Below are 72089 nucleotides of genomic sequence, written 5' to 3'. Positions count from 1 at the left end.
CTGTAGTATGTTATACTAGATATACTGTCTCCCTGTAGTATGTTTCCCCCCTATGTAGTATGTTAAACGAGATATACTGTCTCTCTGTAGTATGTTATACTAGATATACAGTCTCTCTGTAGTATGTTATACCAGATATACTGTCTCTCTGTAGTATGTTATACCAGATATACTGTCTGTATGTAGTATATTTCTCCCCTATGTAGTATGTTATACTAGATATACTGTCTCTCTGTAGTATGTTATACTAGATATACTGTCTCTATGTAGTATGTTTCTCCACTATGTAGTATGTTTCTCCCCTATGTAGTATGTTATACTAGATGTACTGTCTCTCTGTAGTATGTTATACCAGATATACTATCTGTATGTAGTATGTTTCTCCCCTATGTAGTATGTTATACTAGATATACTGTCTCTCTGTAGTATGTTATACTAGATATACTGTCTCTATGTAGTATGTTTCTCCACTATGTAGTATGTTTCTCCCCTATGTAGTATGTTATACTAGATGTACTGTCTCTCTGTAGTATGTTATACCAGATATACTATCTGTATGTAGTATGTTTCTCCCCTATGTAGTATGTTATACTAAATATACTGTCTCTATGTAGTATGTTTCTCCCCTATGTAGTATGTTTCTCCTTTATGTAGTATGTTTCTCCTCTATGTAGTATATTTCTCCCCTATGTAGTATGTTTCTCCCCTATGTAGTATGTTTCTCCCCTATGTACTTTGTTTCTCCCCTATGTAGTACGTAAAACTAGATATACTGTCTCTATGTAGTATGTTTCTCCCCTATGTAGCACGTAAAACTAGATATACAGTCTCTCTGTAGTATGTTATACTAAATATACTGTCTCTATGTAGTATGTTTCTCCTCTATGTAGTATGTTTCTCCCCTATGTAGTATGTTTCTCCCCTATGTAGTATGTTTCTCCTCTATGTAGTATGTTTCTCCCCTATGTAGTATATTTCTCCCCTATGTAGTATGTTTCTTCCCTATGTAGTATGTTTCTCCTCTATGTACTATGTTTCTCCCCTATGTAGTATGTTTCTCCCCGATGTACTTTGTTTCTCCCCTATGTAGTACGTAAACCTAGATATACTGTCTCTATGTAGTATGTTTCTCCCCTATGTAGTATGTTTCTACGCTATGTAGTATGTTTCTCCTCTATCTATTATGTCTTTCCCCTATGTAGTATATTTCTCCCCTATGTAGTATATTTCTCCCCTATGTAGTATGTTTCTCCTCTATGTACTATGTTTCTCCCCTATGTAGTATGTTTCTCCTCTATGTAGTATGTTATACTAGATATACTGTCTCCCTGTAGTATGTTTCCCCCCTATGTAGTATGTTAAACGAGATATACTGTCTCTCTGTAGTATGTTATACTAGAGATACAGTCTCTATGTAGTATATTTCTCCCCTATGTAGTATGTTATACTATCTCAATAGTTTCTCTGTAGTATGTTATACTAGATATGCTGTCTCTCTGTACTATGTTATACTACATATACTGTCTCACTGTAGTATGTTATACTAGATATACTGTCTCTCTGTACTATGTTATACTACATATACTGTCTCACTGTAGTATTTTATACTAGATATACTGTCAAAGCATTTACTGTACATACATTACAATGCACACAAAAGCCTGACCCCCCCCCCCCCCCCCCCCACACACACACACATGAGCACACACACACAGAGGGTGTAATAGATAGGGGGTGTGTGAGGGCGTCTGTCAGGGGCGTCTGTTCTAATCAGAGCGCTGGGGAGAGAGATAAAGGAGAAAATAATGAGGGTGGCATCAGGCCTTTCATACAACAACAAAAGACCACAGGATCAGATAGACAAACACAATGTGGAGAGGAGAGGAGGGAGGGAGGGAGGGAGGGAGGGAGGGAGGGAGGGGAGGGAGGGAGGGAGGGAGCGACAGACCTGCTATCATATTCAACCTGATCAGTCACTATGTAGGGGGAGGGGGGCAGAAAAATGTACAGAAATATATACCGACATCTCTTCACACCCCTCCCCTAATCCGGCCCCCATTAATTTGTAATACTCTAATAAGCAGGTCCCAAAGGAGGCCTGGGACACACAGGTGAGATCATGTACTGTATAGGTAATGTAGGCCTAGCCTGTTTCTCTCTCTGTTTCTCTCTCATTATATATTTCTATTCCATCTTCCTTCCCTTCCCTCATTGTCCCACCACTCTCTCTTCTTCTCTCTTTCTCTTCCTCTCTGTCTCTCTAGCTCCCTCTCTCTTTCACTCCTTCACCCCTCCCTCCCTCCCTATCCTCTCTTTCCCTTTCTTACCCCTCTCCTTGCTGATTAGTACTGCTTCATTTGCTACCAGTGTGTTCATTTCCAGTCGTCCTTTGATTATTAATGCCTAATTTAGACTGATGACTTGAATCAATTAGGTAGTGCCTAAACTGAAGCGCAAACAAGCACTGTGTTGAGTCACTCAACAAAATCATAGAACCTCTTTTGCGACTAATTATACCATACAGATAAACATATCTGGTTGGGTAGTTAAATCAATGCCTGGGGTTCTATTAAAACACTTCCAAAGGTAACATCACGCTAGGAGTGTTTAGATGAGAGAAGGAGACAGAAACAGAACACTCAAGTCCCATGCTTGGTCTACGGTAAATAACAAGTGACTTGGTCTATGGGGAAACAAAATATGACCTAGTACCAGGCCTTGGGGGACACCAGTAGTGAGACCACCTTCATTTCTAGACGCGTTTGTGGTCATACGCACATTCTTAAAAAACGTAGGTGCTTAGATCCAAGCTGACGAAGATACTTGTAGATGGAAAGGTTATCAGGTGGTTATTGGGAGCATATTCAGTGTGTGGGAGTAACGGAAGTCGTAGTGAAGAGAGGACCAAGGCGCAGCGGGTTGCATGTCCATCATATTATTTATTGTGAACACGAGAAAAACAAGAAAACGACAGACCGACAGTTTCACAGGCTAAATAATAACAGCAGTGCGAAATACAACTACCCACAATTAACAACCCCAAACACATACCTATATATAGGACTCTCAATCAGAGGAAAATAGAAACACCTGCCTCCAATTGAGAGTCCACACCCAAACCTAAACATAGAAAAACTAAACAGAACATAGAAAATACAACCTAGAGCATACCCAACACCCAGAACTAACAAATCACACACCCTAAACACAACCAACCACCCCGAACCAACCAAAACAAATACCCTCTGCCACATCCTGACCAAACTACAATACAAATAATACCTAAACTGGTCAGGACGTGACAGTGGGCCTTTCTGTCCTTTTCAACTATCTTCATTTCTACCAAAAAAACAACCTCCCATCAAACATTAACAGAGAAAAAATAGACAGTAATTATAAACCTTAAGCCAGGAGTGGTGAGATGAGTAGGCAGAAACAGTAAACGGTTAAATCCCATTCACAGTCTTAATGAGGTTGTCCAAGCTCAATAATTGATTTCTAATTCCAGACTGCAGCTGTTGACTGAACAGGGTGGGTATTCATTAGGCATCAAACTGACTGAAACATGGACGGACTTACTCAACTTGGGTTTTGTTTTCTATTACAAAATGTTTTGATACAGTGTGCCCTATTTTACAAACCTTAACTGGTGATCTTTTTGGTTGCTTTAAAGTAACTGTCCAGTGTTTTCATAAATATATGAAATATTACCTATAATTAATTACAGTATGAGTTAAATACTTTTTAACATACTTAAATTGTAATTAAGTATGTTAAGCAGCTTTTCTGTTTTGGAATGGTGTGGGCGTACCTCAACAACAGAATGGTGGTTTTTTTCAACAACATTATTTGGGTATGAGTTAACAGAATAACAGACCATTATAGCTATTACTGTGTACATAAAGATAGCTGAAGATACACTTCTTGTCTTTAAGAATATGAAGTAAGTGTTTCGGTATATATTGATGTTCGCTAGATCATATTAGATGTAACAGCTCTATTTGTTCCCTGTATATCATTGGATCCAGCTAGAGCCCCAGAGGGTGGTGCAGTAGCACAGAGCACCCTGTGTGAACCCCAGCCGCACAGCTTCCTTGTAAGATGACCTCACGGAAAATTGGCCTCATTCCTCACAGGCCTGCTATCATATTCAACCTGATCAGTCACTACTGTATGTAGGGGGAGGGAGGGGGGCAGAAAAATGTGCATAAATATATACCGACCTCTCTTCACATCCCTCCCCTAAACCGGCCCCCATTCATTTGGAATACTCTAATAAGCAGGTCCCAAAGGAGGCCCGACACACACAGGTGAGTCAAGGGGAGACGGGGGTGTGGGGGGGAGACAAACAGGAGCGGGGATGCATGTTTGCCCATACACGTGTCCAAGTGGATGGATGGATGGATGGATAGATACTGGCCTGAGGCCAAACCACACGACCAACAACATTGGACACTTTATGGAACACAATGCCTTCACTATCTCATCCTGGAATATCCGAGGCCTGAGGTCATCTGCCTTTGGCCTAAAGAGCAGGAACTGAGACTTCACCAGATAAATCGGTAATATAGACATTGTCATCCTGCAAGAAACCTGGTATAGAGGAGACGGACCCACTGGTTGCCCTCTAGGTTACAGAGAGCTGGTAGTCCCATCCACCAAACTACCAGGTGTGAAACAAGGAAGGGACTCAGGGGGTATGCTAATTTGGTATAGAACAGACCGAACTAACGCCATTAAATTAATCAAAACAGGAACATTTCACATTTGGCTAGAAATTCAAAAGGAAATTATCTTAACAGAGAAAAATGTCCTCCTGTGTGCTACCTATATCCCCCCACTAGATTCCCCATACTTTAATGAAGACAGCTTCTCCATCCTGGAGGGGGAATTCAATCATTTCCAGGCCCCGGGACATGTACTAGTCTGTGGCGACCTAAATGCCAGAACTGGACAAGAACCTGACACCCTCAGCACACAGGGGGACAAACACCTGCCTGCAGCTGACAGCATTCCCTCCCCCATATGCCCCCCTAGGCACAACTACGACAACATAACCAACAAAAACAAGTCACAACTCCTGCAGCTCTGTCGCACGCTGGGTTTGTACATAGTTAATGGTAGGCTTCGAGGGGACTCCTATGGTAGGTACACCTATAGCTCATCTCTTGGCAGTAGTACTGTAGACTACTTTATCACTGACCTCAACCCAGAGTCTCTCAGAGCGTTCACAGTCAGTCCACTGACACCCCTATCAGATCACAGCAAAATCACACTCTACTTGAACAGAGCAATACTCAATAATGAGGCATCAAAACCAAAAGAACTGAGTAACATTAAGAAATGCTATAGATGGAAGGAAGGCAGTTTGGAAACCTACCAAAAAACAATAAGGCAACAACAAATTAAATCCCTTTCAGACAACTTCCTGGACAAAACGTTCCACTGTAATAGTGAAGTTGTAAACTTGACAGTAGAAAATCTTAACAGTATATTTGACCTCTCAGCTTCCCTATCAATGTCACGTCCTGACCAGTATAAGGGTTATTTGTTATTGTAGTTTGGTCAGGACGTGGCAGAGGGTATTTTGTTTATGTGGTTCGGGGTGGTGATTTATGTAGTAGGGTGTTTGATTTATTATTTCCGGGTTTTGGTCTATGTTCTATGCATCAGGCTTCCAGTGCATCAGCCCAGTCCGACTCGTCCTGTTCCCGCTCCCCGCACTAGCCCTGAGGTGCGTGTTCCCAGCCTGATACCTCCAGTACCAGCACCACGCATCAGGCTTCCAGTGCGTCAACCCAGTCCGACTCGGCCTGTTCCCGCTCCCCGCACTAGCCCTGAGGTGCGTGTTCCCAGCCTGATACCTCCAGTACCAGCACCACGCATCAGGCTTCCAGTGCGTCAACCCAGTCCGACTCGGCCTGTTCCCGCTCCCCGCACTAGCCCTGAGGTGCGTGTTCCCAGGCTGATACCTCCAGTACCAGCACCAAACATCAGGCTTCCAGTGCATCGACCCAGTCCGACTCGGCCTGTTCCCGCTCCCCGCACTAGCCCTGAGGTGCGTGTTCCCAGGCTGATACCTCCAGTACCAGCACCACGCATCAGGCTTCCAGTGCGTCAGCCCAGCCTCGAGAGTTCGGCAACAGTGTGCAGTCCAGAGTATCCGGCAACAGTTTGCAGTCCAGAGTATCCGGCAACAGTGTGCAGTCCAGAGTATCCGGCAACAGTGTGCAGTCCAGAGTATCCGGCAACAGTGTGCAGTCCAGAGTATCCGGCAACAGTGTGCAGTCCAGAGTATCCGGTAACAGTGTGCAGTCCAGAGTATCCGGTAACAGTGTCTAGCCCGGAACCGAGGGAGTCTGCCTGCGACCCGGAACCGAGGGAGTCTGCCTGCGACCCGGAACCGAGGGAGCCTGCCTGCGACCCAGAACCGGGTGAGTCTGCCTATGACCCGGAACCAAGGGAGTCTATCAGCAACCCGGAACTGAGTAAGTCTGTTGACGATCCGGAACTAAATATGATTAACTGTGTATCAAATGAGTCTGCCTACAGTGTGGAACGGAAGAGGTCTGCCTACGATTCGGAATGATGGGAGTCTGCCTACGGCCCGAAACTGAGCAAGTCTGTCTGCATTCTGGAGGACAGTAGGCCGGAGCCAGAACCACCTCCTGTATAGGTGGGTTGGGGAGGGGGGGTGTAGCACTAGTGCCGTCGGTGACGGCAGCCACCCTCCCTTCCCTCCCTTTAGTTTAGGGGGATTTTTTGTTGTTGTTATTGTTGTTTTTTATCTATTTTTATTTATGAGGTGCATCCGGGGTCTGCACCTTTAGGGGGGGGTATTGTCACGTCCTGACCAGTATAAGGGTTATTTGTTATTGTAGTTTGGTCAGGACGTGGCAGAGAGTATTTTGTTTATGTGGTTCGGGGTGGTGATTTATGTAGTAGGGTGTTTGATTTATTATTTCCGGCTTTTGGTCTATGTTCTATGTTTTGTATTTCTATGTTCTTTCTGGTTTGTTGTATGTCTATGTTTAGGTTGATGGGGGGTTGGACTCTCAATTGGAGGCAGGTGCTTTCTCGTTGCCTCTGATTGAGAGTCCTATGTATGGGTAATTGTTTGGTTTGGTGTTGTGGGAGATTGTTTCTTGTTTTGCCTGTGTGAGCATGACAAGAATATTTTGTTGTTCGTGAGTTCTTCGTTTTGTTATTTTGGTGTTTTCTTTATTTAAAATAAATAATAAGATGAGCATCCACATTCCTGCTGCTGTCACGTCCTGACCAGTATAAGGGTTATTTGTTATTGTAGTTTGGTCAGGACGTGGCAGAGGGTATTTTGTTTATGTGGTTCGGGGTGGTGACTTATTTAGTAGGGTGTTGGTTTAGTTAGTTCCGGGTTTTTGGGGTTATGTTCTAGGTTTGTATTTCTATGTGGTCTCTAGTCTTTTGTATTTCTATGTCTAGTTTATTGGGGTTGGACTCTCAATTGGAGGCAGGTGTTTTCTAGTTGCCTCTGATTGAGAGTCCTATATATGGGTATGTGTTTGGTTAAGTGTTTGTGGGAGATTGTTTCTTGTTTTGCCTGTGTGAGCATGACAGGACTGTTTTGTTGTTCGTGCGTTCTTCGTTTTGTTGTTCTCTTTATTTAAAATAAATATCAATATGAGCATCCACATTCCTGCTGCGTTTTGGTCCTCTATTCCCGACGACAACCGTTACAATCAAATCTAAAAATCTCAAATAGAAAACCGAAGAAAATGAACAACAATGACAAATGGTTTGATGAAGAATGCAAAATTCCAAGAAAGAAATTGAGAAACCTGTCCAACCAAAAACATAGAGATCCGGAAAACCTGAGTCTACACCTTCACAATGGTGAATCACTAAAACAATACAGAAATACACTATGGAAAAAGAAGGAACAGCACGCCAGAAATCAGCTCAATGTAATTGAAGAATCCATAGACTCTAACCACTTCTGGGAAAATTGGAAAACACTAAACAAACAACACGAAGAATTATCTATCCAAAATGGAGATGTATGGGTAAACCACTTCTCCAATCTTTTTGGCTCTATAACAAAGAACAAACAGCAAAAACATATACACGATCAAATTCAAATCTTAGAATCAACTATTAAAGACTACCAGAACCCACTGGATTCTCCAATTACCTTGAATGTGCTACAGGACAAAATAAAAACCCTCCAACCCAAAAAGGCATGTGGTGTTGATGGTATCCTCAATGAAATGATCAAATATACAGACAACAAATTCCAATTGGCTATACTAAAACTCTTTAACATCATCCTTAGCTCTGGCATCTTCCCCAATATTTGTAACCAAGGACTGATCACACCAATCCACAAAAGTGGAGACAAATTTTACCACAATAATTACCGTGGGATATGCGTCAACAGCAACCTTGGGAAAATCCTCTGCATTATCATTAACAGCAGACTCGTACATTTCCTCAGTGAAAACAATGTACTGAGCAAATGTGAAATTGGCTTTTTACCAAATTACCGTACAACATACCACGTATTCACCCTGCACACCCTCATTGACAAACAAACAAACCAAAACAAAGGCAAAGTCTTCTTATGCTTTGTTGATTTCAAAAAAGCCTTCAACTCAATTTTGCATGAGGGTCTGCTATACAAATTGATGGAAAGTGGTGTTGGGGGAAAAACATACGACATTATAAAATCCATGTACACAAACAACAAGAGCGTGGTTAAAATTGGCAAAAAACACACACATTTCTTCCCACAGAGCCGTGGGGTGGGACAGGGATGCAGCTTAAGCACCACCCTCTTCAACATATGTATCAACGAATTTGCGTGGGCACTAGAACAGTCTGCAGCACCCGGCCTCACCCACTAGAATCTGAAGTCAAATGTCTACTGTTTGCTGATGATCTGGTGCTTCTGTCACCAACCAAGGAAGGCCTACAGCAGCACCTAGATATTCTGCACAGATTCTGCCAGACCTGGCCCCTGACAGTAAATCTCAGTAAGATCAAAATAATGGTGTTTCAAAAAAGGTCTAGTCACCAGGACCACAAATACAAATTCCATCTAGACACCGTTGCCTTAGAGCACACAAAAAACTATACATACCTTGGCCTAAACATCAGCGCCACAGGTAACTTCCACAAAGCTGTGAACAATCTGAGAGACAAGGCAAGAAGGGCATCAAAAGGAACATAAAATTCAACATACCAATTAGGATCTGGCAAAAAATACTTGAATCAGTTATAGAACCCATTGCCCTTTATGGTTGTGAGGTCTGGGGTCCGCTCACCAACCAAGAACTCACAAACAAACACCAAACACCAAATTGAGACTCTGCATGCAGAATTCTGCAAAAATATCCTATGTGTACAACGTCGAACACCAAATAATGCATGCAGAGCAGAATTAGGCCAATACACGCTAATTATCAAAATCCAGAAAAGAGACGTTAAATTCTACAACCACCTAAAAGGAAGCGATTCCCAAACCTTCCATAACAAAGCCATTACCTACAGAGAGATGAACCTGGAAAAGAGTCTCCTAACCAAGCTGGTCCTGGGTGTCACGTCCTGACCAGTAAAAGGGGTTGCTTGTTATTGTAGTTTGGTCAGGGCGTGGCAGGGGGTGTTTGTTTAGCGTGTTTTGGGGTTTTTGGTTGATGTTCTATGTTTTCTATTTCTATGTGGGTTTTCTAGTTTTTCTATGTCTATGTTAGTTTTGTCAATGACCTCCAATCAGAGGCAGTTGTTTGTTGTTTTCTCTGATTGGAGGCCATATTTAAGTGTATTTGTTTTCACTTGTGTTTGTGGGTGGTTGTTTCCTCGTATAGTCTGAGCACCTTACGGGACTGTTTTTCGTTGTTTGTTTTGTATGAGTATTTTTTTCCCCTTCTAAATAAAAAGAAGATGAGCACCTTAACCGCTGCATATTGGTCCGATGATTTCTCCTCCTCAGACGACAAAGTTTATGACAGAACCACCCACCATAAGAGGACCAAGCAGCGGTGGAAGGAGCAACAGAGGAGCTATTTAGAGTCGTGGACATGGGAAGAAATAATGGATGGTAAAGGACCATGGCACCAGGTTGGGGAGTACCGGCGCCCAAAGGAGGAGCTGGAGGCAGCAAAGGCTGAGCGACGGAGGTACGAGGCACTATATCCTCCATTTCAGGAGGTGAGGAGGCAGCCCCCCAAAAACGGGGAGTTGGAGTAAGTCAGGCAATAGGCCTGAACCAACTTCTCGTGCTTATTATGGGGAGCGTTTGGCGGTGAGAGCACTGTGCTATGCGGAAGTGCGCACGGTCTCGCCCATCCGCACGCACAATCCGGTACGGGTGATACCAGCCCCCCGTAAGTGTCGTGCTAGAGTGGGCATCCAGCCAGGGAGAAGTGCGCCGGCACAGCAAATCTGGCAACCAGTGCGTCTCCTAGGCCCAGGCTACCCTGTGCCTGCTCTACGCACGGCAACCATCATGCCTCAGCACAGCCCAGTTCACCCTGTGCCAGCACTCCGCCCGTGCAGGGCTACAGTTACAATCCAGCCAGGACGGGTTGTGCAGGCTGTGCGCTCCAGACCTCCAGTGCGTATTCATGGCCCAGTGTATTCAGTTCCTGCTCCTCGCACTAGCCCTGTGGTGCGTGTTACGGTTCTGGCGCCTCCAAAGCCAGCCCCATGCACCAGGCCTTTAATGCGCCTGCCCAGTCCAGTACGTCCTGTTCCTGCTCCTCGCACTAGCTCTGTGGTGCGTGTCAGTAGTCTGGTGCCTCCAAAGCCAGCTCCACGCATCAGGCCTTCAGTGCGCAGTCCCCGCCCAGAGCTTCCGGCGACAGTTCCCCGTCCAGAGCTTCCGACGACAGTTCCCCGCCCAGAGCTTCCGGCGACAGTTCCCCGTCCAGAGCTTCCGATGACAGTGCCCCGTCCAGAGCTTCCGGCGACAGTGCCCCGTCTAGAGCTTCCGGCGACAGTTCCCCGTCCAGTGCTTCCGGTGACGTCCTACAGTCCGGAGCCGGCAGAGACGGCCCACAGTCCAGAGCCTGCAGAGACGGCCCACAGTCCGGAGCCTGCAGAGACGGCCCACAGTCCGGAGCCTGCAGAGACGGCCCACAGTCCGGAGCCTGCAGAGACTGCCCACAGTCCGGAGCCTGCAGAGACTGCCCACAGTCCGGAGCCTGCAGAGACGGCCAACAGTCCGGAGCCTGCAGAGACGGCCCACAGTCCGGAGCCTGCAAAGACGGCCCACAGTCCGGAGCCTCCAGAGACGCTCCTCAGCCCTGAGTCTCCAGAGACGCGCCTCAGCCCTGAGTCTCCAGCGACGCGCCTCAGCCCGAGGTCTCCAGCGACGCGCCTCAGCCCGAGGTCTCCAGCGACGCGCCTCAGCCCGAGGTCTCCAGCGACGCGCCTCAGCCCGAGGTCTCCAGCGACGCGCCTCAGCCCGAGGTCTCCAGCGCCGCGCCTCAGCCCGAGGTCTCCAGTGCCGCGCCTCAGCCCGAGGTCTCCAGCGCCACGCCTCAGCCCGAGGTCTCCAGCGACGCGCCTTAGCCCAGAGCCTTCAGCAGTGGTCTACAGCCATGAGCCTTCAAGGGGGGTGGGCAGGTTAGGATGGGGACTAAAGCCGGAGCCTGAGCCACCTCCGTAGTTGGAGGATTGGGGAGGGGGGGTGTAGCACGGGAGTTTGGTCAGGGCGTGGCAGGGGGTGTTTGTTTAGTGTGTTTCGGGGTTTTTGGTTGATGTTCTATGTTTTCTATTTCTATGTGGGTTTTCTAGTTTTTCTATGTCTATGTTAGTTTTGTCAATGACCTCCAATCAGAGGCAGCTGTTTGTTGTTTTCTCTGATTGGAGGCCATATTTAAGTGTGTTTGTTTTCACTTGTGTTTGTGGGTGGTTGTTTCCTTGTATAGTCTGAGCACCTTACGGGACTGTTTTTCGTCGTTTGTTTTGTATGAGTATTTTTTTCCCCTTCTAAATAAAAAGAAGATGAGCACCTTAACCGCTGCATATTGGTCCGATGATTTCTCCTCCTCAGACGACAAAGTTTATGACACTGGGGGCTCTGTTCACAAACACAAACACACCCCACAGAGCCCCAGGACAGCAACACAATTAGACCCAACCAAATTATGAGAGAACAAAAAGATAATTACTTGACACATTGGAAAGAATTAACAAAAACCTGAGCAAACTAGAATGCTATTTGGCCCTAAACAGAGAATACACAGTGTCAGAATACCTGACCACTGTGACTGACCCAAACTTAAGGAAAGCTTAGACTATGTACAGACTCAGTGAGCGTAGCCTTGCTATTGAGAAAGGCCACCGTAGGCAGACCTGGCTCTCAAAAGAAGACAGTCGGTGTGCACACTGCCCACAAAATGAGGTGGAAACTGAGCTGCACTTCCTAACCTCCTGCCCAATGTATGACCATATTAGAGAGACATATTTCCCTCAGATTACACAGATCCACAAAGAATTCGAAAACAAACCCGATTTTGATAAACTCCCATATCTCCTGGGTGAAATACCACAGTGTGCATCACAGCAGCAAGATGTGTGACCTGTTGCCACAAGAAAGGTCAACCAGTGAAGAACAAACACCAATGTAAATACAACCCATATTTATGCTTATTTATTTTCCTTTTGTACTTTAACCATTTGTACATCGTTACAACACTGTATATATACATAATATTACATTTGTAATGTCTTTATTCTTTTGAAATTTCTGTGAGTGTAATGTTTACTGTTAATTTTTATTGTTTATTTCACTTTTGTATATTATCTACCTCACTTGCTTTGGCAATGTTTAGATAGATAGATAGATAGATAGATAGATAGATAGATAGATAGATAGATAGATAGATAGATAGATAGATAGATAGATAGATAGATAGATAGATAGATAGATAGATAGATAGATAGATAGATAGATAGATAGATAGATAGATAGATAGATAGATAGATAGATAGATAGATAGATAGATAGATAGATAGATAGATAGATAGATAGATAGATAGATAGATAGATAGATAGATAGATAGATAGATAGATAGATAGATAGATGTGGAAGACAGGATTAACTCCTGCAACGTGACAGAGAAAGAGAAGGATCATTATATGATTGATTTCAGAGTCATTATCCTGGTTTAGTTCCCAGAGACGGTATTCCGAGGAACACCCTAAAATGAGGCACTCTACACCGAAGACACAGCAGACACTGTCCGTGAGAAAACTTTCCTGATATTCCTCATCTCTCCATCGGAAACAATACCTGAGTCTGACAGTCATCGTTATCATCATCATCAGGAGGCCTAAACCAATACACACACACACACACACACTACCACTCTCTCTACGTGTATTGTATAATAGGTAGGGACAGTGCATGGTCGGGTCAGTCACCCTGTGCTCCTGTCTAATAGAGGCTAAGGCTCCAGGCTTGTCCTGCCATGTATAATTAACTAGATCATCTCCCTGCTCCGCAACATGATTTATTAACCCCTTCCTCTCCAGCCAGATGTGACATTCAGCTAGCTAGGTTTGCATGGGCCTGAGAGGGACAACCATGTCATCCTAAAAGTGGAGCAAGAGTTTACAGGTGTTTGGAATATGGACTATACTGGATTTTACAACAGAGTCTATACATAGACTACACCATGCTACATAGACTATACTGGTTCAATAAATGTTAATACAATTGATCAACTTGATAAAGTAAATCAAGTGATGATTACATTACAAGGATGGGTTTGTAGCCTGGGCTGACCAGAATTTAAATAGAATCACACCATCCCAATTCAATCATAGCTAGATCACAACCCCCACCACCTACTCTCTGAAGTCGGAAACGGCTTGATCTGTCGTGGTGAACCCTCAAGTGCACTCCGCTGTTTCAACTACATTCACTCTGCCTTCCCTGCTCTCTCCTGTCCGTTCACCTCTCCTCTCCTCCGCTTCCTCTCCGACTCCCCTTTCCTCTCTACTCCTCTTGCCCCTCTCCTCCCTCTCCTCTTTTCCCTGCCGATGCCTTTGAACTGCTGCTTTTCAAAAACGCTGCTATTTGAATTAATTAATCATTTTTGCCAGGTGCCATGGGTGGAGGAAATGAGAGGGGAAGGAGGAGGTTGAAGGGGGGAGGCTGAGTAAGAGTGGAGGCTACCAACCCCTGGTCTAAAGAGGGTGGAGGGTTGTTGTTGGTGGTGGGTGGGGTATGGGGGCTAATAAATACAGAGTGGTGTTCTGAGTAAACCTACCGCTCCCCCATCCCTTCCTCCTCCCCCCTCCTCCCCCCTCCCTATGATGAAAGGCCTGGCTCGTCCCTGTACCTTTAATTAAGAGCTGAAAGGAGAAACGAGAGCGGGGGTGAGAAACGAAATGAATGGACGCTTATGAATATGGAGAAAATTGAATGAACGCCGCGTCCCTTTGAATAAATCAGCTGTATAGCTCCAGGCCTAGCAGGAGAGAAGGTTGATCGAGAGCCATGGAGATAGGGAGCGAGGGGTGTGTGTGTGTGTGTGTGTGTGTGTGTGTGTGTGTGTGTGTGTGTGTGTGTGTGTGTGTGTGTGTGTGTGTGTGTGTGTGTGTGTGTGTGTGTGTGTGTGTGTGTGTGTGTGTGTGTGTGTGTGTGTGTGTGTGTGTGTCAGCTATATGTTCATGAGCTTGATGGTTAGTCTAGAGCAGAGGTAGGATATGCCTGCTACCTCTGACGTGGCAACCTCTGAGAACACATTTGAAAAATAACTCTGACTCCATGCATGCACGTCTAACTTTCTCTGTAACCCAACTTGCACTTCCTCCAGCTGTCTTATAGCACTTTGGTTATTGCCTAGTCTTCCACTTAATACACTGACAATAATTATGGTACGGAGCAACAGTGTATATAGTGTATAATATCATGTATAACAGTGAGTGATAGGGAACACAAACAAACCAAGTGAATGCAGCAGACGTTAAGGGGTGGAGGAGAGAGAGAAGAGAGAGGAAAGAGATGAGAGAGGAGAGTGACGAGAGAGAGGAGAGAGAGGAGAGTCACGAGAGAGAGGAGAGAGAGGAGAGTGACGAGAGAGAGGGGGGAGAGGAGAGTGAAGAGAGTGAGGAGAGAGAGGAGAATGAGGAGAGAGAGGAGAGAGAGGAATGATAGGAGAGAGAGGAGAGAGAGGAGAGAGAGGAAAGATGATAGACGGAGAGAGATGAGAGTGAGGAGAGAGATGAGAGTGAGGAGAGAGACGAGAGAGCAGAAAGAGAGGAGAGAGAGGAGAGTGAGGATAGACAGGATAGAGAGGAGAGAGAGGAGAGAGAGGAAAGAGAGGAGAGAGAGGAGAGTGAGGAGAGAGAGGAGAGTGAGGAGAAAGAGGAGAGAGAGGAGCGAGAGGAGAGAGAGGAGAGAGAAGAGAGAGGATAGAGAGGATAGAGAGGATAGAGAGGATAGAGATGATAGAGAGGAGAGTGAGGAGAAAGAGGAGAGAGGAGAGAGAGGAGAGGAGAGAGGAGAGAGGGGAGAGAGGAGAGTGAGGAGAGTGAGGATAGAGAGGATAGAGAGGAGAGAGGAGAGAGAGAGGAGAGGGGGAGAGAGGAGAGAGGATAGAGAGGATAGAGAGGAGAGAGAGGAGAGAGAGGAGAGTGAGGAGAGTGAGGAGAGAGAGGAGAGTGAGGAGAGAGAGAAGAGAGAGGAGATTCATTTAAATTAAATGTACAGATGGGCCCCTGACAGTGCAACACTCCTCAACACACCTCAACACAGCATTGCACTGCCCACAATTTACAACCTGTATCAATGATTTCCTTTCAAGTACATTCACCCCAAACCTCCCTGGCATAAATTTGTCTGTGAACAAATGAAATGAGATCTATCATAATGCAGCCACCAAAGCAAATGTATGCAAAATAAATAACTGTTCTAATTCGAAACCTCAAAAAGAGAAATGGTTTAATGCCGAAAGTAATTTGATAAAGAAAACATTTAGATCTTTATCAAATACAAAACATCACCAACGACAAGACAGAGACGTTGGGCAACAATATTGTGACACATTGAAAGAATACAAACAAAACCTAAGATGTAAGAAACAGAAGCATTTTGAGAAGACTCTGAAAGAGATTGAAGTCTCCATTGATGGAAACTATGGAATGGTCTAAATGGCAAACAGAGGAATGACCTAGCCATTCAAAATGGCAACATTTGGAAAGATCACTTTGAAAGTCTCAATGGAATATTACCATCAGAAGACCGTACTTTAAACCCCCAAAAATATGCAAGAAAAATTCAGCTGCCTAGAACACACAACTAAAAACATCCAGAACCCAATTGACTACCAAATTACACAGGCTGAACTTTCAGAGAAAATACAAAGCCTTAAACCTGGAAAGGCATGTAGCCCTGACAGCATCAGGAATTAAATGCTTAAACACAGTACTACTGAGCTGCAGGATGCCTCAGAGAGTGGCCACTTCCCTGATATTTGTAACCAGGTTCATATATGGGGTTCATAAACCCCATATATAAAAAATGCGACAAATTAGACCCTAGTAATATAGTGTCACCAGTAACATGGGGAAACTGTTCTCCTGTATTCTGAATGACTGAATAAAGACCTTCCTCACACAACATAACGCTCTCAGCAAAAAACAAATTGTCTTTCTATCCACAGAACAACAGACGACATACACACATTACACACACTAATAAACCAGCATGTTCATCAGAAAAGCAGAGGAAAAGCATTTGCATGTTTTGTTGATTTTAAGAATGCTTTTGATTCCATATGGTATGATGGAATATATTACAAATACCCCCAAAGCTTGGCCAGGTCGCAATTGTAAATGAGAACTTGTTCTCAACTTGCCTACCTGGTTAAATAAAGGTGAAATAAAATAAAAATAAATAAATAAAAAAGCGAGGTTGGGGATAAAGTATATGACATCATAAAATCTATTTGCTTGAACAATACATGTAGTATTAAACTGAACAATAAAACAACAGTGTTTTGCACAAGTGCGAGGGGTGAGACAAGGGTGCAGTTTAAGTCCAATCCTGTTCAAAGTCTACATCAACAAACTAGCAGTGTTGTTGGACCGATCTGCAGTCCCTGGACTCACCCTCTAAGATGAGGAGGTCAGATTCCTGCTCTATGCAGATTACCTTGTCCTACTATCACCAACAGAATAAGGTTTAACCAGATGACCTTGTCCTACTGTCACCAACAGAGTAAGGTCTAACCAGATGACCTTGTCCTACTGTCACCAACAGAGTAAGGTCTAACCAGATGACCTTGTCCTACTATCACCAACAGAATAAGGTCTAACCAGATGACCTTGTCCTGCTGTCACCAACAGAGTAAGGTCTAACCAGATGACCTTGTCCTACTGTCACCAACAGAGTAAGGTCTAACCAGATGGCCTTGTCCTACTGTCACCAACAGAGTAAGGTCTAACCAGATGACCTTGTCCTACTGTCACCAACAGAGTAAGGTGTACAGGAACAACTTAACATTATTTGGGAATACAGCATCAACTGGGCAATCAACATCGACTTTCAGAAAACTAAAATGCCCGCAAAGAATTTTACTCGATAAAAACACAATTCTAAGAAATAAATATTCCTATCCAAATCTGCTGCAAAATATTCCCTAGTGTAATTTTACCAATTTTACCAATTGCACTATATGGGGCCCAACCTGTAATAAGCACTGGGAGAAAAACTCAACAGAAAATATACATACAGAGTTCTGCAGAATGATCTTAAATATCCAAAAGAAATGACCAAATAATGCATGTAGAGCGGAACTCAGACGATTCCCTTTAATTGTAAATATAATGAAAAGGACACTAAAATGTTGGCACAATTTGAAATTAAGCACCAAAGAAAGAAAAGATGGCACCGCAGAACATGGCTGACGTTTTACAATTGCGCTATTTTGTTAGTTTTTTTGTGTTTTGTGGAACTTCTTTTTTTTAACTTATTGTGTACATAATGTTGTTGCTACCGTCTCTTATGAACGAATAGAACTTCTGGACATCAGAACAGCGATTACTCACCGTGGACTGGAAGAAACTTTTTCCTTTAATGAGTCTGACGAGAAGCATATCCTGCTTTCACTGGAACAGGCCCAGATCCCTTCCTTTTGCATGAAGAAAAGACGCAGGAAAAGGGGTCACAGATCGGGCAGCCTTCTGAGAATTGGTAGACGAGCGAGTAAACTCCCACTGCCATCCGTTCTTCTTGCTGACGTGCAATCATTGGAAAATAAAATTGACCAACGATTAAGATTATGCTACCAACGAGACATTAAAAACTGTAACATCTTATGTTTCACCGAGACGTGGCTGAACAATGATACGGACAATACAGAGCGGGATTTTCCACCGGCAGAACAGAGACGCTACCTCTAGTAAGACGAAGGGTGGAGGTGTGTGTCTATTTGTCAATAACAGCTTGTGCGCGATATCTATTATTAAAGAAGTCCAAGGTATTGCTCAATACAGGATTAAGATTGAATTCTACTACACCGGCTCTGACGCTCGTCGGATGTGGCAGGGCTTGAAAACTATTACAGACTACAAAGGGAAACCCAGACGCGAGCCGCCCAGTGACGCAAGCCTACCAGACGAGCTAAATGCCTTTTATGCTCGCTTCGAGGCAAGCAACACTGAGCTGTTCTGGATGACTGTGTGATAACCCTCTCAGTAGCCGATGTGAACAAAACCTTTAAACAGGTCAACATTCACAAAGCCGCTGTGCCAGACGGATTACCAGGATGTGTACTCAAAGCATGCGCGGAACAACTGTCAAGTGTCTTCACTGACACTTTCAATCTCTCCCTGACCGAGTCTGTAATACCTACATGTTTCAAGCAGACCACCATAGTCCCTGTGCCCAAGAAAACAAAGGTAACCTGCCTAAATGTTTACCGCCCTGTGGCACTCACATCGGTGGCCATGAAGTGCTTTGAAAGGCTGATCGTGGCTCACATCAACAGCATCCTCCCGAACACCATAGACCCACTCCAACTCGCATACCACCCCAATAGATCCACAGATGACGCAATCTCGATCGCACTCCACACTGCCCTTTCTCACCTGGACAAAAGGAACACCTATGTGAGAATGCTGTTCATTGACTACAGCTCAGCGTTCAACACCATAGTGCCCACGAAGCTCATCACTAAGCTAAGGACCCTGGGACTAAACACCTCCCTCTGCAACTGGATCCTGGACATCCTGACGGGCCGCCCCCAGGTGGTAAGAGTAGGCAACAACACGTCTGCCACGCTGATCCTTAACACAGGGGCCCCTCAGGGGCGTGTACTTAGTCCCCTCCTGTAATCCCTGTTCACCCATGACTGCGTGGCCAAACACGACTCCAACACCATCATTAAGTTTGCTGACGACACAACAGTGGTAAGCCTAATCACCGACAATGATGAAACAGCCTATGAAACGGCCCGAAACGGACGGTTTTCTCTGCTACTGCATGGCAAGCGGTACCGGAGTGCCAAAAGGCTCCTCAACAGCTATAAGACTGCTGAACAATTAATAAAATCACCACTGGACAATTTACATTGACCCCCCTCCCTTTTGTACACTGCTGCTACTCACTGTTTGTTTGTTACCTATGCATAGTCACTTCGCCCCCACCTACAAGTACAGATTACCTCAACTAACCTGTACCCCCACTGACCTCGGTACCAGTACCCCCTGTATATAGCCTCGTTATTGTTATTCTTATTATGTTACTTTTTATTATTACTTTTTATTTGTGTCTACTTGGTAAATATTTTCTTAACTCTTCTTGAACTGCACTGTTTTAAGGGCTTGTAAGTAAGCATTTCACGGTAAAGTCTACACTTGTTGTATTCGGCGCATGTGACAAATAAAGTTTTATTTTATTTTATTTGAAAACATCCTTACAATTCAAAGCACTGAAAACCCAAGAACTGAACCCTGAAAAGAGTCCCCTATGTCAGCTGTTAAGAACACTAAACAACTCTATTATCCAAACAAACAGGGAAATCCATGAGATTGTTACAGAAATGTAAAATTCCTATTTGACAAATTTGGAAAATGAAAAAAAAAACACAGAATAAACTAAATTGCTATTTGCCCCTGAAAAGAGAATACAAATTGGCAGGATATCTCAAAACAGAAACAGATCCTGACCAAATAATGGCTCAGCGACCACCAATTGGCTATAGAATAAGGGAGACACAAAAAGACAGAGATGAACTTTTTCCTCTACTGTCAGAATAATTAGAAATATTTTTCCAGAAAATATCTCAATCAATTCCCAACTCCTGTACATTTACTAACAACATAACGCTGGGAATTTTTCTGAGTGAGGGAGAAACTGCAAATATTACTGCCAGATATGTATATGATTGCCATAGCCTGAGGGACATCCCATAACCATTAATTCCCTGAAGTATTTACATTGTATATAACTTACAAGTAATACATAGTGTAGCCATCATCCATGTACATTTTGTTGTTTATTTATTACAGTTTTCTCAATTGTTTACACACAAATACTGGTACTTGAGACACAATGACCACAACATGTAACTCATGCACCAAGCCCCTGAACCAATTCTGCTAAACTACAAGCACAATTCCTGCTTTACACTCAAATTGCAGTTCTAAAACACACTTTTCTCATAACACTACACACAATTATTTGCATTTGGCACAATTTTCATGCAGAAAATCTCTTGTTTTCACAATGAACACACTGCCATTCAAATATGCACACTGACTCATCACATGGGCAAACACCCGTCACACAGTTTTACAATTAGCAATCAGAGCTTTAGCATAAAAGGGCAACAGGTGAGCTCTTCTGTTTTGGAGCAATGGATGCCAACATTGGAAACAGAGGCAGAGCCAGAGGAGTGAGAGTAAGAGGAGGAGGACGGGGAGGACAAGGACGAGGACGAGGAAGGCCAAGGACCGTAATCTCTGATGAGATCCGAGCCACTTTGGTTGATCATGTGGTCAACCATGGTCTAACAATGAGGGAGGCTGGGCAAAGAGTACAGCCAAATTTGAGCAGGTACACTGTAGCATCCATCATCCGGACATTCCGAAATGAGAATAGGTAAGAAATCTACTCTCACTAGAAAATTGCAGTACTGCATATCAATACAGTACTCAATGAGTACAGTAGTACAGTATTGCCTGTGGACTGTTCTGTAGGACTGTAAAAATAAAGTATGTTTCAAGTATTTGGGAAATGTATTCCTACTTTGTATTTACAGTATTTTCCTATTTGTTTGGCAGAACTGAAAGATTACCAACACAAGGTGGTCGGGAACGTGTTCTGTCTCCTGAACAGGAAACTGAAATCATGAACATGGTCCTAGAAAATAACGCCATAACATTACGGCAAATACAAAGAAAAATAATAGAAAACAATGAGATATTTCAAAATATTGATAGGGTAAGCTTATCAACACTGGAGGTCTACAGGGTGCCATTTGAACGCAATTCAGAAAGAGTCAAAGAATTGCGATATAACTATGTGCAAGTGAGTCCTATACAATCCCACAATTGATGCATACTCTCAACACTGTATAAATTATACATATTTCAGTATTGTAATCATAATGATTGTGATTCACAATAGTGACCACTCCATGTCTATTTCTGATATTGTCATGTGTGTTTCAGAGAGTCCTTGAGCTAGAGGTGGCTGCAGTGGAGCACCAGTTCATCTTCATTGATGAGGTTGGATTCAACCTCACAAAAAGACGAAAGAGGGGAAGGAATATCATCGGCCAGTGTGCCATTGTTCAAGTCCCTGGCCAGCGCGGGGGGAACATCACAATGTGTGCAGCGATTACCCACCACGGCGTCATCCATCACCATGCTACCCTTGGCCCCTACAACACCGCCCATCTGATCACATTCCTGGACACCCTACACAACACATTCATTCCACCAGATCAGGTAGACGGCCCAGAGCAGCTCAGGTACGTTGTCATTTGGGACAACGTAAGTTTCCACAGGGCTGCTCTGGTTCGTAACTGGTTCACTGCCCACCCACGCTTTTTTGTTGTTTATCTCCCTCCATATTCTCCATTCCTACATCCTATTGAGGAATTTTTTTCTGCCTGGAGATGGAAAGTGTATGACCGAAATCCACAAACGCGTATACCTCTTCTCCAAGCTATGGAAGACGAATGTGGAGATATAGCAGCTGATGCTTTTCATGGCTGGAATCGCCATGCTAGGCGATATTTCCCCCGCTGCTTGGCCAGGGAAAACATTGCTTGTGATGTGGATGAGGTGCTGTGGCCAGACCGCAACAGAAGAGAGGATGCAGCATAGTTACAAAAAAAAAAATGTATATATTTTTTTTTACTGTAACTGTATACATTAAATTATTCTGTTTTGTATGTAGACCACTGTATGTGCAACTTTGTGTTGGTTGGGAATGGGATGTACACTGGGTACATTGTTTTTGTGGGAAAAATAAAATATATTTGTTACCGTGTATTTGTGTGTTCTGAGTATAAAAACAATATTCTCAAATATTCTGTCTGTAGTAATGGCAACACTGAACCAAAAAAAGGCCTAAGTCATTATGATGAATGGAGAAGAAGTGTTTTCCATTCATCATAGTGTTTTACATTGAGCACATCAGTGTTCAACTGGTTCTTATAAATGCCTATTCATATGATGGTTTGGGTGTGTCATTTGAAAACAAAGTACCATTTTGATAAGAAATAACATCGTTTTGAATGTAAAGTTTCATTTTGCTGGAGAATTGAGGGGTTTTGCCCATTGTGTGTGTGTTTTTTGATTTGTGTGTAGAGTTCTGAGAATATGAGGCATGCTTTCAGAAAATGTGTGTAAACAATCGAGAAAAACTGTAACCATTTAAAAAAAATATATAAACAAGACTTTTATTTAAATGTATCAACCGAAGATTACACAATAAAACATGATTATATGTACTATTATTATTACTATTCAAATTAACTGTATTTCATTATCCTCATTGCATTTGACTGTATTTACTGAAATCCTGTACCACTTGTATTTCAAGCCAATAAAGCAATTTGAATTTGAATTTGAGAGGAGTGAGGAGAGAGAAGAGAGAGGAGAGTGAGAAGAAAGAGGAGAGAGAGGAGAGAGAAAACAGTGAGAAGAAAGAGGAGAGAGGAGAGTAAGGATAGAGGAGAGTGAGGAGAGAGCACAGTGAGGAGAGAGAGGAGAGAGGAGAGTGAGGAGAGAGGAAAGAGGAGAGAGAGGAGAGGGAGGAGAAAGGAAAGAGGAGAGAGGAAAGAGAAGAGAGAGGAGAGAGGAGAGTGAGGATAGAAAGGAGAGTGAAAACAGTGAGAAGAAAGAGGAGAGAGAGGAGAGAGAGGGGAGAAGAGAGTGAGAATAGAGAGGAGAGTGAGGATAGAGAGGAGAGTGAAAACAGTGAGAAGAAAGAGGAGAGAGAGGAGAGAGGAGAGTGAGGATAGAGAGGAGAGTGAGGAGAGAGAGGAGAGTGAGGAGAAAGGAAAGAGGAGAGAGGAGAGAGAGGAGAGAGGAAAGTGAGGATAGAGAGTAGAGTGAGGAGAATGAGGAGAGAGGAGAGAAAGGAGAGAGAGGGGAGGGCGAGGAGAGCAGATTAATTGTTGGAAGGAAGGCCTCCCTATTATCTCGAGATCTGCCCAGCTCTGGTCTCTGTCTATTGTGAGTCAGAGGCACAGGAAAAAATCTCATCAGCACATGTCTCTCTCTCTCTGTGTGTGTGTGTGTGTGTGTGTGTGTGTGTGTGTGTGTGTGTGTGTGTGTGTGTGTGTGTGTGTGTGTGTGTGTGTGTGTGTGTGTGTGTGTGTGTGTGTGTGTGTGTGTGTGTGTGTGTGTGTGTGTGTGTGTGTGGTGTGTGTGTGTGTGTGGGGCGCGCGTGCAGAGAAACGCCGAGTGGCTGCCTCTCATGAGTTAAACACTAATTGAAGGCATCAGGAGCAGCAGTAGCAGTTTGGACGTGGGCTCTGAGAGGGCTGCAGTCTGAATAGCGCGCGTCCTTGGGCTGAGAATGCCACAAAGGAGAGAGCTAACAGCTGTGTGTATAGGTGTGTGTATGGTGTGTGAGTGTGGGGGGAGAGAGTGAGAGAGCGAAAAAGAGACTGAGATACAAACACAGAACCACAGACAGGGGCTAGGCTGGTAGGCAGGGGTCGAGTATCTCCTAGCTAATTAGTTTTAGAGCAGACATACAAAGAAGCCATTTTACAGCAGAGCCTTCCATCCATCTATCTATCCATCTATCTCTGACCCTCTCTCAGGGTCCACCACCCTGGTCTGGTGTCAATGCGTAACTGCTCTTCTGACTCATCTCCTTACTCCTCTTCTATCTCCTCCTACACTACTCCTTCCCCTCATCATCCACACTTCCTTCCTCTCTTGATCCTTTTCCTTCTCCTTCTTCTCCACTCTTTCTCATATTCCTATTCCTCCTGCTCCTCCTCATGTTCCTCATCTTCGACTTCCTTCTCTTCCTCCTCTAATTGCAATATTTTATCTCTCCACCGGCGGCCATCTGATACATGTCACACGTGTCCTACATGCTCAGGGATGTTTCATGGCCAGAGAAACAGCTAGACATGTAGTTATTCTCTGGCTGAATACCTCCATGGTGAATTAAGGAATCCAAGCCAATGGTAAATAACAGGGCTGGCAAGGATACAAGAGTTTTTCTCTGTGTGGCAGTTAACTGAGACCAGAACTCTATTGCATTAATCCAGGAACACCAATGAAGGGCACCAGTTGAAAACGCAGTTGGCTTAGTATTTGATCTCATGTATCATACAAAGGTACTCACACACACACACACACACACACACACACACACACACACACACACACACACACACACACACACACACACACACACACACACACACACACACACACACACACACACACACACACACACACACACACACACACACAGTGGTGTAGTGGAGTGTATATTCCCCACGAATAAGAAGTGAGTATACACTGTATCAATAAATAAGGTTGATGGAACAGATCAGAATGTTTAGCTTAAAAGGTTGATGAACTATTTGTTCACCTTTCAGGCGCAGCAATGTGCACACGGCGGTAGACCTACGCACGAATGTTCCAACATGCAATTTGTGGGAAAAAGCAAACACCATTCTAAAACGCGCACCGCACATCCGAGCGGTTTCATGGACAGAGATAGAAATATATGTTAGAAATGTAGAAAGAGGGGAGATCTAAAGATGCAACAACTATAATGAGTTGCTGATATGACTAGGATATTGCTTTTGGCTGCTAGACAATGAAAGAAAGTTATGATAGAAAACCAATGGAACAGGAGAATGCATAATGAGGAAGTCTTTACAAAATAATTGCCTCCAAGTTTCTATGGTGAGATTTTGGCTATAGGCTACTATGAAGCAAGGCGAGACATGCCTCATATGAAGTAAAACATCCAGGTTTCAAACAATTAAGGAACAGGAAAAATATAGCGATGCTTATGATAGGCCTAACCATCTCTGGTAGATCGAAAGGCTTTCCCAAAGAACCTTCTCAATTAAGTATTAAATGTCTACCTGGCAGAATGATAATATCATAATTTATACCAATCCCGTGGCCATTTGTCTTGCAAACTCCATCTCATGCTACAGAAACACTGACAACCAAACAACAGTGCTAGGTGCCTGCAGACTTAAATTAAAGGGTAACTACACAAAAAATCTAGGTTTCTTTGATTTTCCCCAGATGTCAAAAGTGGTCTCCTGATGTGGTTTAAACATTGTTATGGATTGTTATGAACACCCAATTTGTTGTTTTTCTATAAAAAAAATCAGAAATCTGCTAATTTCTGCTAATTTCTGACTCAGTTGACAGCCTAATTTATCTGTTTCAATAGTAGGCCTACTATTAGCCTACTTGCACAGTACAGCTTGGGTTGGCCTGACTGTGAAAGACCAATATGGGATTTATAATTTTAGGTCATTCAGTGTATGTCACTGTTTCTCATTAAATTTTTCACACAGGGCACCTTTCCTTTGCTGGGTGGGCCGCCTGGGAAGTTTTTGGCAAAATTAGAGTGTACCCACTTCCCCAGGCAACACTACACCACTGCCTATAGACACACACACCACACTGTGGAAATAAATACTGGATGGATACGGGCTTTGAGTGGAACTTGAGTGATCTTAATGTAAGATGGGAACAAAATGCCAATATCCATCCATCCCTCCTTCCCTATCTGTATCCTCCACCTCTTCCATTCTCTCTCCTTCCCTCACTCTCCATCTCCCTCTCAATCTGCCTTTCCCTCTCTCTACCTCTCTCCCTCCATTTCTGCCTCCTCCCTTTCCTCCAACAAGCTATAGATTTACATTTTCTTTTGGGTATTGGCATGACATGTTCAGTGTATGAATGGAGACGCTTGTCACAAGGACACACACACACACATGAGAACACACACCTCTCACTGCTGTGCTAATGAGGGTGTTATTTGCTAGGCAGGACAATTCTTCAGTGGGGAACATCTGCAGCTGACAAAGGCAACAAGGCCACGGCAGCAGACTTAATGGCTAAACATGAACAAACAGAAGGCTTCTCTCTCACATTCATTAGTACTGAATAGAATGAATCCCAGCTTCTTTTTGTCGTCGTATTCTGCATGATATTGTCTTTAGATCAGGTTTTTAATCACCTCCTCAGCACTCAAACAAACCCATTCACCTACACACACACACACACACACACACACACACACACACACACACACACACACACACACAACACACAGAGTAAATGAGATCAGCTAAAGAAGCAATTTTGGTTGCCGTGTCGGGGGTTAACCCTAACAGGACCAGACAGACAGATGTCTCACTCTGCTGGCTTCAGAAGGTAAGTTAAAGCAAACAAGGCATGTAATGTGATTTAGATATAATGCTTCCAGGTTAGGGGTCAGGGATAGACTGCTGGGCAGTGGGAGAGCAGCTGACAGGCGTGTAACTAACCATGACGGATAGGAATTCAATGGACTGCCTACCGAGACACACTGACAGATATTGTGTGTGTTTGTGTGTGTGTGTGCATGTCTGTGCCTGCAAGCCTTGTCAAATCAAAGTTTATTTGTCACATACAAAAAGTTAGCAGATGTTAAAGCAGGTGCAGGGAAATGCTTGTAGCAAATATTGTAAGAAATAACACAAAACAAGCTAAATGTGCCTGTGTGTGTGTGTGTCTGTTCCTCCATTCATTCTAGGATCACCTCTACCTACTACCCAGGCCAAATCACAACTCAACAATGGATTGACTGATGAGAAAGAGATGAGGTGTAATTCTATGGGATTATGATGATGACAGACTATGGGAGTTTGTATTTTACATTTTGTGGTAGCACATAGACATTTGTGGTTGCAAGTACGATTCGCAAATGTGTAATTTAATTTCGGGAGCTTGTATCATGATGTGTGAAAGATTTAACAACAGTCGCAAACCTGTAACTTGACATTTGAATACATTCAATTAGTATAATTTATTTTCAGAATTTTTACAAGTATGAATATTCTGCTGTGAATCAAAAATACACTTGCAGATTTTGAATCCGCATGCACTCGGAGTTCTATCACTGTTGTCACGTTAGCAAGAGATTCGTAAACTTTTGTGGGTTTGTAGACAGAGATTTGCAAGTACAAATGTGATTTGCGCTCTGGGGGCAGGACCTTTAACTCCTGACCAATCAGTTCTCTCTGCAAAAACCACAGCCGCCTAACCATTGACTGGATTGTTCCATCAATCACATCTCAGGAAGTAGTTATCCACATTAGCAAGAGAGGACGAGGTAAATTAAACCAAAACGATCTACTTGAAAGTAACATCTCTTTTATCTGCATTCATAGATTTTTGTTGTAAAAAGGCATGACAGTAGTTTGCTTATCATGTGAAATATAGTGGTACATTTCAGACGAACTCCAGAACAACTATTAAACTGACAGCTGCTATTTCGTTAGCTAGCTGACCTCTGACATTCATCCTAGCTTTACTATCAACTGGCTAGCTTTATCTGGCAGCTTTAGATGGAAGGGGAAAACAAATATATTTGCTAGTTAACCTACTGATTGATAAACTTGATTATGAATGCCATTAGCTAGCTACATAACTAGCTAAATTGAAACTGCTGGGGGAAAGCTAGCTAGCCTACTCCCACCATCATCACTGCAGTGTAGCTAATGTTAGCTAGGTTTCTATATATTTGCTTGCCATATTTTAAAGACTTGTTACTGACTTTTCAACACTTGTCAAACTACTTCATTCTACTGCCTGTTTATTGATTAATTGGTGACTGAAAAAGTTGGCAAGAAAAATGCCCCTCATAATTTCACTGCAAATAGACTGTTAGGCTGGTTGGGTATCATTTGGCTAATGTGCACATTTATATTCATATTCAGACCCCTTGACTTTTTCCACATTTTATTACGTTACAGCCTTTTTCTAAAATGTATATGAAAAAAAACTCAGCAATCTACACACAATACCCCGTAATGACAAAGCAAAAACAGGTTCAGAAATGTTTGCTAATTTCTCAAATAAAAATAAAAAAACAGAAATACATTACTTACATAAGTATTCAGACCCTTTGTTATGAGACAAAGTCAAAGGGTCTGAATACTTTCCGAATGCACTGTACATGAGTGTTTAATTAGCCTAGTTAACCAAGTTACTGACTGACTAGGCTTATTGTTATTCATGTTTTTGTTGTTATTGCATTTCAAGTGGAGAGGGAGTAAGAGCAGCATGCTGCCAGACCATCACAGGACCATAGAGGCATTACAGTCAATGCTTATCAACTGGATATTCTATTTGAATTGCCCATTTATAACAAAATGGTCAGATTGTTCAGTAAATGCTAACACGGCTTTGGTGGTGAAACTTACATTCTATATTTATTGTCATCTCCCTATCAGGCCACTGCATGCTGTGACAAGCTGTGGCTTGGATGGTGACACACGTGTGCTTCAAGCTGCCTGCCTGAATACTGGGGCCTTCAGTGGTACCTTCCCTTTGATTACAGCAAGAGTCTCCTTCGCTCTGTCTCCTAGCCATTTAACATGTAGTGTATGTAACCACTCAAATTCATAGAAACTGCTACGAACACAAGAACTGACTTATATTCACTTGTCCCCGGCTGCCTTTAGACAGGCAGCCTAATTCTAATCTTTTTTCCACTAATTGGTCTTTTGACAAATCAAATCAGATCTTTTCACACCAGCTCTTTTTCAGAGCTGACCTGATTGGTCAAAAGACCAATTAGTGAAAAAAAAGAGCAGACTTGAGCTGTCTGTCTAAACTCAGCCTATTTGTCCTATTCTTCAGTCTTGTCTGGGATATATATTTTAGTTGGCACACCTATGTGATGTCCTTTATACATGAATAGAAATGTATTCATTGATTTTAGCCCTTAAGAATCATAAGTATTGTCTTGATGGATAAAGTCTGCATGTTGCCAGATGTTTAAGTTACCATAGTAGTTAATACAAATGAGAACAGGCTAAGAAACAGTTATTGTAGATTCTGCTAAACTTTATTGAATTTGGTGGTCATCCCCCAAATTTGACCATTTAAAGCCTTGATAGTTGCATCTTTCCTCAGGGAACCGTCGATAGCTGGCAACAGGATGGCAGGTTTTTTGATGTTCTGCTCTAGAGTTCCATGGACCAGCAGACTCAGCTGGGAAACAGAGGGATGGACACGTTAGTTTTTATACAAGTCTGGGAGACTTTTACAGGGAGAAGGTCGCATGAGTTTTGGAGTGAGTACAGTAAATCCAACCAGTGGCCCTGGATAATATGCTATATGTCATCACACAGACAGACAGCCATCGTGAAGGGTTACATAGTGAATAAAGTATATTACCACCAGTGGAGGTTACTTGTCTGTGCTCTGGAGAGTAGTTGGTCTGAAGGCTCTGGAGATCCTTTGAATATTCTGTCTCTAGCACCTGGAAAGAGATGGATAGGGTTATTCGGTTGTCCCCATAGGAGAACCCTTTTTGGTTCCAAGTGGAACCCACAACCCAAAAGGTTTCTACATGGAACCAAAAGGGTTCTTCAAATGGTCATCCTATGGGGGACAGCTGAAGTTCTAGATAACACCTTTCTTTCTAAGAGTGTACTGAACGCTCTTGAAAGAGAGAGTAAGAGAGTTAACATTTATATTGTTGACTATAAGGGTGCCTTCCAATCAGACAAATGAATGCCTTACTCTGTGGTTCAAGTTGTATCTTCATGTCTGTAACTTCGCTGTCTCTCCCTCTAACCCCTAAGTCTTCACACATGACCTCCCATTGGCCAAGGGCCTCTGGCAAAACCCTCTAATCAGTCTCTCTGACAGGGAGTTACTCCACGAGTAGACATGTTTATGGTGCATAGGGCTTCTCCACTCTGCATATGAGCGGAGTATTAGCTGTGTGTATATATATATATATATATATATATATAAATATTTTTTTAATGTTTTATATACACTGCTCAAAAAAATAAAGGGAACACTTAAACAACACAATGTAACTCCAAGTCAATCACACTTCTGTGAAATCAACCTGTCCACTTAGGAAGCAACACTGATTGACAATAAATCTCACATGCTGTTGTGCAAATCGAATAGACAACAGGTGGAAATTATAGGCAATTAGCAGGACACCCCCAATAAAGGAGTGGTTCGGCAGGTGGTGACCACAGACCACTTCTCAGTTCCTATGCTTCCTGGCTGATGTTTTGGTCACTTTTGAATGCTGGCGGTGCTTTCACTCTAGTGGTAGCACGAGACGGAGTCTACAACCCACACAAGTGGCTCAGGTAGTGCAGCTCATCCAGGATGGCACATCAATGCGAGCTGTGGCAAGAAGGTTTATTGTGTCTGTCAGCATAGTGTCCAGAGCATGGAGGCGCTACCAGGAGACAGGCCAGTACATCAGGAGACGTGGAGGAGGCCGTAGGAGGGCAACAACCCAGCAGCAGGACCGCTACCTCCGCATTTGTGCAAGGAGGAGCAGGAGGAGCACTGCCAGAGCCCTGCAAAATGACCTCCAGCAGGCCACAAATGTGCATGTGTCTGCTCAAACGGTCAGAAACAGACTCCATGAGGGTGGTATGAGGGCCCGACGTCCACAGGTGGGGGTTGTGCTTACAGCCCAACACCGTGCAGGACGTTTGGCATTTGCCAGAGAACACCAAGATTGGCAAATTCGCCACTGGCGCCCTGTGCTCTTCACAGATGAAAGCAGGTTCACACTGAGCACATGTGACAGATGTGACAGTCTGGAGACGCCGTGGAGAACATCCTCCAGCATGACCGGTTTGGCGGTGGGTCAGTCATGGTGTGGGGTGGCATTTTTTGGGGGGGCCGCACAGCCCTCCATGTGCTCGCCAGAGGTAGCCTGACTGCCATTAGGTACCGAGATGAGATCCTCAGACCCCTTGTGAGACCATATGCTGGTGCGGTTGGCCCTGGGTTCCTCCTAATGCAAGACAATGCTAGACCTCATGTGGCTGGAGTGTGTCAGCAGTTCCTGCAAGCGGAAGGCATTGATGCTATGGACTGGCCCGCCCGTTCCCCAGACCTGAATCCAATTGAGCACATCTGGGACATCATGTCTCGCTCCATCCACCAACGCCACGTTGCACCACAGACTGTCCAGGAGTTGGCGGATGCTTTAGTCCAGGTCTGGGAGGAGATCACTCAGGAGACCATCCGCCACCTCATCAGGAGCATGCCCAGGCGTTGTAGGGAGGTCATACAGGCACGTGGAGGCCACACACACTACTGAGCCTCATTTTGACTTGTTTTAAGGACATTACATCAAAGTTGGATCAGCCTGTAGTGTGGTTTTCCACTTTAATTTTGAGTGTGACTCCAAATCCAGACCTCCATGGGTTGATAAATTGGATTTCCATTGATTATTTTTGTGTGATTTTGTTGTCAGCACATTCAACTATGTAAAGAAAAAAGTATTTAATAAGTTTATTTCATTCATTCAGATCTAGGATGTGTTATTTTAGTGTTCCCTTTATTTTTTTGAGCAGTGTATATGCATAACTTCCTGACACTGACATGGAGTGCTCCATGTTCCTGCTGGTAGCAGGCCTCAAGGTGGATGCAGGGAGTATGGTTGTATCCATCTCCACCAGGCTCATCATATGACAAAATCTACATAGATTAACAAAAGAAAATGGTAACTGCATTGAGTCAATTGAAGTCATGACAGCCATAGGTTCTTTACACAGGAGTGAACAGGTTTTTGTTCCAGCACTTCACTAACATCTCATTCAACTAATTGTGGTCTCAATTGAACAAATAAATTGCACACAGTTCAGTCCCCTGGGACAGAAATCACCCACGTCTATTATTGAATGAGCATGATAGAGAACTCTGCATGATAGAGAATAACATGTGTGGATCTATTTCTATCTGACCTTGTGAATAAACTCCAATAACAAGATGATTTTCCTGGTGGCTGGGAGGTCCCCAGCTTCTTGACATCTGTCTGGGTGTTGGGAATGTGCTTCAACCTGAGGAAAAGAGCAAAGAGGGGGAAGAAATTAACCTCACTGCTCAAATGTCAGTGCTGGTTCAAGTTGCGCAGAACCACAACTACCTTTAATGTGCCATCATTTTGTAAACAGCTTTACATATTCATAAGCTTGATCAAGTTTTCACCATTTTACTTTTAACTAGTTGATCTATTTGCAGTGAAATTGAGATGGGCATTTTTCTTGCTGCCTTATAAAGCTAGCCAGTTGATAGTAAAGCTAGGATGAATGTCAGAGGTCAGCTAGCTAACAAAATAGCAGCTGTCAATTTAATGGCTGGTCTGGAGTTTGTCTAAAATGTACCATTATATTTCACATGATAAGCAAACTACCGTCATGCTTTTTCACAAGAAAATCGATGGACACATAAGAGATCATTTGTTTTATTTACCTCATCCTCTCTTGCTCATGTGGGTAGCTACTTCCTGAGATTTGATTGATGGAACAATCATTATAATCCCATATATTGCACTGTTCTCTAGTTTGATTTGATTTGAAGCAGGAATCTTCAGGTCGTGGGCAACCCTATGCCACCCTAATTCTTGTGTAGTGTTTTCACTTTGAACTCAAGTACTACACGACCTACGGATTCCTACTGTAAAAGCTTAGGGATCAATCACATAGTGGGTTTGTAACGTAGACACTGGGAGTCGAGAAGCAGGTGCAGGTGGTAAGTTTAATATTTAAAAAAATAACATGGAACAATACAGCGTAGAAGTACCATCTAGACATGAACAACAGAAACAGTACTGCCTGGGGAAGGAACCTAAGGGAGTGCCAGATAAAGGGGAGATAATGGAGTCCAGGTGTGCTTAATGATGAAGCGCAGGTGCACCATCTTCACTCCTTGAATGGCTGATTTGGTAGCCAAGGAAGGAAACAGCCTCCTGAGGAAACTGGCACTTCTCAGCGTTGGCAAACAGTTGGTTAGCCAGGAGGCGTTCCAGGACTACTCGAACGTGAGCGATTTAATCCTCCATCCTCCATGGCGCAGAGCCGGCAAGCTGGTCAATGGCACAGTCCCAGGGGCAATGAGGAGGGAGACGGGTAGCACGGGTTTTGGAAAATGCCTCCCGCATGTCCTGGTATACCTCCGGGATGTTGGGCTGAAGAGCAACCACAGGACTCTCAACCAACGTGGAACCACAAGGGACGGGGAAGCAGGTCCTCCGGCATTAAGGAAGCCCATTCTGTGATTTTCATTCTCGACCATGAGATGGTGGGGTTGTGGTGTTGAAGCCAAGGGAGGCCAAGGTGATGAAGGGGATGGACTCCATGGTGACGGTGAGTAGTTTGGTGATGTGTTTGATGGTCCCGGAACCTAATGGCTGATTATCGACAGCTTGAACCGGGAAAGGAGAGGAGAGCGGGTATGAGGTGATGTTGAGAGAGGAGGCAAGGGTCTGGTCAATAAAGTTCCCCGCGGCACCGGAATCCAGTAACTCTGTAAAACAGTACATGAGGGACAGTCAACTAGTGTGATCAACACCAAAAAGGGTTTGGCAGGAAGTGATGAAGAAGGGATACTCACACCTGCCCCAGGAGGTGGAAGATCATGTGACCGTCCATCTGCTCTCGTGGATCCTGAGTTGGGACATACCGGACACTGCTGGAGCTGGTGCCCTCCTTGACCACAATAGAGACAGAGCCCCAGCTGTATCTATCTGCGTCGCTCCGCCGTGGGGAGGCATGTGACCCCTACCTCCATGGGTTCAGGCTCTGATCCAAAGTGTTCACTGAGGGGGGGAGAGAAGCGATGAGAGTGCCGACGCACTAGTAAACCGGCGACATCGAACGCCGGAGGGGAGGAGCGGGAGTAGACGTGACAGGGTCCTTGGCTTGGCAGAGATAACTGACAGATTTCAAGTGATGTTGGCCATTAGGTTGGTCTTATGAAAAGATAGCACCTGTTGATTTACTGTGATGTAGTTTATGTTTTACACCGTGGTACCAGGCAGGCAGACAGACAGCACACATATGCACGCACCCTTACAAAAAAAACACATGAAACAATGTAGTGTCATGACGTAGCCCTCTTTGGGTTTTCTATGCACCATCCCCCTACCTCTGTCTCCCCCACCCAGGCTGCTGTGGTCAGAAGAGGTCGTAAATTCCTATGAGAAGATCCTGCCTCATGGCCCCAGTATAGAGAGAGAGAGTGAGTTTTCATAGACCAAACAAAGGAATTATTCTACCTCACAGAACTTGTCAACCTAACAATATTCAGGTTCTGGAGAAGGTAGAAAAGATTGGTGAAGAATCCAGCTACGAACTGGTCCATTTGGTACAATTTTGTGAAACTCATGAGAGACAATACGGCCATATTACCATTGCGCTGTTTATATAATAGCCTCAGTTATGAGACTTACATTTAAATGGTTGTATAAAATTAAGGAATAAGGATGGAACTGTTTGTGAAATTGTGTCATGTGATTTTGGACTGTTTAATGAAGGAAACTCCAATTCCCTTTGGAGTCTTAACCTGTTGGGTCTAGGGGGCAGCATTTGCACGTCTGGATAAAAAAAATGTACCCGATTTAATCTGGTTACTAATCCTACCCAGTAACTAGAATATGCATATACTTATTATATATGGATAGAAAACACTCTAAAGTTTCCAAAACTGTTTGAATGGTGTCTGTGAGTATAACAGAACTCATTTGGCAGGCAAAACCCTGAGACATTTTCTGACAGGAAGTGGATACCTGATGTGTTGTATTGACTTTAAAGCTATCCCATTGAAAGACACAGGGGTTTAGGAATATTTTGGCACTTCCTATTGCTTCCACTAGATGTCACCAGCCTTTACAAAGTGTTTTGAGTCTTCTGGAGGGAGATCTGACCGAACAAGAGCCATGGAACGGTGATGTCCCATTAGACACCTGGCGCGCTACTTCATGTTGGGTACCCTCGTTCCAATACGTTATAAAAGGCTATGCATTCGTCCACCTTGAATATTATTCATGTTCTGGTTAAAAAAGGCCCTAATGATTTATGCTATACAACGTTTGACATGTTTGAACGAACGGAAATATATTTTTTCCCCTCGTTCATGACGAGAAGTCCGGCTGGCTTACATCATGTGCTAACGAGACGGAGATTTTTGGACATAAATGATGAGCTTTTTTGAACAAAACTACATTCGTTATGGACCTGTGATACCTGGAAGTGACATCTGATGAAGAGAATCAAAGGTAATGGATTATTTACATAGTATTTTCGATTTTAGATCTCCCCAACATGACGTCTAGTCTGTATCGCAACGCGTATTTTTCTGGGCACAGTGCTCAGATTATTGCAAAGTGTGATTTCCCAGTAAGGTTATTTTTAAATCTGGCAAGTTGATTGCGTTCAAAAGATGTAAATCTATAATTCTTTAAATGACAATATAATATTTTAACAATGTTTTCTAATTTTAATTATTTAATTTCTGACGCTGACTTGACTGCCGGTTATTGGAGGGAAACGATTTCCTCAACATCAATGCCATAGTAAAACGCTGTTTTTGTATATAAATATGAACTTGATAGAACTAAAAATGCATGCATTGTCTAACATAATGTCCTAGGAGTGTCATCTGATGGAGATTGTAAAAGGTTAGTGTATCATTTTAGCTGGTTTTATGGTTTTGGTGACCCTGTCTTTGACTTGACAAAACATTACACACAACTCTTGTAAATGTACTGTCCTAACATACTCTAAATTTATGCTTTCGCCGTAAAACCTTTTTGAAATCGTAAAACGTGGTTAGATTAAGGAGATGTTTATCTTTCAAATGGTGTAACATAGTTGTATTTTTGAAAAATTTGAATTTTGACATTTATTTGGATTCAAATTTGCCGCTCTTGAAATGCACCTGCTGTTGATGGAGTGCACCACAGGTGGCACGCTAGCGTCCCACCTAGCCCCAAGAGGTTAACTAAATCAGAGGCACGCCCCCAGGGACACAGACAGGACCTGGCGTCATGAGACAGCCTTTTTCTATGTCCCGAATAAAACCCCCACCTTGGTTTTCTATCACCAGACCGAGCTTACCTCAATTACGAGATGGCTAAAGGTTGGAGACCAGCTTACCTCGATAACGAGAGGGCCAAGGTTTGACCATGCATTCCTCTTTCTGAACTTTAACCATACCACGTGGTTAAACTCTTAGACTATCGATACCGACAGAATAAGAACAAGTCTTTGATATTAATTACTAGTCTGCAGCTAGGAATTCGGGATCATTGAACGCGAAGACCGACAGCCGCCGAAAACATCTATTCTATAATGACATGAATGAATGTTACTCTGAACTATCCATTCTAACCACGAGAGAGAGAGGACAGACTCTCCAACAGAAACAAACTTTTCAACAGAGATCCCGACGACACTAAGCGAAAATATATATACTGCTCAAAAAAATAAAGGGAACACTTAAACAACACATCCTAGATCTGAATGAAAGAAATAATCTTATTAAATACTTTTTTCTTTACATAGTTGAATGTGCTGACTGCCAAAATCACACAAAAATAATCAATAGAAATCCAATTTATCAACCATGGAGGTCTGGATTTGTAGTCACACTCAAAATTAAAGTGGAAAACCACACCACAGGCTGATCCAACTTTGATGTAATGTCCTTAAAACAAGTCAAAATGAGGCTCAGTAGTGTGTGTGGCCTCCACGTGCCTGTATAACCTCCCTACAACGCCTGGGCATGCTCCTGATGAGGTGGCGGATGGTCTCCTGAGGGATCTCCTCCCAGACCTGGACTAAATCATCCGCCAACTCCTGGACAGTCTGTGGTGCAACGTGGCGTTGGTGGATGGAGCGAGACATGATGTCCCAGATGTGCTCAATTGGATTCAGGTCTGGGGAACGGGCGGGCCAGTCCATAGCATCAATGCCTTCCACTTGCAGGAACTGCTGACACACTCCAGCCACATGAGGTCTAGCATTGTCTTGCATTAGGAGGAACCCAAGGCCAACCGCACCAGCATATGGTCTCACAAGGGGTCTGAGGATCTCATCTCGGTACCTAATGGCAGTCAGGCTACCTCTGGCGAGCACATGGAGGGCTGTGCGGCCCCCCAAAGAAATGCCACCCCACACCATGACTGACCCACCGCCAAACCGGTCATGCTGGAGGATGTTGCAGGCAGCAGAACGTTCTCCACGGCGTCTCCAGACTCTGTCACGTCTGTCACATGTGCTCAGTGTGAACCTGCTTTCATCTGTGAAGAGCACAGGGCGCCAGTGGCTAATTTGCCAATCTTGGTGTTCTCTGGCAAATGCCAAACGTCCTGCACGGTGTTGGGCTGTAAGCACAACCCCCACCTGTGGACGTCGGGCCCTCATACCACCCTCATGGAGTCTGTTTCTGACCGTTTGAGCAGACACATGCACATTTGTGGCCTGCTGGAGGTCATTTTGCAGGGCTCTGGCAGTGCACAAAGGCGGAGGTAGCGGTCCTGCTGCTGGGTTGTTGCCCTCCTACGGCCTCCTCCACGTCTCCTGATGTACTGGCCTGTCTCCTGGTAGCGCCTCCATGCTCTGGACACTACGCTGACAGACACAGCAAACCTTCTTGTCACAGCTCGCATTGATGTGCCATCCTGGATGAGCTGCACTACCTGAGCCACTTGTGTGGGTTGTAGACTACGTCTCATGCTACCACTAGAGTGAAAGCACCGCCAGCATTCAAAAGTGACCAAAACATCAGCCAGGAAGCATAGGAACTGAGAAGTGGTCTGTGGTCCCCACCTGCAGAACCACTCCTTTTTTGGGGGTGTCTTGCTAATTGCCTATAATTTGTTGTCTATTCCATTTGCACAACAGCATGTGAAATTTATTGTCAATCAGTGTTGCTTCCTAAGTGGACAGTTTGATTTCACAGAAGTGTGATTGACTTGGAGTTACATTGTGTTGTTTAAGTGTTCCCTTTATTTTTTTGAGCAGTGTATATTGATTGCAATTGTTCCCGAATGAGTGAGTGTTCATGTGCAAAGGATTAGCATTTCAATTGTTATAATTATCAACTCTGTAGTGCCTTCTCAGTTGACCCCCCTTTTGTCTAACAAGCTGCCATGCCGGTTTAGCCCACTAGGGCACATTCCTCTATAATTTCTTTGTAACGATATCTACTGTTTGTTATGCATTTCTGTGAATTACTTAGTTAGTAAATAAATTATTTTAAGACAATTGATGTATGGATGACTCATAGTGAAGACTGGGTTCGTGCAGATAACCAACAATTTACGATGTTTGGAATGAGACTGGCGTGAGGTAAATAATAATTCATTAATTCGAAGACTAATTGATCAGATATTAAAATATCTGAAAGTTATATTAGGAAAATTATAACTTTGTAATCTGAATATTTTCCTTGGTGCCCTGATTTCCTAGTTAATTACAATTACATGATTAATCAGGTTAATCGCGTAATAATAATTACAGAGAGTTATTTGATAAATATGTCTTCAGTTTTAATGATGCCAAAGACACGACAGTATTGAAAAGAACACATGAAAAAACACCTGGCTTTCGGACACCTGTGAACACACGTGTGTACAAATCACGTGAAAAATTTAAAATGTAAAAAATAATACTGACATTAAAAACATTCACATAACAAATGGTTATCGGACACATGTTAAGTATCACGTGAATTTTTCACATGACTCAGATATGGTTTCTCAACATTTCACATGTTTTTGTAACTAGCAGAATTAGACCCCGGGTCCCCCCTAGAGGACCAACACTAATTTCAAAGTCGCAGTCAGGGCTACCTGATCACGTGACCATAAGCAATCATAATCGACTCATGTCCACTACACTTTTCTGATCAGGTGATCAGGTAGCCCCGACTGGGACTTTAAAATTAGTGTTGGTCCTCTTGAGGGACCCGGGTTCCCCCACAAGAAAGGCCAATGGCTTGACCATTAGACCAAGAGGACCAACACTTATTTTAAAGTCGCAGTCGGGGCTACCTGATCACGTGACCATAAGCAACCATAATCAGCTCATGTCCACTACACTTTCACATGTGTATTTTCACATTTTAATGTCAACTAGGGCTGTCAAATAATACATGTAATTGAGTTTATCGCAGGATTTGCTATAATTAATCGCAACTTCATAATTTGCTCAAATTGAGCTGTAATTTCGGATTTTTTTTTAACAAAAAGCATTACAAGAATATTGGCATCTTGATTTTGTCCAAGGTAATGGTTAGCAAAATCAGGTAAATGCATAAACACTTTCTTTAACCTCAGTCAACTTTTGATATCACGTTGTTTTTAGGTGTATAAATTGAAAGTTAACTGATTAGCTCCGACAGCACTAATTGTAACATGTTAAACATGATAAATAAGGAGACACAGAGCTCTAGCTTCTCTGTTCGTTTCACTGGGCTTCTTCCAACGGTCAATGACCAACATATGAAGAAGAGAGAAGTGCATCTGCAGTAGTAACACTCTGAATGGATGGCTCAGAAAAATACATTACTCTTTTTAATGCACTTATTTATTATACTCATTAACCTCAGGTATACTCAGTTAGGCTAAGTTGCCTTTTTACAGAATGGCTTAAGAGAATGTGCAATTTCATATGTGGTAACATTGCTACAGCAACATGCTAACACCACCTTTTCATGTGAGGAGAATAACGCTATTTCTACACCACATGTGGAAGTTAGTTTATTTTACAGTACCAGTCAAAAGTTTGGACACACCTACTCATTCAAGTGTTTTTCTTTATTTTTTACTATTTTCTACATTGTAGAATAATAGTGAAGACATCAAAACTATGAAATAACACATGGAATCACGTAGTAACCAAAAAAGTGTATAAAAAAATTCTAAATGTATTTTCTATTTGAGATTCCTCAAAGTAGCCACCCTTTGCCTTGATGACAGCTTTGCACACACTTGACATTCTCTCAACCCGCTTCATGCGGTAGTCACCTGGAATGCATTTCAATTAACAGGTGTGCCTTGTTAAAAGTTAATTTGTGGAATGTCTTTCCTTTCAGTTGTGTTGTGACAAGGTAGGGGTGGTATACAGAAGATTGCCCTATTTGGTAAAATAGGCAAGAACAGCTCAAATAAGCGAAGAGAAACGATAGTCGATCATTACTTTAAGACATGAAGGTCAGTCACTGCGGAACATTTCAAGAACTTTGAACATTTCTTCAAGTGCAGTCACAAAAACCATCAAGCGCTATGATGAAACTAGCTCTCATGAGGACCGCCACAGGAAAGGAAGACCCAGAGTTACCTCTGCTGCAGAGGAAAAGTTCATTAGAGTTACCAGCCTCAGAAATTGCATCCCAAATAAATGCTTCATTGAGTTCAAGTATCAGACACATCTCAACATCAACTGTTCAGAGGAGACAGTGTGAATCAGACCTTCATGGTCGAATTGCTGCAAAGAAACCACTACTAAAGGACACCAATAAGAAGAGACTTGCTTTGGCCAAGAAATACAAGCAATAGACATTAGACCAGTGGAAATCTGTTCTTTGGTCTGATGAGTCCAAATTAGAAATGTTGGGTTCCAACTGCATTGTCTTTGTGAGACGCAGAATAGGTGAATGGATGATCTCTGAATGTGTGGTTGCCACTGTGAAGCATTGAGGAGGAAGTGTGATGGAGTGGAGGTATTTTGCTGGTGACACTGTCTGTGATTTATTTAGAATTCAAGGAACACTTAACCAGCATGGCTACCACAGCATTCTGCAGCGATATGCCATCCCATCTGATTTGAGCTTAGTGGGACTATCAATTGTTTTTCAACAGGACAATGACCCAACAGACCTCCAGGCTGTGTAAGGAGGTCTGTGCTCAGCATATGTGGGAACTCCTTCAAGACTGTTGGAAAAGTATTCCTCATGAAGCTGGTTGAGAGAATGCCAAGAGTGTGGAAAGCTGTCATCAAGGCAAAGGGTGGCTACTTTGAAGAATCTAAAATATATTTTGATTTGTTTGACACTTTTTTGGTTACTACATGATTCCATATGTGCTATTTTATAGTTCTGATGTCTTCACTATTATTCTACAATGTAGAAAATAGTAAAAAAATAAAGAAAAACCCTTGAATGAGTAGGTGTGTACAATCTTTTGACTGGTACTGCATGTGAAACTGCAAATGTGAACTTCACATGTGATAGTTGTCAACATGTGAAAATGCAATTCCATATGTGAACGTGACATTTTCACATGAGAAAGCTTTTCACGTGAAACTGCATATCAGCTTTTTCACATGTGAAAGTTTTTAACATGTGGGAACCGCAAATTTCACATATGCAATTCACATGAGGTGAAAACATGTTTTTTCCTCACATGTGAAAAGGTGGTGTTAACATGTGAACTCCAAATTAAATACATGTGAAAATATGGTTCCACGTTTGAGTTTAAGCTCAACTATGTGCAAACAGCAATTTCACATTTGAAAATGCTTGTTTCACAGGTCAAATTGCAAATTTGACGTGTATTTTTTGTAAGGCATAGCCACAGTAAGCAACGATGAAAGGTGAGTTGCTAAAAGCTTCATTCTCAAGGACATACTACATAGTGGCAAGTTTCTCCTCAACCAACAACAATGGAAACCCACTTGTCTTGTTTGTCTCTCAAATCACTGTGTTGGAATGTTGTTTTGGTTGTTTTTCCTGAAAGTTGGTTGAAAGCATATTCTGCCTTTCAGACGGAGTCAAGATAAATTCTGTTTCAATTATTCATACTCTAATAAATATATCTATTGAAATCCCACCAAAATGTCCAAAACATTACTAGGCTACACTACTGGTTCACTAACTGTATGTCTCTTTCTCTGCAGCTTTCCCTTTTACTGCAGTGGGCTAAATCAGGGTCACACAAGGTGTTTCTTAGTAGTCTTAAACACATCTACTTTGAAACAAAAGTCTACACCTCACACACATGGTTATGGGCTTAAAAAAAGAAGACACCTGAACCATGTCAGATATAGAGTTGAAATGTATTACATTTTGAGTTTGCATCCCAATATTACACTGTATATGCAGTACATCATAGAAGACTGAAATGTAACAAAAAGTGTTTGAAATAGAAACACAGGATTTTCGTTGTTTTTAAATGTTTGTGAAGAATATTAATAACATTCCACCCATGAAGCCAAAGAGGGTGCTTTTGGTCATTGACTGCAGGAAAGGGTTAAATGAAGCAGTCTGGTAACAACCTACTCTGAGAGAAGGACAAGACAAAAGGAGACTTTTGGAGACTCCATAGAGAAATCGGTTGGGGGTACAGATGGGCATGGGGGGGGGGGGGGGGGCAGAGAGGAGCTATTCAAAGAGAGAAAGCGAAAGAGAGCGAGGGAGAGAGAGAGCAGAGGAGAGGGAAAGAAGACAGGAGGGAGAGGCGAGGGGTTAAAAATGCTCTGCCTATTATGCTATCACCCCTCTGCGCACCCAGAGAGAAATTAACAGGGGGAATTAGCGAAGCAATTACACATTTTAATTGGACTAATTCTTCTGGTCTTGTCACGGCTGCATCCAGAAGAACACGTTGAAGCTTCGCCTCGTACAGTATGTGTCTCTTTCTCAACAGCCGACTGTGTTATTAATTTCTCTCATTTGCATCGGCCCCCTCTTTCACCCCGCTGACACCTGAGTCACGGAGCGTGAGCTGCTGTCAGCTCTCTTTCTCTTTCTAGAACACTCACTGTATCTCTCTCTCTCTCTCTCTCTCCATCCCGCACCTCCTCTTTTCCTTTCTATCTATCTCTGCCCTCTTGATGTTCCCATTGTTCGTACAGTACACAGCTCACACAGATAGGACTCAGCTGACAGGGGGGAATTATAGTAGGACGTCATTGCTGAAGAAAGGAAGATGGCAGCAGTCAACAAATGAACTCAAATGATGTGTAAGCGAGCTTGATCTTTCCAAGTAATAGACCCATCACTGTCCTACCTCTTACCAAGGTTGGGCTTTTAGGTTGTTAAAAGTCCTACACTGTATAGACAATATATAAAATATGGAGATGTGTAAGTGTAGAATATTGATTGTTGTGTGAATTCTGTCTTAATTTTGAGTCTGTCTCAATTGGTTTAACCAATGGCTTCATTGTGCTTCTCCCAATCTCCCCCTCTTCTCTTCTCCCCCTCTCCCTGGTAACCGTTGCTTTATTCACTGTGTTAAGAGGTTGGAGCGAGATACCTAATTCACATAGGATTAGCGGTATGTTGCCTGAAAAAAGCATTGGGCAATGTTTATATGGTCCCATTTCAAACAGACAATTTTTTCCCAAATTCTTGTTGGCATTCACCTTTTATATTGCCATTGCTTGCTGCAACTGAGCAAGAGACATTCAACTTTGACCCCGTTGTTGCGACCGTTGTCATGGTAACCCGACGTGAGCGCAAGCTAAATCTAACAGAAATGCCCTGCTTTCATTTCATCACATTCACAACAGTATGTTAGCAGCTTGGCATAGGGGGGAGTGGGGTAAGTTGAACAATGTTTTACATTCAGCATCACTCCGTCAAGGGAAATATTGTATTTTTTCTAACAAAACTATCTACAAATATTTCAGGATGTTGTGTATCCCTGGAAATAATCAGAATTCATGTAAACATTAAAGTTTTGAAAAATACAGCTTGTCCAAAATAAGTGGCCTCTCGGCACAACTTACTCTGGGTATGGGGTAAGATAAGCCCCCTACACATTTCTGTACTGAATGAAATATTGCCACTACCTTTATAAAACCATGTCCATCTTTATTCCCCAAACACAATTCAACACAATCACAATTACTTTTTTGTATTTTAATCATTTTAAGCATCTTTTAACACAAGCTTCACAACTAACAAAGAATGTGTACTTTTTTAAAACACTTAACATAGCCCCAGATCCTGTTGTTACCTCATATCCCAGTGAAAATGCCTTAAATTACACCTGGGAAGAAAAAACTTAAATTTGCTCAACTTGTCATTGGCTCAACTAATATCTTATCCCATGGCCATTGGCTTAAATTACCCCAAAACAAACATTTTGACTATATTAGCCCAAAACAGCTACAATGATGCACTTTTATGCTAGGTTTAGGACCTCATATTGAAGCTTATAGAGACTCCAACTATTTTATTTTTTATATAACCTTAATTTAACTTTATTTAACCAACTGATGTATAGAACAATCTTAAAATGATCTAATTTGCTTTAGAAACAAGCATCATGAAACCTCTCACAATAAATTCATTTGGTCAATAAATTAATTTGGACTTGTTGAAAATAATTTTTTGGGACTTAACTTGCTTACCATGTGGTTTCTTCCTTGACAGACTCAATTAAATGACCTCTTCCTAAGCATTTGAATAAATTATACATTTTGTGTATACTGTAGTGTCCAAGAAACAAGGGTGGCTGAACTTACCCCACTCTCCCCTACTTGTAAATAATTTATAAATAAGGACCTTGTACTGTGTTAACTTTCCTGTTACGGTGAATAAAAGAATGGCTACAGTTAAACCCAAAACGTAGTCAGATATGTTCTGTTAATTATATGAGCTGGCTACGCAGCTAGATAGCTAACAAGCTAATGTTAGCAACCAACCAAAACATTGTCTAGAGAAAGTGGCTTTTAGTTGCCTGGCTTGCTAGATTGACATATCCTAAATACATTTTTAAACAGTTGTTTTTTTTGGTGAAAGAAATAGAGCAGGTAACATTGCCATTTGGACAAGGCTGCTTTGATGTCACGCAGACTGTCCTTTTGCTATTCATACCAGGTTTATACTTGTCATAATGACAAGGATAAGTTTGATATCAGACAACAACAATAGAATGTTCATGAATTAATTTGTGCCAAAGACGGTAAGATGTAAGGTGACGTTTATATTGTGGGTTTGGCGGGACTTCTAAATACATTACCGCTATCATGACTTGGTTGGTTGCAGGAAATAAAAGTACAGGCTTTGTTGCCGGCAATATCTTTCAGATATTAAAAAAAGTTAGCAAAATGTTGGCGGGATGCTGACGTTGGCTTAAAACGTCTGGATTCGAAAGGTGTAAGAGAGACAGAGAGAGTCCCCCTCAACTGTTGCTCAGCATTATTGACGGACTGAACAATGGATTAGTTATTGATCCAGGACCGTTTGACATGTAGAGGCAGTTAATTGTATTTCCAAGAAGGATGGGAGGTGGGCCAGGAGCATCTTTGACTTATTTGACTCTATCCTGATAGGGAGAGATAGGTGTCTCATTTGACACTTCAGAGATCTCCTACAATGTTATACCTGAGCTGGGAGCTGACAATCCCCAGTGTGTGTGTGAGTGTGTGTTCCCCAGAGAATATCTGTCCTCTGATGGGGATCGGAGTGGATCAATAAGCAATGATAGACTTCTGCCTTCCATTCAGCTAATCCTGTTAGTGATAGCAGTGGATGTAATCGAATGGTTACGCACACACAGAGACAAGGTAGATGTGTGGACACACACACAGCACGCACAGAGGCAGGCAGGCACACAAGCATGTACACACACACACACACACACACACACACACACACACACACACACACACACACACACACACACACACACACACACACATATTATGATCATTAAACACAGGAACCTTTGATATGGAGATCAGTAAAACTATGGGAGGCACTGCAGAAAGGGACACCCTTGAAATAGCACATCTTGACACATGTATCAGTGATAACCACGCGCAGCCTGTGAGTCTCACACATATCTGTAATGATTCCGGATTCATATTTTGATCTCCATTTTGGAGAGGGGGACATAATAAAAGTGAACACCAACTGTTCCTGTATGAAGGTACATCAAGGGAACACTTCTGATATGACATAATCCTCTCCTTTCCATGTCTCTCCTCCTTAATCTCTCTCTTCCTTACCTTCCGCCTGAGAGACTCAGAGCTCCCTTCATCTTCTCCTGGGGGTTGATGGGAGCTGGAGAGGAGACCACATGCTGTAAGAGAGAGAAAAGAGAGAGGTATTAGAAAGTGATGATTGAATTAACTGTGATACAGATGTCCTTTTTTTCTTCTGCGTGTGCCTCATCATCGTTCTCCCAGTCAGCCAGCCAATTATGGACTGTATGGGTGCGTGTGTGCGTGCGTGCGTGCATGAGTGTGTGTTAACATATGCTTGAAATTCACTGTGCTTGCCAGCTTCAGACTCATCTGTGTGTGATCCATTACTTGTGGTGCTGACCAACGCGTGAATGTCTGAGATGCTACCTTTTGTGAATAACAACCTCTTACCCCCCTGTCACCACCACCACCACCCCAACCTTCTCCAACCCTCCCAGGCCCTCTCCATCCCTTCTCCCTCTCCCTCCTCTCCGTCTTCCAGATAAACAGTGATCCTGGTAGGAACATTTTAATTAAATAACCCTCAGCCTTCTCTACACTGAGGTTCGCCCAACTCCCGCCTGAACCCTCTGACGTTCAGAAACAATTGATGTTTTCCCATTCTTTCCCTCTTTCTATCTGAGTCATGCAGAAGCCACGTGGACGTGTTGGCTCCCTAAATGCATTGCGGTTTCTAGGCCTCGTCCTCTGGATAAAACAACAGTGGTGAAGTTTGTTCTGTTCAACAAACTTTCCCAGAAACCCAGTGGAACCCGGTGCAGACTAAATTGATTAAATTATATCTATTGAGGCTAATTAATCACCTTCTATTGTGTCTATATCTTTATTATAAAGGTGCTTAGTAGACATTCTAATTCATACATTTTTCCCATAGACTGGATGGATCTGTACAATGTGCCAACATTAGCAGGAAATAGTATCTCATGCTTCGCAAAGGTGTTCATTCAATTAATAAGCTATGTAAGGAAAGAGAGCATTACATGTACTGTATAATTTAAATTCATTTCACTTTTTTTTTTACTGTAATTATTAAAATCTTCGGTCAGGTCAAGAACAGCGGCTGTTTTTCCCTTGGCGCTGTCAGGATGGACATAATCATAGGTGTGTGTGTGTGTGTGTGTGTGTGTGTGTGTGTGTGTGTGTGTGTGTGTGTGTGTGTGTGTGTGTGTGTGTGTGTGTGTCAGTCAGGGTGAAGGAGAATAGATGGAGGGTGGGTAGAGGGAGGCGGTAGAGCCAATTCGATAGCCCGATAATCAAGCGTTGAAAATGAGAGAGGGGAAATTCTATGCAAACTAATGTGTTCTACACAATTACTCAATTAATAATTATTATTCTATTACCACCACACCACAGAGACTCTGAGAGGGGGAGAGGGACCAGAGAGAGACATACAGGGAGAGCGAGAGAGAGAGAGAGAGAGAGAGAGAGAGAGAGAGAGAGAGAGAGAGAGAGAGAGAGAGAGAGAGAGAGAGAGAGGACGAACACACCAGGCTAAGAGATCTGCAGTAGCTGTACATTTCCCATTGACTAGTTAAGGCTGTGAGACTGGGGGTCAGCTAACTTCATTATAGCGGAAGTGGATGGAAACGGCAGAATGACAGAGAGAGGAACATCCAGACAGATTGGGAGTTGAAGGTTTAGTACTACTATCTCATCGTGCTGCCCGCCTGCCAGCTCTCTCCCCACAATGCAGACCAGACCTGCAATCACAGCACCCTACACACCACACACCCTCCAGGACAATAACACTAACACAGAGCAAAATGACACACTCCATAAAAGGCAAGGCACTTTGCATGAATACTTTTCCAATTTTCCCTATGCTGTGTAATGGTGGTGTCAGAGAAACAGTTTACCATTCTGTCTGTCTTCCTGTCTACCTGCCTGCATACGTCTGTGTCACCATGAAGCAGCACTTTTAGGGAATGCTTCCTTTCTATTCATGAACATACATATGTAGACAAAGTGATGGAGCTGATTTGGAGTAAAACTTGGTCACACATTGAAGTTTGAGGTCCCTAACTGGTTAGGTATTCAGAACATGTGTATCAAGTTTCAAGTTGTATTGTCACATACACGGGATACAGCAGATGTAAAACCGTACAGTGAAATGCTTAACTTGCGACCTCTTTCCCAATAATGCACAGTCAGACACAATAATCAGTAGGGTGGCCCAATGCACAGTCAGACACAATAATCAGTAGGGTGGCCCAATGCAGTCAGACACAATCAGTAGGTTGGCCCAATGCACAGTCAGACACAATAATCAGTAGGGTGGCCCAATGCACAGCCAGACACAATAATCAGTAGGTTGGCCCAATGCACAGCCAGACACAATAATCAGTAGGGTGGCCCAATGCACAGTCAGACACAATAATCAGTAGGGTGGCCCAATGCACAGCCAGACACAATAATCAGTAGGTTGGCCCAATGCACAGCCAGACACAATAATCAGTAGGGTGGCCCAATGCACAGTCAGACACAATAATCAGTAGGTTGGCCCAATGCACAGTCAGACACAATAATCAGTAGGGTGGCCCAATGCACAGCCAGACACAATAATCAGTAGGGTGGCCCAATGCACAGCCAGACACAATAATCAGTAGGTAGGCCCAATGCACAGCCAGAAAGACAATAATCAGTAGGGTGGCACAATGCACAGCCAGACACAATAATCAGTCGGGTGGCCCAATGCACAGCCAGACACAATAATCAGTAGGGTGGCCCAATGCACAGCCAGACACAATAATCAGTAGGTTGGCCCAATGCACAGCCAGACACAATAATCAGTAGGGTGGCCCAATGCACAGTCAGACACAATAATCAGTAGGTTGGCCCAATGCACAGTCAGACACAATAATCAGTAGGGTGGCCCAATGCACAGCCAGACACAATAATCAGTAGGATGGCCCAATGCACAGCCAGACACAATAATCAGTAGGGTGGCCCAATGCACAGCCAGACACAATAATCAGTAGGGTGGCCCAATGCACAGCCAGACACAATAATCAGTAGGGTGGCCCAATGCACAGCCAGAAAGACAATAATCAGTAGGGTGGCCCAATGCACAGCCAGACACAATAATCAGTAGGGTGGCCCAATGCACAGCCAGACACAATAATCAGTAGGGTGGCCCAATGCACAGCCAGACACAATAATCAGTAGGTTGGGCCCAATGCACAGCCAGAAAGACAATAATCAGTAGGGTGGCCCAATGCACAGCCAGACACAATAATCAGTAGGGTGGCCCAATGCACAGCCAGACACAATAATCAGTAGGATGGCCCAATGCACAGCCAGACACAATAATCAGTAGGGTGGCCCAATGCACAGCCAGACAGGGTGGCCCAATGCACAGCCAGACACAATAATCAGTAGGGTGGCCCAATGCACAGCCAGACACAATAATCAGTAGGTAGGCCCAATGCACAGCCAGACACAATAATCAGTAGGTAGGCCCAATGCACAGCCAGACAGACAATAATCAGTAGGGTGGCCCAATGCACAGCCAGAAAGACAATAATCAGTAGGGTGGCCCAATGCACAGCCAGACACAATAATCAGTAGGGTGGCACAATGCACAGCCAGACAGACACAATAATCAGTAGGGTGGCCCAATGCACAGCCAGACACAATAATCAGTAGGTAGGCCCAATGCACAGCCAGACACAATAATCAGTAGGGTGGCCCAATGCACAGCCAGACACAATAATCAGTAGGGTGGCCCAATGCACAGCCAGACACAATAATCAGTAGGGTGGCCCAATGCACAGCCAGACACAATAATCAGTAGGTAGGCCCAATGCACAGCCAGACACAATAATCAGTAGGGTGGCCCAATGCACAGCCAGACACAATAACCAGTAGGTAGGCCCAATGCACAGCCAGAAAGACAATAATCAGTAGGTTGGCCCAATGCACAGCCAGACACAATAATCAGTAGGGTGGCCCAATGCACAGCCAGACACAATAATCAGTAGGGTGGCCCAATGCACAGCCAGACACAATAATCAGTAGGGTGGCGCAATGCACAGTCAGACACAATAATCAGTAGGTGGCCCAATGCACAGCCAGACACAATAATCAGTAGGATGGCCCAATGCACAGCCAGAAAGACAATAATCAGTAGGGTGGCCCAATGCACAGCCAGACACAATAATCAGTAGGGTGGCGCAATGCACAGTCAGACACAATAATCAGTAGGGTGGCCCAATGCACAGCTAGACACAATAATCAGTAGGATGGCCCAATGCACAGCCAGAAAGATAATAATCAGTAGGTTGGCCCAATGCACAGACAGAAAGACAATAATCAGTAGGTTGGCCCAATGCACAGCCAGACACAATAATCAGTAGGGTGGCCCAATGCACAGCCAGACACAATAATCAGTAGGATGGCCCAATGCACAGCCAGACACAATAATCAGTAGGGTGGCCCAATGCACAGTCAGACACAATAATCAGTAGGTTGGCCCAATGCACAGTCAGACACAATAATCAGTAGGGTGGCCCAATGCACAGCCAGACACAATAATCAGTAGGGTGGCCCAATGCACAGCCAGACACAATAATCAGTAGGGTGGCCCAATGCACAGCCAGACACAATAATCAGTAGGATGGCCCAATGCACAGCCAGACACAATAATCAGTAGGGTGGCACAATGCACAGCCAGACACAATAATCAGTAGGGTGGCCCAATGCACAGCCAGACACAATAATCAGTAGGGTGGCCCAATGCACAGCCAGACACAATAATCAGTAGGGTGGCGCAATGCACAGTCAGACACAATAATCAGTAGGGTGGCCCAATGCACAGCCAGACACAATAATCAGTAGGATGGTCCAATGCACAGCCAGACACAATAATCAGTAGGGTGGCACAATGCACAGCCAGACACAATAATCAGTAGGGTGGCCCAATGCACAGCCAGACACAATAATCAGTAGGGTGGCCCAATGCACAGCCAGACACAATAATCAGTAGGGTGGCGCAATGCACAGTCAGACACAATAATCAGTAGGGTGGCCCAATGCACAGCCAGACACAATAATCAGTAGGGTGGCCCAATGCACAGCCAGACACAATAATCAGTAGGGTGGCCCAATGCACAGCCAGACACAATAATCAGTAGGGTGGCGCAATGCACAGTCAGACACAATAATCAGTAGGTGGCCCAATGCACAGCCAGACACAATAATCAGTAGGTTGGCCCAATGCACAGCCAGACACAATAATCAGTAGGGTGGCCCAATGCACAGCCAGACACAATAATCAGTAGGGTGGCCCAATGCACAGCCAGACACAATAATCAGTAGGGTGGCCCAATGCACAGCCAGACACAATAATCAGTAGGTAGGCCCAATGCACAGCCAGACACAATAATCAGTAGGTAGGCCCAATGCACAGCCAGACACAATAATCAGTAGGTAGGCCCAATGCACAGCCAGACACAATAATCAGTAGGGTGGCCCAATGCACAGCCAGACACAATAATCAGTAGGGTGGCCCAATGCACAGCCAGACACAATAATCAGTAGGGTGGTCCAATGCACAGCCAGACACAATAATCAGTAGGGTGGTCCAATGCACAGCCAGACACAATAATCAGTAGGGTGGTCCAATGCACAGCCAGACACAATAATCAGTAGGATGGCCCAATGCACAGCCAGACACAATAATCAGTAGGGTGGCACAATGCACAGCCAGACACAATAATCAGTAGGGTGGCACAATGCACAGCCAGACACAATAATCAGTAGGGTGGCACAATGCACAGCCAGACACTATAATCAGTAGGGTGGCCCAATGCACAGCCAGACACAATAATCAGTAGGGTGGCCCAATGCACAGCCAGACACAATAATCAGTAGGGTGGCCCAATGCACAGCCAGACACAATAATCAGTAGGGTGGCCCAATGCACAGCCAGACACAATAATCAGTAGGTAGGCCCAATGCACAGCCAGACACAATAATCGGTAGGATGGCACAATGCACAGCCAGACACAATAATCAGTAGGGTGGCCCAATGCACAGCCAGACACAATAATCAGTAGGGTGGCCCAATGCACAGCCAGACACAATAATCAGTAGGGTGGCCCAATGCACAGCCAGACACAATAATCAGTAGGGTGGCCCAATGCACAGCCAGACACAATAATCAGTAGGTAGGCCCAATGCACAGCCAGACACAATAATCGGTAGGATGGCACAATGCACAGCCAGACACAATAATCAGTAGGGTGGCCCAATGCACAGCCAGACACAATAATCAGTAGGGTGGCCCAATGCACAGCCAGACACAATAATCCGTAGGGTGGCACAATGCACAGCCAGACACAATAATCAGTAGGGTGGCCCAATGCACAGCCAGACACAATAATCAGTAGGGTGGCCCAATGCACAGCCAGACACAATAATCAGTAGGGTGGCACAATGCACAGCCAGACACAATAATCAGTAGGATGGCCCAATGCACAGCCAGACACAATAATCAGTAGGGTGGCCCAATGCACAGCCAGACACAATAATCAGTAGGGTGGCCCAATGCACAGCCAGACACAATAATCAGTAGGGTGGCCCAATGCACAGCCAGACACAATAATCAGTAGGGTGGCCCAATGCACAGCCAGACACAATAATCAGTAGGGTGGCCCAATGCACAGCCAGACACAATAATCAGTAGGGTGGCCCAATGCACAGCCAGACACAATAATCAGTAGGGTGGCCCAATGCACAGCCAGACACAATAATCAGTAGGGTGGCACAATGCACAGCCAGACACAATAATCAGTAGGATGGCCCAATGCACAGCCAGACACAATAATCAGTAGGGTGGCACAATGCACAGCCAGACACAATAATCAGTAGGGTGGCCCAATGCACAGCCAGACACAATAATCAGTAGGGTGGCACAATGCACAGCCAGACAGCACACAGAACTGCATTCCAACTGCTCTGCATGTCATTAGCATATCTCCACCTCATGGACCAAGCCTTTCATTTCCTCCTAGAGATGATAAGGAACTCCTTGTTTAACCAGATGTGATGACTGGGGGAGGCACAACACACACACACTTCTAATCATGAAAACTTTCACCAAAAAAACAAGAACACAACAAAAGCCTCATCAGTTATAATGAAACTCATTTAAATCAGCCAGCAGAAAGGCCTACATACAGTATCAGTGGACAACAGTAAGTGAGCAACCTCCCTGCTGCGTACATCCTTCTCTGTCCTGTCCCAGTGATGGAGTGAGACACCCTCGTAGGATTAAAGGAGAAGAAAGGAGGGATTATAACTTGGTGACCTTTCAATCCGCTGTCTGTCAGGGTGTACTAAAGCCACATATGCTTTAGGAGAGCTAATCTCCGTCTCTCTTTCGCTTTCTCTTTTTTCACATCCCTCTCTCTTTGTGTCCATAAGGGATGTATCATTTCTTTATCCCCCTCCATCCAGATTTACTCCAGAAAATAAACTCTCTATCCTGATCTGATAAGAAGCCGTAAAAGGTCCGGCTGCCTCCAGTTCTCTCGTATTTCGGAGCGTCTGATAATTCTAAGGGCGACGGTGACAAAGGTCTGTTTCTGATGGAGACCGTGTCTGTCAGGGAAACAGTATGAAGAGTCTGCACGTTCATTAAGCTCCACCACGTAACGTTACCTTTATTAATAAACAAATGTTTTGATCCTGCTAGGATGCTCCTCATGTCATTTCACAGGAAGTGTCCCACACCCATATTTATAGACATAAGACAAGCAATAATTAGAAAGAGTGACACCGAAGCGACAGTGACACTAATTTCCCGGCATTATTTCTCTCTCTCTTTCTCTCTCCCCCATGTACCCTCTGTCCCAATTCATTGTGGTTATGCTGATAGCAGTTTGAAATGTCTGGGAAAAATTTAAATAGAAAGAAATACCCTCTTAAATAATCTGGTATGGTATTCACATATACACACACACACACACCAGTGTTTGGTTTGTGTAACAATCATTGTGACAAATATTGCTGTTTTGCTATTTACATTGGATTGATTGACATAAGCTAACTGTGGAAACATGTGGAAGACTATGAAATATCTAACTGAAGGTGTAGCAGCCTACTATCATTGTGTAATTCAACGGACTGCCTACATTATTCTCAGGCAGATTATTGTTATAAAGAAAATAGAGGGTTTTTGTCAGGTTAAGAGGGAAATTGTTGAGAAAAGCACTAAATATTGATAAAAATATACACATGGTGGTATAAGCTATTTTTTTCTAGGCTAAATAAGGATTAAAATTGCATTAGATTAAAAGCTAATATTATAATTGAACTAATTTTAGATTAATGAGGTGTATTATTTTGCTTAACAACAACTATAATTTTATCTAGCCTAGTTTAGAAAAAGGAAAATTAAAAAAATTCTCACAATCATTAGGGTATAGGTTATGTTTAACACTCAACGTGTATCTTCATTAAAACGACTTTCGTCGAATTTGTTGAGAACAAAAAGGCTATGTTGTATATTATTTCATTCTGTTTCATTATCAGCCAAACAAATAGGCCTATAGCTACAGTTCTTCATGCACTCCACTGACAGCACTTTATGCCCCTCTCGTGAACAAAAAGACAGACAGTAAATGAAAAGGAGAGAGAAAAGGATAGTTTTTTTTTTGAGCACCTAGAACCTGTAATTCACAATAAGTGGAAAACAGAGATGCATCTCCAATGGCCTCTCTTTCACCCTAAATCCTTGTGTTGGAAATCATTAAATTGCAGTGCGCACACCGCAGTTGTCCAGGGCCAAGGAGATGAACCCCGCAATAAAATCATCGGAATTACGGACACCAACCCGTGAGTGCTGCTCGTGCCTAACCAGCTAGTGTCATCGCCACTCCACTGGGTCTCAGTAGGGAGCGTCCTCCCCACATGCCTCGCCGGTCCATGATCCCGCAACTCGCTTGCGTGCGAGCTCTCCATCCGTTTCATTCTCTCTTTTATTGCCCACTCTCTATCCGCCGTTTTTATTCTCTCTCAACATACAATACCACAAAGACCGACAATAGCTTACACAGCAACTGACTCATCTTTTCATTTCCTTTATTTACTAGGCAAGTCAGTTAAAAACAAATTCTTATTTACAATGACGGCCTAGGAACAGTGGGTTAACTGCCTTGTTCAGGGGCAGAACGACAGATTTTTATCTTGTCAGCTCGGGGATTCGATCTTGCAACCTTTGGGCTACTAGTCTAACGCTCTAACCACTAGGCTACCTGCCACACCCATCTTAATAATAATTATGTTTCTTCCATAAAAAAAAATGAAACTCTAGGCGGATACATTTAAAGGTCAAATAAATTCATTTTATGTTGGCATGTGCGCCCAAAATAGCAACCCTCTATATCACCTAAAAATAAAAAAATAAATAAGCATTTAACCCACAAAAACGGTTAGAAAAGAAAAAAAAAGAAAAAATGAGTAGGCCTATTTCATATAAAACAAGCTTACATAGCCTAAATCAAATAAAATGAAAAACGAACAAAAAAATGTAGTGTTCTAAGAGCGATAAGAATCTTGGAATATGAGTCTCCTGGGGAGCCTTAGGTAAAATCCACTAATTACCCCGTGGACCGCTGTGATAGTGACGGAGATGAAATTAGAGGAACAAAAAAGACTCAAACGCGCATCTGAATAACGAGCCACATTCTCAATAGAATTTTTAATTTCATTTTGTTGCAGGTTTTTTTTTCCTTCTGTGCAGAAGACAGGGAAATTACAGAAAGAATAATACACTGCAAAACAAAGCAAGCCTTCTGTGCAGAAGACAGGGAAATTACAGAAAGAATAATACACTGCAAAACAAAGCAAGCCTCACGCGCACCTATTCACAGGACGGTTACACGCCTAATTTGGTCCAAAAATGATAATAAAAAGAGCTGACAAAACCGACTACAATCAGCCGCACGTGCATGCGTGCGCCCACGGTATCATGACAGGGCCCACGGTATCATAGCAGGACGTAGGCTAATTTGACAGGGGCAAAAACACTACAGCAAAAAACTGGCACAGAAACGGTGTATGAATATAATGCAGTAACATTATCTTGTGGAACATTTATCAGTGTCCAATAGAGGTTGGTCTGATGTGAGAAACATTTACAAATAATGAGTCTTTAAAATTAAACTTGAATATCTTTCATTCCTTGATTTTTGATTCCATAAATGCACTATGTTTACTAATCTTAATTGATCGTGATTCATTTACATATGATTCACAATGTAAATAGTTTTGCTGTTATAAATTATAATATATTTCAAATCTTGAGCTCAAAAGAACAGAACATTTCATTCATGTAAAAACAATTTGATCCAGTAATGTACATTATTTATCAATGTTATGATCATCTTTTGAAGAGTGCATGTCTCAAAGAGAACATCAAATTATTGGAATGGAAAAGCATAATTCAAGATATTGAGAGGGGAGGGAGAAGAGAGAATAACTTTGCAAGTTAACCCTACATTACCGGTACACTTCATGCTACTTACATAGCCTACCTTTCATACAGGATGAGATTTAGATTTAGATTTATATCCCACCTATCACAGCTCTTCATCTCCAATGGCATATAGTGGATCCCATGTTCTGTACAGCAATACACAGATCCAACATATAGAGAATATCTTACAAATGATGTATTGTATAAGGGGACCAGCTATAATCAAGAACGTCTGAGAGAGGGAGGCCAAGACTATTTTACAATTGAATCTGATCTATTTCACAACAAGGAAGTGTGCGGCGTATTTCAAACATACATTTCAAAGACTGGATCCATGGAGGGACATAAAAGGCGTTCAGGATGTGTGTGATCTTTACCTCAAAGCGCATCCCTGCTCCGTAAACTACATTACAGCTAGAGATGACCATGGTTCCTTTATTTCACAAGCTAACAGTAGAACCTAGAATATATGTAGAATACAGTAAATACATCACATCATGGCATATATCATATCAATCCAGTCTGATTAGAACCTTCTAAACCACTCAATATTTCAGTAAGAAAGAATCAAACAACGACAAACTATACGCTCACATTCATTGGGAAATAAATCCTATCTGAGACTTAGTCAACATGTAGCCTAACAGATACAATATACCATCTCTGTGCAATACCTTATACCTATACAACATGAGAATGAGCCTACCGATGATATTAATATATTGGAATCAGTTAGTGGGAGAAAAGCTGTGTTTTCACCTCCAGCCTGTCTGGCCCTACGACAGTCCTCTACATCACTAGCCATGAACAGAACCCCCCCCCCCAAACATGTTCTTCATGTTCCAACATCTTAATCCTTTACCTCTTATGGAGATCTAAAGAGGTTTTAACACTCCGTCACTTTCTCTGTTTGGTTCTCTTCTGTTTTCATGTTCATCTGCAGCTTCAGGCTCTACACACCCACTTAGAGAGAGAGAGAGAGATAGGAGAGAGAGAGAGAGAGAGAGAGAGAGAGAGAGAGAGAGAGAGAGAGATAGGAGAGAGAGAGAGAGAGAGAGAGAGAGAGAGAGAGAGAGAGAGATAGGAGAGAGAGAGAGAGATAGGAGAGAGAGAGAGAGAGAGAGATAGGAGAGAGAGAGAGAGAGAGAGAGAGAGAGAGAGAGAGAGAGAGAGAGAGAGAGAGAGAGAGAGATAGGAGAGAGAGAGAGAGAGAGAGAGAGAGAGAGAGAGAGATAGGAGAGAGAGAGAGAGAGAGAGAGAGAGAGAGAGAGAGAGAGAGAGAGAGAGAGAGAGAGATAGGAGAGAGAGAGAGAGAGAGAGAGAGAGAGAGAGAGAGAGAGAGAGAGAGAGAGAGAGAGAGAGAGAGAGAGAGATAGGAGAGAGAGAGAGAGAGATAGGAGAGAGAGAGAGAGAGAGAGAGAGAGAGAGAGAGAGATAGGAGAGAGAGAGAGATAGGAGAGAGAGAGAGATAGAGAGAGAGAGAGAGAGAGAGAGAGAGAGAGAGAGAGAGATAGGAGAGAGAGAGAGAGAGAGAGAGAGAGAGAGAGAGAGAGAGAGAGAGAGAGAGAGAGAGAGAGAGAGAGAGAGAGAGAGAGAGAGATAGGAGAGAGAGAGAGAGATAGGAGAGAGAGAGAGAGAGAGAGAGAGAGAGAGAGAGAGAGAGAGAGAGAGAGAGAGAGAGAGAGAGAGAGAGAGAGATAGGAGAGAGAGAGAGATAGGAGAGAGAGAGAGAGAGAGAGAGAGAGAGAGAGAGAGAGAGAGAGAGAGAGAGAGAGAGAGAGAGAGAGAGATAGGAGAGAGAGAGAGAGAGAGAGAGAGAGAGAGATAGGAGAGAGAGAGAGAGAGAGAGAGAGAGAGAGAGAGAGAGAGAGAGAGAGAGAGATAGGAGAGAGAGAGAGAGAGAGAGAGAGAGAGAGAGAGAGAGAGAGAGAGAGAGATAGGAGAGAGAGAGAGAGATAGAGAGAGAGAGAGAGAGAGAGAGAGAGAGAGAGAGAGAGAGAGAGAGAGAGAGAGAGATAGGAGAGAGAGAGAGAGATAGGAGAGAGAGAGAGAGAGAGAGAGAGAGAGAGAGAGAGATAGGAGAGAGAGAGAGAGAGAGAGAGAGAGAGAGAGAGAGAGAGAGAGATAGGAGAGAGAGAGAGAGATAGGAGAGAGAGAGAGAGAGAGAGAGAGAGAGAGATAGGAGAGAGAGAGAGACAGAGAGAGACAGAGAGAGAGAGACAGAGAGAAAATGAATACTCTTCAGCTTACAACATTTTCAACACATCCACACACAAAGACAGCCCAGATTACCATAGATCAGAATTTCTCTCTGTGATTCCTTACATTGGAGGGAGAGGAAGATGTTTGCAAAGACATGTCTCAACTCTCATTGTCTACTGTAAGACTTGAGGCGATATAGAACAAGACGTGTAGGTACTCTCATACGGACAAGGACACTGGACATGATGCTGAAGATTTGATTGACAGTATGCACATCGTATAGCAGTACAAAAGGAATATTGTCCCACACCCACATATTGTCGCCCCGCTCCCTCCCTGTCCCTACTTCTTACCATCTCATTCTGTCAGTATCTGTCTCTATATCTGTATGTCGCTTTTTCTTTCACACTCCCTCTCGCTCTCCCTCCTTCCCAAGGCCTTACTGCATCTCTCTCTCTCTCTCTCTCTCTCTCTCTCTCTCTCTCAGCAAGAGTCCAGCACTGACAGTTAATCACCAGGGATGGGAAAAGAGAGGGGGGCTGTAGCTGTAGCTGTACACACACACACCATGATTGACATACAATGGTCATGGAATCTATGGCTCAACTCATCTCCCTCTTCCCCTCCCAACAATCTTCCCTCTCCCTCTCTCTGTGCTGAAAAGACACTGGGAAGAGAGAGGGAGAAAACAGAGCGAGAGAGAGAGAGAGAGAGAGAGAGAGAGAGAGAGAGAGAGAGAGAGAGAGAGAGAGAGCAGTCATCTCTACTAAACCAAAGCCCGAGCCAGTGGACAATGTAAAGATCAGCTTCAATCTTTGCTAATGCTCTCGCTCTCTCTCTCTCTCTCTTAATCCTCCCTCCATCAGGTGCAGGCATGGAAGGGGAGGAGGGAGGGGGGATTGTGATCTGGAGAGAGAGACTCCTCTCATATCATCCCTCCGTTGGCTCCATCCCAATGCTCCCAGCCAGCCACTGATCCTGTTATCATACCACTATAGAGAGAGACAGAGAAGAGTGGAGGAGGAGTGAAACAGAATGAGAGTCATATATTTCTTCGTCGTTTAAACAGGTCTTTGACACCATCCCCCTATACCCAGACACAGGGATGGTCAGGGCATGGCTTACTATTGACTGGTTTCATTGGGTTAAACAGATAGTCAAACCCCTGACACCTTGGTATCATTATACAAAGATTCTACTATCGTCATTCTCCATGAGAGATTTCAACTGGCTGGCTTACACAGTGATGGAAAAAGTACACATACTTGAGGAAAAGTAAAGATTCCTTAATGGAAAAGTACTTAAGTAGAGTGAAAGTCACCCAGTTAAATATTACTTGAGTAAAAGTCTAAAAGTATCTGGTTTTAAATGTACTTAAGTACCACATGGCACGATTTTCTTTTTTTACTATTTACGGACTGCCAGGGGCACACTCCAACACTCCCACACTCCAACACTCCAACACTCCCACACTAAAAACACTCTCACACTCTCACACTCCAACACTCCCACACTCCAACACTCCAACACTCCCACACTCCAACACTCCCACACTCCAACACTCCCACACTCCAACACTCCAACACTCCAACACTCCAACACTCTCACACTCTCACACTCCAACACTCTCACACTCCAACACTCTCACACTCCAACACTCTCACACTCCAACACTCTCACACTCCAACACTCCCACACTCCAACACTCCCACACTCCAACACTCTCACACTCCAACACTCTCACACTCCAACACTCTCACACTCCAATACTCTCACACTCCAACACTCCCACGCTCTCACACTCCAACACTCTCACACTCCAACACTCCAACACTCTCACACTCTCACACTCCAACACTCCCACACTAAAACACTCTCACACTCCAACACTCTCACACTCCAACACTCCAACACTAAAACACTCTCACACTCCAACACTCTCACACTCCAACACTCTCACACTCCAACACTCTCACACTCCAACACTCTCACACTCCAACACTCTCACACTCCAACACTCTCACACTCCAACACTCTCACACTCCAACACTCTCACACTCCAACACTCTCACACTCCAACACTCCCACACTAAAACACTCTCACACTCTCACACTCCAACACTCCCACACTCCAACACTCCCACACTCCAACACTCCAACACTCTCACACTCCAACACTCCCACACTCCAACACTCCCACACTCCAACACTCCCACACTCCAACACTCTCACACTCCAACACTCTCACACTAAAACACTCTCACACTCCAACACTCCAACACTCTCACACTCCAACACTCTCACACTCCAACACTCTCACACTCCAACACTCTCACACTCCAACACTCTCACACTCCAACACTCTCACACTCCAACACTCTCACACTCCAACACTCCCACACTCCAACACTCTCACACTCCAACACTCTCACACTCCAACACTCTCACACTCCAATACTCTCACACTCCAACACTCCCACACTCCAACACTTTCACACTCCAACACTCTCACACTCCAACACTCTCACACTCCAACACTCTCACACTCTCACACTCTCACACTCCAACACTCCCACACTAAACACTCTCACACTCCAACACTCCAACACTCCCACACTCCAACACTCTCACACTCCAACACTCTCACACTCCAACACTCTCACACTCCAACACTCTCACACTCCAACACTCCAACACTCTCACACTCCAACACTCTCACACTCCAACACTCTCACACTCCAACACTCCAACACTAAAACACTCTCACACTCCAACACTCCCACACTCCAACACTCCCACACTCCAACACTCTCACACTCCAACACTCTCACACTCCAACACTCTCACACTCCAACACTCTCACACTCCAACACTCCCACACTCCAACACTCCCACACTCCCACACTCCCACACGCCAACACTCCCACACTCCAACACTCTCACACTCCAACACTCCCACACTAAAACACTCTCACACTCCAACACTCTCACACTCCAACACTCCAACACTCCAACACTCCCACACTAAAACACTCTCACACTCCAACACTCCAACACTCTCACACTCTCACACTCTCACACTTCAACACTCCAACACTAAAACACTCTCACACTCCCACACTCTCACACTCCAACACTCCCACACTCCCACACTCCCACACTCCCACACTCCCACACTCTCACACTCCAACACTCTCACACTCCAACACTCTCACACTCCAACACTCTCACACTCTCACACTCTCACACTCTCACACTCCAACACTCTCACACTCCAACACTCCAACACTAAAACACTCTCACACTCCAACACTCTCACACTCCAACACTCCCACACTCTCACACTCCCACACTCTCACACTCCAACACTCTCACACTCCAACACTCCCACACTCCCACACTCCAACACTCCCACACGCCAACACTCCCACACTCCAACACTCCCACACTAAAACACTCTCACACTCCAACACTCTCACACTCCAACACTCTCACACTCCAACACTCCAACACTCTCACACTCCAACACTCCCACACTAAAACACTCTCACACTCCAACACTCCAACACTCTCACACTCCAACACTAAAACACTCTCACACTAAAACACTCTCACACTCCCACACTCCCACACTCCCACACTCCAACACTCCCACACTCCAACACTCCCACACTCCAACACTCTCACACTCCAACACTCCCACACTAAAACACTCTCACACTCCAACACTCCAACACTCTCACACTCCAACACTCCCACACTAAAACACTCTCACACCCACACTCCAACACTCCCACACTCCAACACTCCAACACTCTCACACTCCAACACTCCAACACCCCACACTCCAACACTCCCACACTCCAACACTCCCACACTCCAACACTCTCACACTCCAACACTCTCACACTAAAACACTCTCACACTAACAACACTCTCACACTCCAACACTCCAACACTCTCACACTCCAACACTCTCACACTCCAACACTCTCACACTCCAACACTCTCACACTCCAACACTCTCACACTCCAACACTCTCACACTCCAACACTCTCACACTCCAACACTCTCACACTCCAACACTCTCACACTCCAACACTCCCACACTAAAACACTCTCACACTCCAACACTCCAACACTCTCACACTCCAACACTCTCACACTCCAACACTCCAACACTCCAACACTCTCACACTCCAACACTCTCACACTCCAACACTCTCACACTCCAACACTCTCACACTCCAACACTCTCACACTCCAACACTCCCACACTCCAACACTCCCACACTCCAACACTCTCACACTCCAACACTCTCACACTCCAACACTCTCACACTCCAACACTCTCACACTCTCACACTCTCACACTCCAACACTCCCACACTAAAACACTCTCACACTCCAACACTCCAACACTCTCACACTCCAACACTCCAACACTCCCACACTCCAACACTCCACACTCCAACACTCTCACACTCCAACACTCTCACACTCCAACACTCTCACACTCCAACACTCTCACACTCCAACACTCCAACACTCTCACACTCCAACACTCTCACACTCCAACACTCCAACACTAAAACACTCTCACACTCCAACACTCCCACACTCCAACACCCCACACTCCAACACTCTCACACTCCAACACTCTCACACTCCAACACTCCCACACTCCAACACTCCCACACTCCCACACTCCCACACGCCAACACTCCCACACTCCAACACTCTCACACTCCAACACTCCCACACTAAAACACTCTCACACTCCAACACTCTCACACTCCAACACTCTCACACTCCAACACTCCAACACTCTCACACTCCAACACTCCCACACTAAAACACTCTCACACTCCAACACTCCAACACTCTCACACTCCAACACTCCAACACTAAAACACTCTCACACTCCCACACTCTCACACTCCAACACTCCCACACTCCCACACTCCCACACTCCCACACTCTCACACTCCAACACTCTCACACTCCAACACTCTCACACTCCAACACTCTCACACTCTCACACTCCAACACTCTCACACTCCAACACTCCAACACTAAAACACTCTCACACTCCAACACTCTCACACTCCAACACTCCCACACTCTCACACTCCCACACTCTCACACTCCAACACTCTCACACTCCAACACTCCCACACTCCCACACTCCAACACTCCCACACGCCAACACTCCCACACGCCAACACTCCCACACTCCCACACTCCAACACTCCCACACTAAACACTCTCACACTCCAACACTCTCACACTCCAACACTCTCACACTCCAACACTCCAACACTCTCACACTCCAACACTCCCACACTAAAACACTCTCACACTCCAACACTCCAACACTCTCACACTACAACACCTCACACTCCAACACTCCAACACTCTCACACTCCAACACTCTCACACTCCAACACTCTCACACTCCAACACTCTCACACTCCAACACTCTCACACTCCAACACTCTCACACTCCAACACTCTCACACTCCAACACTCTCACACTCCAACACTCTCACACTCCAACACTCTCACACTCCAACACTCCCACGCTCTCACACTCCAACACTCTCACACTCCAACACTCCCAACACTCTCACACTCTCACACTCCAACACTCCCACACTAAAACACTCTCACACTCCAACACTCCAACACTCTCACACTCCAACACTCTCACACTCCAACACTCCAACACTCCAACACTCTCACACTCCAACACTCTCACACTCCAACACTCTCACACTCCAACACTCTCACACTCCAACACTCTCACACTCCAACACTCCAACACTCCCACACTCCAACACTCTCACACTCCAACACTCTCACACTCCAACACTCTCACACTCCAACACTCTCACACTCCAACACTCTCACACTCTCACACTCTCACACTCCAACACTCCCACACTAAAACACTCTCACACTCCAACACTCCAACACTCTCACACTCCAACACTCCAACACTCCCACACTCCCACACTCCAACACTCTCACACTCCAACACTCCACACTCCAACACTCTCACACTCCAACACTCTCACACTCCAACACTCCAACACTCTCACACTCCAACACTCCAACACTAAAACACTCTCACACTCCAACACTCCCACACTCCAACACTCCCACACTCCAACACTCTCACACTCCAACACTCCCACACTAAAACACTCTCACACTCCAACACTCTCACACTCCAACACTCTCACACTCCAACACTCCAACACTCTCACACTCCAACACTCCCACACTAAAACACTCTCACACTCCAACACTCCAACACTCTCACACTCTCACACTCCAACACTCCAACACTAAAACACTCTCACACTCCCACACTCTCACACTCCAACACTCCCACACTCCCACACTCCCACACTCCCACACTCTCACACTCCAACACTCTCACACTCCAACACTCTCACACTCCAACACTCTCACACTCTCACACTCCAACACTCTCACACTCCAACACTCCAACACTAAAACACTCTCACACTCCAACACTCTCACACTCCAACACTCCCACACTCTCACACTCCCACACTCTCACACTCCAACACTCTCACACTCCAACACTCCCACACTCCCACACTCCAACACTCCCACACTCCCACACGCCAACACTCCCACACTCCAACACTCCCACACTAAAACACTCTCACACTCCAACACTCTCACACTCCAACACTCTCACACTCCAACACTCCAACACTCTCACACTCCAACACTCCCACACTAAAACACTCTCACACTCCAACACTCCAACACTCTCACACTCCAACACTAAAACACTCTCACACTAAAACACTCTCACACTCCCACACTCCCACACTCCCACACTCCAACACTCCCACACTCCAACACTCCCACACTCCAACACTCCCACACTCCAACACTCTCACACTCCAACACTCCCACACTAAAACACTCTCACACTAAAACACTCTCACACTAAAACACTCTCACACTCCAACACTCCAACACTCTCACACTCCAACACTCTCACACTCCAACACTCTCACACTCCAACACTCTCACACTCCAACACTCTCACACTCCAACACTCTCACACTCCAACACTCTCACACTCCAACACTCTCACACTCCAACACTCCCACACTCCAACACTCTCACACTCCAACACTCTCACACTCCAACACTCCCACACTCCAACACTCCCACACTCCAACACTCCCACACTCCCACACTCCAACACTCCCACACTCCCACACTCCAACACTCCCACACTCCAACACTCCCACACCATTTACAAACCCAGTATTTGTGTTTAGTGAGTCTGCAAGATCAGAGGCAAAAGGGATGGCCTCACGTTCTCTCGATAAGCGCATGAATTCGACCATTTTGCTGTCTGGCCTGAGCATTTTGGTTTTATTTATTTGCACCTAAGAAGCCAAGTGAAAGACAAAACAGTACAGATTAAAAACATGGTTAAAAAGGTGTGTAGGTGAGGTTGAAAACCCAAAAGGGCTTATATGAAAATATGTAAACCCATTTGAAATGTAATAATGATTTTGGGTGTCAGGGAAAATGTATGAAAGTAAAAAGTACAGATTTTCTTTCGGAATCTAGTGGAGTAAAAGTAAAAGTTGTCAAAAATATAAATATTCAAGTAAAGTACCCCAACAAACAATTAAGTAGTACCTCAAAGTATTTTTACTTGGTTAATTCACCCCACTGAAGCCACAAGAGGTTGAAGGGCTGGACTGGACAGCACCACAGGCAATAACTCATACACCAAGGTATGCGCACACACACACACACACACACACACACACACACACACACACACACACACACACACACACACACACACACACACACAAGTTTGCTGAATAACCTCTGCTGTTGACATGTTGGTTAACATGGAGCTTTGATTAAATAAAAACTCCACTTTAAGCTGCACTCCATAGAGGTGAAACTGCCACGTCCGTTTGCAATATTACAACAAAAAATATATTACTTCATCCAATTATTACACGTCATTGTGATAGAACAGCAGAGTATGTACTACGACTTTTTTAAAAACATGATGCTGGATGCTCATTTCCTCAACACAAAAACAAGTGAGCCCGAGGCGCTGTTTCGCCTATCTCGGATCTCAATTTTACAATACACTAGTTTGGCATATTGTAACTATCACAATAAGACCTTCATGTCTAATCTCCCGTTTATAGAACAACTTTAACGGCAAAACAAGTGTCAGAAGCATGATTCCAGTCTCCATTCATGGACCAGAATACTGCTTTCCAGGAAGTACTTTTGCGCATTAGACCGCTTGGCCATCCCGACATTTGAGCAAAAACACAAGGGTGACTTGTAAGAGAGTTGTGTTGATTATTAGACGATTGTATATTCTGGCTTTACTCATAGCCTTCACACTACTTGAGGAAGAACTCCCCCTACTGACTGATTTAGTACCTACAACTTTAGTTCCCGTGTGGCTCAGTCGGCAAGTCGCACTCCCAGGATCATGGGTTCAATTCCCTCTGGGGTAGTATACTAAAATGTATCCACTCACTGTACTGTTGTGGATAAAACCACCTGCTAAACGGCATGTATTATATATATGACCTCACATGCTACACACCCTGAATTACAGCACACAACCAGACATAACTCCTCAGCCATTTCTACAGCCACACAGACAACAGATAACATTACTCCTGTCTGATGAGCCCTGGATTTATTCTCTCACTTAAGGTGTGATGTTATCTTTCAAAATGTTCAGAGAAATAAGAACCCCCTTACACATTACAAAGTAGACCCATTATTCCTTCTCCAAATGCCAGGGTTATTTCTTAACAACAAAACAACAGACTGGATGCAGAGTGGAGTTAGAAGGACTGCAGAATTAACTAGTCCATTTCCCCTGATCAGTGTGACACGATCCCACCAGTATACTGACAGCTCCTACATCCCTGTCGGGAAAGCTTGCCACTGTGACAAACATACACGTCGATTCCCTTTCTCCCAGGACAGAGTGGGTGTTCTTTTCTTTTATTCTCTCTCCCTCGCTCCTTTCTTTCAGCTAGCCAATTAACCAGGGAGCAGCCGCCTAATGAGTTGTCTCTGGTGGGGAGACGGAAAGACGGACTGGAGGTTGACAAGAGGGGGGGGGGGGGGGGGGCAAGAGAGATGAGTGAAGCCATAGAAGAGTAGAGGGGTGGAGAGAATGAGGAGAGAGGGCAGGAGAGAGGGGTGAGAGGAGAGGACATAGGGACGAAAGAGGGGTAAGTGGTGAGGGGATAGGGTGAGGGACAGAGGCAGAGGAAGGAGGAGAGACAACCATCCCATCCCGTCTCTCAGCACCTTTCACCAGGACATTGTCAGGCCAGACAAAAGGCTTATCAGCCTCCTATTCACTACAGTCTGATGAACTGGGAGGATGGAGGGAATGGGAGGAAGAGTGGGGGGATAGGGGGATAGAGAAGGAAAAGGAGGGGGGAGGGGAAGGACATGTCGTTCCACTGGCCCACTAAATGTCAGCAACTGGGCCAGGGGACCAGTGGTAGCCTTATAGATTACTGACATATAACAATGGGAAAATGCAAGAACTAAAACTTACTTTTGGGTCTCAAAAGGGTTCTTCGGCTGTGCCCATAGGTCTAGGTAGAACCCTTTTGGGTTCCATGTAGAACCCTTTGTAAAAAGGATTCGACATGGAACACAAAAGGGTTCTACCAGGAACCAAAAAGGGTTCTTCAAGGGGTTCTCCTATGGGGACAACTGAACAACCCTTTTAGGTTCTAGATAACTCCTACAGAATTAAAGGTGCTAACAGGAGTTTTGTACATAGGATAAAGCGAAAGTAAATCATAAATCCATGTTAAGAGTATCTTGCAGACCAGGTCAAAAGTAAATAAATAAACCAGGAAAATCATTTTTAAAAAAGGAAGATTCCTGGCAAACTGAATCCGATACATCTCATTGCTCCCGGCACATTCTCCGGCCAATTCAAAAGGAGGGTGTTTTTAAAGCAATGCTTGAGGTAACAAGTGGTCATTTTCTTCTTTCCTCCCTCCCTCGTTCTTTTCTTTTCAGAAGAAAAGATGCAGTAATTAGAGGGTGGGCCAGGTGGATGGATGTAGACAACTCAAGAGCGTAACTCTACCTCACCTCCCCCCTACTGAGAAAGAGAGAGATGGAAGGAAGGAGAGAGAGGGAGGGAGGGATGGAGAGAGAGAGAGGGAGAGAAAAGGAGTCTGGAAGAGGGAAGAAGAGGGTGAAGGGGGTGTATGGAAGGAGGGAGAGAGCAGGGAGGATGAATGAAGGGTAACAACAGAGAGAGAAGGAGCAGAGAGGATGGATGAAGGGTAAAAACAGAGAGAGAATGAGCAGAGAGGATGGATGAAGGGTAAAAACAGAGAGAGAATGAGCAGAGAGGATGGATGAAGGGTAAAAACAGAGAGAGAAGGAGCAGAGAGGATGGATGAAGGGTAACAACAGAGAGAGAAGGAGCAGAGAGGATGGATGAAGGGTAACAACAGAGAGAGAAGGAGCAGAGAGGATGATGAAGGGTAACAACAGAGAGAGAAGGAGCAGAGAGGATGGATGAAGGGTAACAACAGAGAGAGAAGGAGCAGAGAGGATGGATGAAGGGTAACAACAGAGAGAGAATGAGCAGAGGATGGATGAAGGGTAACAACAGAGAGAGAATGAGCAGAGGATGGATGAAGGGTAACAACAGAGAGAGAAGGAGCAGAGAGGATGGATGAAGGGTAACAACAGAGAGAGAAGGAGCAGAGAGGATGGATGAAGGGTAACAACAGAGAGAGAAGGAGCAGAGAGGATGATGAAGGGTAACAACAGAGAGAGAAGGAGCAGAGAGGATGATGAAGGGTAACAACAGAGAGAGAAGGAGCAGAGAGGATGATGAAGGGTAACAACAGAGAGAGAAGGAGCAGAGAGGATGATGAAGGGTAACAACAGAGAGAGAAGGAGCAGAGAGGATGGATGAAGGGTAACAACAGAGAGAGAAGGAGCAGAGAGGATGGATGAAGGGTAACAACAGAGAGAGAAGGAGCAGAGAGGATGATGAAGGGTAACAACAGAGAGAGAAGGAGCAGAGAGGATGATGAAGGGTAACAACAGAGAGAGAAGGAGCAGAGAGGATGGATGAAGGGTAACAACAGAGAGAGAAGGAGCAGAGAGGATGGATGAAGGGTAACAACAGAGAGAGAAGGAGCAGAGAGGATGGATGAAGGGTAAAAACAGAGAGAGAATGAGCAGAGGATGGATGAAGGGTAAAAACAGAGAGAGAAGGAGCAGAGAGGATGGATGAAGGGTAACAACAGAGAGAGAAGGAGCAGAGAGGATGGATGAAGGGTAACAACAGAGAGAGAAGGAGCAGAGAGGATGGATGAAGGGTAACAACAGAGAGAGAAGGAGCAGAGAGGATTGGGGCCAATTGGGTTACAGCAAAAGAAAATGTGTTGTTTAGCCAGAAACGTGGGGGGGGGGACTGTTAAATGAGGTGAGGGTCATGGGAGGTGGGGGTGGATGCCCACTGTGAAACTAATGAAGGTCTCCAGGCGGAGGGGCCACCCACAGAACGACAAGCCCAACAAAGATGCTTCTGTCTGGGCTTCCCTTTCCCAGAGACCTCCTTGAGATGCTGGGGGTCCATTAAAAGGCTGCAAGGCCCAGGGTCTATTCAAGCGCACACACACAGAGGCATGCATGTACGCACACATACAGATATGGACACACACACACACACACAAACAGCACTGTTAATTAATCCTCAGATTACCCAGCCAATTATTACCACACTTGTACTAATTAGAAATTATTTAAAGCATTTCCCAATTAGGGTTTACATGCTCAGCCTGATAGGAGCTTGCGTCATTAAACCAACTGGTTTACAGCAGGAGGACACACACACAGACACACCTCTGGATCAAACTGCAGTAATCAGGCAGTCTGAGAGAGTGTCCCTGACAGGAGTAAAGGATGAGAAAAGAAAAGGCGGAGACTAAAGCAACAGAGCAGCCAGTCCTCCAGTGCAGTATGGTGGGGCAGTGTTATTAGGCCAGGCAGTGGATTGGACCTTGATTAGGACAGATCATAATAAAACCAGCCTGGAAACACATGCCAATTAGGTTACCACAAGAACCAGGGGCCTTCATCGCTATGGAAACCCCCACCCTTCTTTTTGAACTCTCTATGACATGTCGCCCTCCATTTTTCTCTCTCTCTCTCTCTCTCTGTGCTGTCAGTGTTGAGAATGAGGAATGGCGAGACGATGGAGTGAACGTAAGAGAGAAGAGGTGTGTAAACAGATAGATGTTCTGTGTCATGGGCTTATGGTTAAATAAACACATCAAAGTGCCAGTATCACTTTAATGTGTGTAAGTGCATGTATGGTTGTGATCGTTCACACGTGGGGGGGCATGTGTGTGTGAACGTGTGTGTTCAGTTATGTGTTTATGTATGTGCGTGCATGCATGTGAGGGAACGTGTGTGTTCAGGTATGCGTGTGTGTGTGTGTGTGTGTGTGTTGGAGGGTTCAGACCCAGGGGAGCGTCATTGGAAGACCATTACAGGTTCATCCATGGGTGAAATGTAAGCTGTAACACTCAGCATCACAGCTCTCTCTCCCTGCAGCTGTTATCAGGGCTAAATCTGTCAACATACTCATAACTGTACTTTACAGCAACCATAACAACAGTAACAACAACAGCAATGACAACAGACTGGGTGTATAGGCATTAATCCCCTGAGCTGACAAGGTAAAATCTGTTGTTCTGCCCCTGAACAAGGCAGTTAACCCACTGTTCCTAGGCCGTCATTGAAAATAAGAATTTGTTCTTAACTGACTTGCCTAGTTAAGCCATCCTTCTCTCCTCTCCCTTCCCCTACCTACCCTTTACTCTCCCCTGTCTCTCCCTCCTAATCTCTCTTCCCCTA

The 72089-nt window shown here is 44.2% G+C and overlaps 1 long non-coding RNA gene across 1 annotated transcript; it reads right to left on the bottom strand.

The window, feature by feature from the left end:
• Positions 1 to 28311: 28311 nt before the first annotated feature.
• Positions 28312 to 57873, bottom strand: LOC145862569 (uncharacterized). Its single transcript, XR_014382025.1, has 5 exons — positions 57777 to 57873; positions 46456 to 46529; positions 32458 to 32553; positions 29900 to 29984; positions 28312 to 29713 (listed from the first exon to the last, which is right to left on the bottom strand). It is a non-coding gene; the product is annotated as an uncharacterized LOC145862569 (long non-coding RNA).
• Between the last annotated feature and the right edge of the window lie 14216 nt (positions 57874 to 72089).

The sequence above is a fragment of the Salmo salar genome, chromosome 21, assembly GCF_965601325.2.
Source record: "Salmo salar chromosome 21, fSalSal1, whole genome shotgun sequence".
Classification (NCBI taxonomy): domain Eukaryota; kingdom Metazoa; phylum Chordata; class Actinopteri; order Salmoniformes; family Salmonidae; genus Salmo; species Salmo salar.
Note: the sequence above shows the minus strand (reverse complement) of the source record. Positions and strands in the feature narration are given on the sequence as shown.